At 44.0% G+C, this 72,089-nt stretch overlaps 1 long non-coding RNA gene and 1 pseudogene across 3 annotated transcripts; both read right to left on the reverse strand.

Moving 5' to 3' along the window:
• Nucleotides 1-1,132: 1,132 nt before the first annotated feature.
• Nucleotides 1,133-8,047, reverse strand: LOC125531351 (ERAD-associated E3 ubiquitin-protein ligase HRD1-like; annotated as a pseudogene). Its single transcript, XR_015609889.1, has 9 exons — nt 7,852-8,047; nt 4,253-4,352; nt 4,051-4,200; nt 3,762-3,966; nt 3,534-3,637; nt 3,029-3,088; nt 2,446-2,926; nt 1,881-1,930; nt 1,133-1,653 (listed from the first exon to the last, which is right to left on the reverse strand). The product of XR_015609889.1 is annotated as an ERAD-associated E3 ubiquitin-protein ligase HRD1-like (transcript).
• Nucleotides 8,048-32,266: 24,219 nt separating this feature from the next.
• On the reverse strand, nt 32,267-59,698 carry LOC125523369 (uncharacterized). Of its 2 annotated transcripts, XR_015612203.1 has the most exons (8): nt 59,201-59,698; nt 51,131-56,521; nt 37,588-37,775; nt 37,461-37,501; nt 33,353-33,428; nt 33,209-33,251; nt 33,050-33,095; nt 32,267-32,545 (listed from the first exon to the last, which is right to left on the reverse strand). It is a non-coding gene; the product is annotated as an uncharacterized LOC125523369 (long non-coding RNA). The 2 variants fall into 2 exon arrangements; XR_015612202.1 differs by having other exon boundaries at nt 33,353-37,501.
• Between the last annotated feature and the right edge of the window lie 12,391 nt (nt 59,699-72,089).

The raw sequence follows: 72,089 nt of genomic DNA on the forward strand, positions 1-72,089 counted from the left end.
TCTCTTTCTAAAGAGGGTGTTAGCTACAATCATGTTGTAGGCTAGGGCAAAGCTTAAGACATCTTCTCCTTCTTGATTCCTGATGCCATAGCCAAAGCCCCCGTGCGCCCCTTCAAAACCTGTGTTAGATGTGCCCACGTGGCCATTGAGGTCTCCTCCTATGAAGAGCTTCTCACCAATCGGTACTCCTAACCATGTCTTCCAGGCCTTCCCAGAACTCCCTCTTGGTGTTCTCATTGTGGCCTACTTGCGGGGCATATGCGCTGATAACATTGAGAACCAAGTCCTCAACTACCAGCTTGACTAGGATAATCCGGTCCCCACGTCTCTTTGACGTCTACCACTCCATACTTGAGGCTCTTGTTGATCAAGATGCCTACGCCATTTCTGTTTGCAGCCGTCCCTGTGTACCACAGCTTGAAGCCGGTATCCTCCACCTCCTTCGCCTTCTGTCCTCTCCATTTGGTTTCTTGGACGCAAAGGATATCAACATCTCTCCTCACCGCTGCATCAACTAGCTCCCGAAGCTTCCCTGTCAGAGACCCTACGTTCCAGCTACCTAAGCGAATCCTCCTAGGCTCGGCTAGCTTCCTTACCCTTCGCACTCGTCGAGTCAAATGCGAAGACCCTTGCCCATTTTCCACTACATCCGGGCGCCGATGTAGCGCGCCACTAAGGATGCGACGACCCGATCCTCACTCACTTGCCACCGTATCCGGATCAAGATACAGCGCGCCACCTTGGGGGTGACGGCCCGGCCCTTGCCCATTTTCCACCACACCCGGGTTCCGATGTAGCGCGTCGCTGAGAGGGTTACGCCCCAACGAAAATCTTTTGGGTTTCATCTCCATAAGAGTGGCTGAGTTTTTACGTTGGCTCGCCAAGCCTATCACAACCCTCCTCCTTTACCCGGGCTTGGGACCGGCTATGTTGAGACAACATAGGCAGAGTTCGATCCAGGAAAACTATAGTGAATACAATAGTAAAAAGTGTATGAAGAAGTCCCAAGAAAAAAATCAAAATCTTTCATACTTTTATTTTTTGCGGGGTAAAACCTTTCACATTACAATGTGCTGAAGATTTTCCCAACAATTAAATCAACCATATACGCAAGAGTCAATTGCCCATTCACTGGTCACCAAAGAACAACAATTTAAGGAGCATAAGTCGACTAATTACAACTGCAGATAAGTTGACTACAAACCTTCCTGGCTATTACTATAGTAAGCAATCGGCAACTCTAAGTACGGTAACAAAGCAAGTCTCCTGATTCTAATAACAACAGCACTAAGTTGTAAAGGCTTGTGTTACATCAATTTATCCCATTGTGCGCATGAAAAAATGAATTGCTAGATATATGTTTCCAATCAACTATCGTATGAATTCGTCAACTTTTATCTGGAGATTTTGAAGTAGCAAAGTATTCCCTCAACTTACAAAATTGGAAAGATCAAGGCTTTTGCTAAGCTGGGAGCATTCATATGACATGTTAGTCTTCAAAATTGATCTCTAACTAAAAAAGAGCTTGCTGAACTGAAAATCTGTACTACATGCACAACTTCTGTCAGGAAAGTGATAGTGGTTTAGAAGCCTGATCCGCTAGAGTATCATCACCGGAAATTTGATTGATCATCCAAGATGATTTAACCAGAACTGAAAGCAAACGATCTTATACATGAATACCTATATGGTTGTAATCAGAACTAAAACACACTATTTTAAACATGGGCGGGAAAGTATAAATGAGTGCAGTATTTGGGAGATTATGATGGTGTACTAAACATAAATATAACCAGTCAGCTTCTATAGGGAATGCAAATACTCATGGAATAAAAAAAATAGAGCACATCTTTGCAGAAATAAGGTACAGGTTTCCTTACCTGTAGGCAAAATGTAACATACTATTTTATTTCTTGCAGCCCTTAGCATCCTGTCAAAATTAATAAGAAGTCATGTCAGATGGTCTGTGAAAGCGGATACATGAATGGTGCTAACATGATATATTTTCTGCTTGCTAGCAAGTTATTAAGCAAGATCATCAAATATTTCTTTACAGACCACATGTGAGTTTTGCCACGTTTTCAGGAGAGTTATTTTCAAATTTGTAATCTGAGGACTGACCAAGAGATACTCACATCAGTCAAAATAGGAATCCTAGGCGCTAAATTTGAGATGTCCATGATTACTCCAACGTAGTAACCAACCCATACTCTGTAAACTGAGCTTTTTAAATACTTCAAAAAGAAGTATACATACAAGAATGTGTCTTCCATAGGTATGTTTACTTTTTCTAAAAGTGTATTCAAATGGGAGTAGTATGTGAAAAAGGTGAAGACTAATAATGTGGTATGCATATATCATAATTATTATGAATACACTGGTAGGTGTAAAAAAGGCTGAATTGAAATGGCCGCAAATTTCCTCCAGCCACGAATGTAGCCATACCCATGGTGTCCAAAGAGCACCTTCTGGTTCTTGGTGAATACCTTGCGCATGGTGGGGCACAACCACTCTAGAAGAGAGTGGCAGCTAGGCGAGGCAGATTAAGACCTGAGCGAGGGCTGCAAAGTGAAAGCCAGAGCAGAGTGGTGATTGTAGACTGATGATTATGAATAAAAACATACAAATCTAATAGATTTGAGATTTGTTATACTTATCCAATTTGTACATTTTGTAATATAATTCAGCACTAATGCCATTACACCATCTAGCATCATCTAGGATTTTAGCATCTCTAGCTCTAGTAGTCTAACAAAGCATAGAACTGAAAATAAACACTCAATTCAGGAAGTTTTTATGAACTGTACGCCACATAAGAAATGCCCTATGTGCTTGCAATCCGACAGCCATCTGATTTTCCATTCTTCCAACCACCGGCGCATCATTTTCACATAAAACTTGCACGCCCAGGCATTTTTTTGTACAACTACGAAATGAGCAGTAAATTAGGAATGTGTCGCCAATCAAAATGAAGTCCACTTCCCATAATGTTTGTAAAGAAATCAACATCATAAAGCTCTTGGACTACCTTCCATTCAAGCTGACCATGAAGTTTTGCTGCTGGAATCCTCTTTGGAGATGTAACAACCTGTAGAAAATAAATAACTTATATGACTGGCACAGCAAAAACATATCATCATGCAAAATATAGTTATGTACATTCAACAAGATATAGATGACAACATTCTATGAGAAGAAATCACACTGTCCTATAGAGCACAATCAAACTATTCCTAGTTCAGTTTAGTATAAAAGTACTAAATTACTAAAGGAGAGCTAGTTCTCACATAGGAATAAAATAAGATCAATCACACAGGGTCTGACATTCATATAGATACAAAAATATCTATGTAACATCACGACACTTGCAAGGTACTCCCTCCGTCCCAAAATAAGTGACTCAATTTTGTACTGAAGCTAGTACAAAGTTGAGTCACTTATTTTGGGACAGAGGGAGTAACTGTAAAGCATGCACATTCCACCCAAATCTGAGAACTTGTTGTAAATATGTTACAACATTCAACGAAGATTGCCTTTTTTGTCGGGCGCCTGTTCACGTAGGCCTCAAGTTTTGTGGGGCTCCTGTTCACGTTCTTGCTTGTTACTCCTTCTGAACCTGGAGCACCAAAGCCTGCAGCTATTTTTCCTCACACTAAATTAGGAACCACATAAAAACTATTTGCCAATTGTAGCACTCACTGATAGAAATGGTTAAGTAGAAAAATTCAAAACAAAAAACGGAACAACAAAAGGAAGCTCACCAAGCTAACTCCTAGTTGAGCTTCATGTTGTCGCACTGATGGATCACGTCCATTGTCCGGGGGGGCAATGGGAGATCTACATGTGGGGAAAGTATGTTGGCGCTCTCGCCATGACCTCAGACAATGCACATGGAACAAGTGCCCACAAAGCAGCTTCTTTGCTATTGTCGTCTCTTCACGACAGATAATACATGTAACATCACTCCTGAATCCATAAATATATCTAAATCATAAACAAGAACCATAGTTGAATAAACTGAAACAATGCCAGTGAAATTAAATAACTCACACATTAAGCTCATCTGCTGTAGCATCTGGAAAGCGTCCATTCATGGTGGAAGTTATCTTTCTGTGGTGCACATAATCTGAAACACGAATTTTGAAGTTGCGCAAGGTCTCATACAGCTCACGGATCAAGTGTAGTGGGACACCATGGTTCCTGATATGGTATAAAATCAGATATAGGGAAAGATCTTCATAAGAGAACCGACAGGAAGATATCTATGAAGAAGAGCATATATAAAGATAAGTGCGCAAGGTCACAGATAAGCTCCAAATAAAATGTATACACTGCCTTTTTCTCTCATTGACCTTCCGTTAGAAATAGCTTATTTTTAAAGCCAAACCTCAAACATCTAGCACAACAGGACACAATGTAAATTTTTAGAGGACGAATCATCACACCAACAAAATGTATACAGTTAGGCCAACAACATATACACATGCATAGTGGTGAATACACCTGATAAAAATATAAAGGCTGGGCACTGGATACCCTTATACCCATTGCTAACATGACCCACCATGCAAACGGTTACCAACAGAACTGAATATCAAGATAACCAGGGAAAACAAATTACTAACAGAACTATGTATGTTGTGCAGCTAATCAAACATCTCTCTAAAACAGACCAGTGAAGATAATTTGCTCACAGAATCATATATGCTTATGCAAGAAATGAAATATCTATATTAAATAAGCAGTGAAAAAACATTTATAAAGAACAGATCAAAGAAAGTAATTTCCTCCCAGAATCATGTATGTATGTATGTATGTGCAACTAATTACACATCTGTATAAGCAATTACAGAAAAAAATGGTCCCAAAAGATTATCAACACTGGAGCACACACGAGAGAATAATTGGTGCAAGAAAAAGGCCATCGGGCTTCAATGCCAATCTACACTGCCATCAAAGGACAAACAATTAACATAGTTCAGATGTTTTAGTACCTGATAACTTAATGCTTCTAGTGTTTAAAATAAAAGACTTGCATGTTTTATTGCTCCAGGTACATCATTTGTCCAATGAAGCCCAAGGCAGCTTATTAAATCCTGGGAGCTTCAGAAATCAAGAGCCACATCAATAGAGGAGTAGACAATGCAAGATCACAATTTATCTTGTCCCTTATACTTTTAAATTTGACAATTAGCTGCTCAAACCTAAAATCTGTTGACCACTCAAGCATAAGAAAGCATACTACAAATTGACAGTAAAATGGGGGGCCAAATACATTAGTTTTCAAGGGAGCTGGAGAAAGTATGTGGATCCAGTGTAGTTTACTCTAATTATATGCAAATGAAACCAACAAAAACACTAAAAGTATATTTACTTTTCTTTGTTAGGAATCAACTAATAACTTTCACACATACTGCCCTCCTCTGAGCAGTTCTCCTTGAGCATTTTTATAAACAGTTAGTGCTCGCATTTGCATCCTCAAAGGAAAAATGAATGAGATGGTTGGGGACTCACCTGCGCACCTGAAGACCGTGAAGACGCGAGCTAATCGAGCACGCACCCAGGATGCGAGGTCATGCACTAGCTGCGGCTACCGTCACCCACCCGCTGAGGCCGCCGTCCGCTGCGCCACTAAACAAGCCGCCTACGGTGCTAGGTTCAAGACGCGAAGGACCGCGTCGAGCCAAGATGACTCCCTGGCTGGCATCCTCTCCTCTTGGGTTGAGCTCCTCCTCCCTCAGCTCCCTCGCGACGAGGTCTCCTCCTGCCCCGGCTTCCTCGCGACCTGAGCAGATGAGCACCTCGGGAGGCCATGGATTTCCTCGACAGGGACAACGGAGCTCCTGGGGCTGTGGCTGTGGTGAGTGAGGGAGAAGAGCGAACGGAGGAGAGAGAGGTGCGGCGGCTGCAGTGGAGCGAGGGAGGAGTGGGGGTGTGCCGGCAGAGGATTGGAGGCTAGGGTTCGTGCAGTGCGTGGTGTGTGCGCGGCGCGTGGGGCGAGCGGGTTGGGCAATTCTTTCGCACCCTAGTAAGCATGCACATGCAACGGACGTCTCAAACGTAAAACAAATGAATTCACATAATATAAAAAATAAACATTTTTAAAAATATAAATCAAATGGATACACAATGTTTGATGTCGCTCAAATTGTATTTTCAAAAGCGAGACATAATAGTGGTTATGTTGCTGCATAGAGTAATAGCAGAAAAATATTCTCATTTAAATAAAATCAGCAATTATTTATTAATGCTGTAATATAGGCATGTAGTATAGTTTTCTCTTCGAGTGTAGCCAGGAAAAAAAAAGTATAAACTGCCTTACGGTGCAATTATATTGTTCAAGATGCTTAATTCTCGAATCTTATTTTATTCTACTAATCTGCATAGCAAAATATATATTTGTACTAATTTGGATCAAATTATATATGTTTTTTGGTTGTGTGGACTGCCAAAATTATATAGCTATCTACTATGGATAATAATAAATAGAAGATGATATGTGACTACAACAACTTCTATATGAAATAAAGATGATTTACAAAAACTAATTGAAATGTAAAAGGGCTAAAAGAAATTCAATAATTATCATGATAGAAAATATTTATCCGGTTTTGTATATGTTTATGCGTTGGCAACCATACTAACTTACAATGATGTAAGACGTTTTGTACGTACAGAAACTGAAATGAGTTATGAAGAAAAATAAAGATGGAAGGAAAAGTATTCTAGAGTATTTGTCAAGCTTAACCTTATCAAACTTTCAGGTCAGCTTTTAAATTACAAAAAAATGATGAATCCTCAAATAAGAAAGAGCCAACAATTTGAAACATGCTACAAAACTAGTGAAGATAGAAAGCATTCATCCTCTTTTTCCTTGTCGTAAGGAGTAGCTTCAGCATACATTTGCAATAGTGTAATACCCGATCCGGAAAAAGTTGTTCATTATTATTATTGGAGGAAAGAGGCGCACAGACAAAGAAAGAGAGGCGGTGCAAATTTTTTTTAGAAAAGGAGGATGACCCCCGGCCTCTGCATCTGGGAGATGCATACGACCACTTTATTGATTATTCACGAGGACCTTACAAAGTATTACAACAAAATGCCTGAATCCGCCATCTTGGCAACATATGCCACTACTCCTATCCATATGATGAAGGGGTGCTACCTGGGCCAAATACCCGGTCTACTCACCTAAGCCTATCATCAAAAGCCAGAAGCCCCAGCCAAGCCACATACCGGGTCTGGGGCATAAACTGGTCTGACGCACTCACATGTGTCGTCGCCGCCATCTTCCACAGGTCCGTCTTCAGAGCAGATATTGAGGCTTCTACCTTGTCAGGCCACTCCGCCATCGACGCCACCTTGACGCCAGACAACTACCTCCACCTGCGCGAGTCCATCACCGCGTATCGGGCGCCGAGTCTCCACTGCACCACGCCGCCGAGATCCGCCGTCATCAATGTGAAGGATGAAGTACCGCTCCACCAAAAAAGGCGCCCGCTAGTCCCTCGAACCCGTGTACGCCTCCAAGAATGACGCCCCCAAGGAGGAAACGACACCAACGCGCTACCGTCATCCGATCAACTGATCTAGGATTTCCCCCGGAGGTAGCGGATAGAGGTCTAGAGCTTCTCCACGGCGATGCCTTCAAGAAGGTAATGACACCATAGGGTGCCACCAACGCCGGTCGTGGCATCAAGCCGAGCACAAGGTTTTCACCCGGATCCGCTCGAAGAACCTCCATCACGTATTGTGTGCACGGGTCGCCGCCGATCTGAGCCGCCGCACATGGAGCAGGCCGCACCGACCAGATCAGATCTGTCCGGAGGGCACAACCCGCATGGTGCCGACCCAACCACCAGGCCCTCCATGCCGCCACCGCCGATCCGAGGTCAGATGGTGTGTCGCCGCAGACCCGGCCACCGCCGCCGAACGCCGCCCTTGGCCGAGGCAGCCGCCGCCGGAAGGCAGGCCCGCCACGCCGCCAGGCCAGATCGGCCACCGCCCGCACGGCGCAGGCAAGAGGGAAGACCCCCGCCACCGCCATCAGCCCCGGGCTATAGCCGGCAGCGTCCTTCGGCGGCGGAGGAGGGAGGGGAGGACGGATGGGGAACCCTGGCGGCTAGGGTTTTAGATCCCGCATGTCTTCAAGTTTATATGATTTCTCTGTTCCAATATACGGCAGCTGTATTAGAACAGATCCTTTGAAGGATCTATTTATTGGAACTCAGCCGGATTAGTTTCTTCATTGGATCCTTATGTATGGTAAAATTCTCTTTATTGGAATGCAGTAGAGATTGCATACCTTTATAGAACAGCGAGAGATATTTTCTAACAACAGTTACGAGTCATGTGACCCGTTTTAGATGTATAGAATCATGTAACTGAAATAGTAGTACATCTTCAATATCTTGCCTCCTACTGAATCTTACATAATTTACTGGATTGCTATGCAATTATGTTAAAATGACGCGTGTAAAGTTTTCTCTAAGAATGAATCATATATTATGATTTCCAACCTATCCCTAGAGAGAGTGCCTAGGCAGGTGCAAGCCACCTTAATTCCAGATAAAGCAACGTCATACGTAAAACACACACTGATCAAATAGCATAAATAAGGCAATTCTAATCAAGGGGGTGGCGTTACCTCTTGATACGGTCTAGTTTTAATGCATATAGTGGTACGAAGTAAAGCCCAAGGAAGCCGACATGAACATGAGAAGTAATCATGGGAAATAGACTCTGCATCTTGACTTCTTCAGTATCCTTCTTGATCCTACTTTGTAAGACAAGATTGTTGCATTTTTATGTATGTGCCATATATAATTACACATTTTCAGTGCAGCAATCGGCAACCTAAGATAATCCCAAATCTATAATTCTAGATTGCTTGAAGCCCCACGATTCTTATTTAATATTTAATGCACGTGCACCCACTGAACAGACACTTTGTCAGCGTGGGTGTTGCGAATGGAGCTGAAGTCAATGCGGACGCCGATGGTTGCCAGAGAGCATGCCCTGGACGTGGATGGAGTCGTCGCAGTAGCGGCAGAAGAACGCCTGGCCTGCAGGCAGAAGACGATGGCGGCGATAGCACGTGTGTTCCCGGAGGAAGACGAAGCTCCTCGCGCTTCCCCATCGTGGCTAGCGTGCATGATGGCGGCAAGCGGCTCGCGATTAGCTTCCTAATAGGATGAATGCGTCCGAGATAAGTTTTTTAATAGGATGGATTTGTCTGAGATTAGTTTCCTAATAGGATGAATGCACTCTGATTTAGTTTCCTAGAATAGGATGCACTCTGATTTAGTTTCCTAGAATAGGATGCACCCGTGATTATTAGTTTCTTAATTGCTCAGGCGTGGAGTTTCATATTTTCCTCCACGGTGGAGTACGGTCAGTCAATGTAAATTGCTAAGTGCACACAGAAAATGGTTTAGGTTAAGGCTAACCGTTAGATTAATTTTAGTGGGCCTAATCATGCGGTGGTATTGAATCTGTGTACGCTTTGTGGGGTGTGCTTAAAAAAGTTCTCGTTTGATTGTTTAATAGTAGTATAGATGAGCGCATCTCACCCAGCCAATCCATACGACGGACGAGCCCACCAGTTATAGGCCAGAGAAAACCACCACGTGGTGAAAATAAAATTTACTAAAGGTGAAGATCCAACGGCACAAACAAGTCAAAGGCCAGATCGGACGGCCAGAACTGCACAAAATCGGGGGAGCTCTGTGGAGGAGGGTCGGCTAGCATCCTTATAGGTTTAAATGAGTTGTTGAGTTATGTTGTGATGACATGTTGTACAACACAATTAAGATAAAACTAACCCCTGTTTAAAACCTATGGCACTGACGTGTGGACCCCACATGTCAGGTTTGACCCTAGTTAGCGCAGTTGACCTGCTGATGCAGGCATGACGCAGTGCTAACGCAATAAGTGATTTTCTGGGTTTAAAATAATTCAGAAAATTCCAGGAAATGTTATAAACTTCAAAAAATCACAGTAAATCAACCGTAGCTCAGATTGAAATAATTTATATATATGAAAATTTATTAGAAAAATTTCAATCTATCCATCTGTACAAGTTTCATGCATGACAACCCAACTTATACCTATTGTATAAGTGAAAACACATAAAGGGCATGTAAGATGCTTAAGTTTGGAGTGGCATTTGAATCCTTGATTCAAATGAGCTCCATTGAACTTGTTGCTAGATGCATTAGCATAAACCACATCACATCTACATGCCATGATCATGCATCATATTGTTGCATATGCTTGTGTACTGATTGCCGGCACCGTCCTTCTCGATAGGTCCTACTCCGGAGACCGTTCCAGAGTACCTGTCAGAGGAGTAGTTCCCCCCTTGTTGATTTACCAGGCAAGCAAAACCTCCTTGGTCATTCCGATACAATCCCACTCTCTCACTCCTGCTCTCTTTTATTGCATTAGAACAACAACGATTCAACTGCTACATTGTTTTGTGGTAGTTGAACCCATTCCTCTGCATGACCTATCATTGCCACAGTAAATAGTTGAAACCCACTAGCATGTGTAGGAGTTGATTGAGCCATGTTGTGTTCCTACCATGCCATGCCTGCTATTGCTTAGAGTTGTGTCAGGTGCGATTCATTGGGAATGAATTGGAGTGTTATGCCATGTTCTGATGCTGGGAGTTAAGCGTGTGAACACGATTTGGTAAAGGTAGCGGTGACAGGCCATGTAGGAGTACATGGTGGGTTGTCTCATTGGGGCCGTCCTTAAGAACTGAGTTCTGTGTATGTTGTCCAAGACTAGCTACTACCACACATTGGGTTCCGGTAACTCGACCTCTCTCGGCTGATTAGCCGCCTCGAGCTCTGTCCAAGAGTTGCAACTAGTTTCAGGTGTTTGTAGGTAGTGCTACTTTTCTACCGAGTGGCACCTGGCAGGGTGGACTTGGGACAGACTAGGCACCGTGGCACGGTGTACCAAGCGTAGATCCATCCGGTGAGGTGGGCTTGGGAACCATGCACACATAGTTTGGGGCCGTGAGTGAAACCCCGGCCGGATCTCCTTGCGGATGGAACCCGAATAGGCGATAAACCTGGACTAGAGTCTTGCGTGGTTAGTCAGGTCGTGGCCAACACCCTCGCCAGGCTTCTGCTTGAAGGTTGCCGAGATACATGATGTGTACATGGCGGTAAGTGGCGAGAGCGTGTGTGAAGAAGTACACCCCTGCAGGGTTAACATGATGTATTCGAATAGCCACATCCTTGGTTATGGATACTTGGATACTTATATATGGTACGTAGACAACTTGAAGTGGATACTCTAAAATGCTCAAGAAAAGTGTGAGTGCTATGGATGGCCTTCTCGTAGGGAGACGGGAATGAATCCATAGTAGTGTATTGTTGTGGTGATTAGTGGACTCGTGTGCGCTTTCTCACCTCAAAGAAGTTCCTCGTAGTCGTAGAACAGGATAGCCACTGAGTCAAAGCTGGCTTGCTGCAGCCAAACCCCATATTGCCTTCATGATACTAATGCATGTATGATAGGATCTGATGTAAGTCTTGCTGAGTATCTTTGTACTCACGTTTGATTTATTTATGTTTTGCATAGGAGACCTCGGTCTCACTAGTAGTTCCTCATGGACTTCGACGAGTAGCTTGTTACCTCAGCTACGATCTTGTACCCTTGGGAGGGTCTTGTAGATAGTCAGGCTTCTCAGCCTTTTTCATTTATAGTTGTCTGTACTCAGACATGCATGTTATGCTTTCGTTGCTTGTATGATTTGAATGATGGGTAATGTGACCCCCGTTTGTAATAAATGCTATGTGGCACTTCTGGGCCTTTATCTATATGAGTTGTTGTGTTATGTAGTGATGGCATGTTGTACAACAAAATTAATATAAAACTAACCCCTGTTTAAAACCTGTGGCATTGACGTGTGGACCCCACATGTCAGGTTTGACCCCAGTTAGCGCAGTTGACCTGCGGATGCAGGCATGATGTAGTGCTGACGCAATAAGTGATTTTCTGGGTTTAAAATAATTCAGGAAATTCCAGGAAATGTTATAAACTTCAAAAAATCACTGTAAATCAACCGTAGCTCAGATTGAAATAATTTATACATGAAAATTTATCAGAAAAATTTCAATCTATCCATCTGTACAAGTTGCATGCATGACAACCCAACTTATACCTATTGTATAAGTGAAAACACATAAAGGGCATGTAAGATGCTTAAGTTTGGAGTGGCATTTGAATCCTTGATTCAAATGAGCTCCATTGAACTTGTTGCTAGATGCATTAGCATAAACCACATCACATCTACATGCCATGATCATGCATCATATTGTTGCATATGCTTGTGTACTGATTGCCGGCACCGTCCTTCTTTCTAGGTCCTGCTCCGGAGACCGTTCCAGAGTACCTGTCAGAGGAGTAGTGCCCCCCTTGTTGATCTACCAGGCAAGCAAAACCTTCTTGGTCATTCCGATACAATCCCACTCTCTCGCTCCTGCTCTCTTTTATTGCATTAGAACAACAACGATTCAACTGCTACATTGTGTTGCGGTAGTTGAACCCATTCCTTTGCATGACCTATCATTGCCACAGTAAATAGTTGAAACCCACTAGCATGTGTAGGAGTTGATTGAGCCATATTGTGTTCCTACCATGCCATGCCTGCTATTGCTTAGAGTTGTGTCAGGTGCGATTCATTGGGAATGAATTGGAGTGTTATGCCATGTTCTGATGCTGAGAGTTAAGCGTGTGAACACGATTTGGTAAAGGTAGCGGTGAGAGGCCATGTAGGAGTACATGGTGGGTTGTCTCATTGGGACCGTCTAAGAACCGAGTTCTGTGTATGTTGTGCAATACTAGCTACTACCACACATTGGGTTCCGGTAACTCGACCTCTCTTGGCTTATTAACCGCCTCGATCTCTGTCCGAGAGTTGCAACTAGTTTCAGGTGTTTGTAGGTAGTGCTACTTTTCTACCGAGTGGCACCTGGCAGGGTGGACTTGGGACAGACTAGGCACTGTGGCACGGTGTACCAAGCGTAGATCCATCCGGTGAGGTGGGCTTGGGAACCATGCACACATTGTTTGGGGCCGTGAGTGAAACCCCGGCCGGATCTCCTTGCGGATGGAACCTGAATAGGCGTTAAACCTGGACTAGGGTCTTGCGTGGTCAGTCAGGTCGTGGCCAACACCCTCGCCAGGCTTCCGCTTGAAGGTTGCCGAGATACATGATGTGTACATGGCGGTAAGTGGCGAGAGCGTGTGTGAAGAAGTACACCCCTGCAGGGTTAACATGATGTATTCGAATAGCCACATCCTTGGTTATGGATACTTGGATACTTATATATGGTACGTAGACAACTTGAAGTGGATACTCTAAAATGCTCAAGAAAAGTGTGAGTGCTATGGATGGCCTTCTCGTAGGGAGACGGGAATGAATCCATAGTAGTGTATTGATGTGGTGATTAGTGGACTCATGTGCGCTTTCTCACCTCAAAGAAGTTCCTCGTAGTCATAGAACATGATAGCCACTGAGTCAAAGCTGGCTTGCTGCAGCCAAACCCCACATTGCCTTCTTGATACTAATGCATGTATGATAGGATCTAATGTAAGTCTTGCTGAGTACCTTTGTAATCACATTTGATTTCTTTATGTTTTGCATAGGAGACCTCGGTCTCACTAGTATTTCCTCATGGACTTCGACGAGTAGCTTGTTACCTCAGCTACGATCTTGTACCCTTGGGAGGGTCTTGTAGATAGTCAGGCTTCTCAGCCTTTTTCATTTATAGTTGTCTGTACTCAGACATGCATGTTATGCTTCTGTTGCTTGTATGATCTGAATGATGGGTAATGTGACCCCTGTTTGTAATAAATGCTATGTGGCTCTTCTCGGCCTTTATCTATATGAGTTGTTGAGTTATGTTGTGATGCCATGTTGTACAACACAATTAAGATAAAAATAAACCCTGTTTAAAACCCACGACACTGACGTGTGGACCCCACATGTCAGGTTTGACCCCAGTTAGCGCAGTTGACCTGCTGACGCAGGCATGACGCAGTGCTGACGCAATAAGTGATTTTCTGGGTTTAAAATAATTCAGGAAATTCCAGGAAATGTTATAAACTTCAAAAAATCACAGTAAATCAATCGTAGCTCAGATTGAAATAATTTATATATGAAAATTTATCAAAAAATTCAATCTATCCATATGTACAAGTTTCATGCATGACAACCCAACTTATACCTATTGTATAAGTGAAAACACATAAAGGGCATGTAAGATGCTTAAGTTTGGAGTGGCATTTGAATCCTTGATTCAAATGAGCTCCATTGAACTTGTTGCTAGATGCATTAGCATAAACCACATCACATCTACATGCCATGATCATGCATCATATTGTTGCATATGCTTGTGTACACATTGCCAGCACCGTCCTTCTTGATAGGTCCTGCTCCAAAGACCGTTCCAGAGTACCTGTCAGAGGAGCAGTGCCCCTTTGTTGATCTACCAAGCAAGCAAAACCTCCTTGGTCATTCCAATCCAATCCCACTCTCTCGCTCCTCTCTCTTTTAGTGCATTAGAACAACAACGATTCAACCGCTACTTTGTGTTGCGGTAGTTGAACCCATTCCTCTGCATGACCTATCATTGCCACAGTAAATAGTTGAAACCCACTAGCATGTGTAGGAGTTGATTGAGCCATGTTCTGTTCCTACCATTCCATGCCTGCTATTGCTTAGAGTTTTGTCGGGTTCGGTTCATTGGGAATGAATTGGAGTGTTATGCCATGTTCTGATGATGAGAGTTAAGCGTGTGAACATGATTTGGTAAAGGTAGCGGTGAGAGGCCATGTAGGAGTACATGGTGGGTTGTCTCATTGGGATCATCCTTAAGCACCGAGTTCTGTGTATGTTGTCCAAGACTAGCTACTACCACACATTGGGTTCCAGTAACTCGACCTCTCTCGGCTTATTAACTGCCTCGATATCTGTCCAGGAGTTGCAACTAGTTTCTGGTGTTTGTAGGTAGTGCTATTTTTCTACCGAGTGGCACCCGACAGGGTGGACTTGGGACACACTAGGCATCGTGGCACGATGTACAAAGCGTAGATCCATCCGGCGAGGCGGGCTCGGGAACCCTGCACACATCGTTTGGGGCCGTGAGTGAAACCCTGGCCGGATCTCCTTGCGGATGGAACCCGAATAGGCGATAAACCTAGACTAGGGTCTTGCGTGGTTTGTTAGGTCGTGGCCGACACCCTCGCCAGGCTTCCGCTTGAAGGTTGCCAAGATACATGACGTGTACATGGCGGTAAGTGGCGAGAGCGTGTGTGAAGAAGTACACCCCTGCAGGGTTAACATGATCTATTCGAATAGCCGCGTCCTCGGTTATGGATACTTGGACACTTATATGGTACATAGACAACTTGAAGTGGATACTCTAAAATGCTCAAGAAAAGTGTGAGTGCTATGGATGGCCTTCTCGTAGGGACACGGGAATGAATCCATAGTAGTGTATTGATGTGGTGATTAGTGGACTCGTGTGCTCTTTCTCACCTCAAAGAAGTTCCTCGTAGTCGTAGAACAGGATAGCCACTGAGTCAAAACTGGCTTGCTGCAGCCAAACCCCACATTGCCTTCTTGATACTAATGCATGTATGATAGGATCTGATGTAAGTCTTGCTAAGTACCTTTGTACTCACATTTGCTTTATTTATGTTTTGCAAAGGAGACCTCGGTCTCACTAGTAGTTCCTCATGGACTTTGACGAGTAGCTTGTTACCTCAGCTACGATCTTGTACCCTTGGGAGGGTCTTGTAGATAGTCAGGCTTCTCAGCCTTTTTCATTTATAGTTGTCTGTACTCAGACATGCATGTTATGCTTCTGTTGCTTGTATGCTCTGAATGATGGGTCATGTGACCCCTGTTTGTAATAAATGCGATGTGGCTCTTCTGGGCCTTTATCTATATGAGTTGTTGAGTTATGTTGTGATGCCATGTTGTACATCACATACTTGCATGTTATGCGTATGTGTAATGTGTATTGCTATGTGTGGGGTCCGACACCTAGTTCTTTATTCTTGGCAGCCTTCCTTATAGGGAAATGTCTCCTAGTGCTTTCACTGAGCCATGGTAGCTTGCTACTGCTCCGGTACACTTAGGCTGGCCAGCGTGTGTCCTTCTTCGTTCCTGTGTCTGTCCCTATGAGGAAATGTCACATGGTGTCTTCTGGAGTCCTGTTAGCTTGCTACAGCCCGGATTCACTCGCTGATGACCGACACGTTCGTTGCTGGGTCATGTATGCGTGTCCCTGTAAGTTAGTGCCACTTTGGATTCACGACTAGTCATGTCGGCCCGGGTTCTCTATCATATGGATGCTAGCGACACTATCATATATGTGAGCCATAAGGCGCAAACGGTCCCGGGCCAGTAAGGTGGCACCCGTTGGAATACCGTGTGTGAGGCCGCAAGGTGATATGATGTGTTACATGCTAGATCGGTGTGACTTAGGATCGGGGTCCCGACAACTTTGGTATTATGTTCAATAATTCTGAAAATTGTTGTGTGGCTTTGTATAAGTCCACTTATTCATGAAGTTTAAAATTGATTCGGTGTTAAAACTAAATCACAAACAAACTGCAAAAAAGTACAAAAGAGAAAACAAAATAGAAAGACACACACACAGAGAGAGAGAGAAAGAGAGAGATCTCACCTGCGCCCATCACTATTGCTAGCCGGCCCAGGCCACCAGTGCCTCCCTGTCGTCTTCCTCCTCTGCCAGGAGGACGAGGGCGCATGCCCGACGCGCGTGACCACGCGCCGGGCACCTCCTTCCTACCCGCCTCCGTCCCTGATATCCTGGATGCCTTCACGCGTGCCACGCACCCCCCGCCTCTCTCCCTCACTTCTCCTGGTCGCTTTCCCCTCCTCTGGTTCCTCTCCACCTCACACCCGAGCGCAGCGCAGCGCGCCGCCGAGCACCATCATAGCCACCGCCGTCGTTTTTCTTCCCCGACGTGTCCTCGAGATCCGCCGCGTATCCTGCTACATCTGCACCGAGCCACGCATCGCCGGGCACCCTGCTACAATGTCACTGCCATCGCCTTCAACCACGGCTGACTGAGATCTCCGGCGACCCCGCGCTCGCCTCGCTGCCTCCCCGGGCCCACTTACCACCCCTGCAGATCCACCGTGAGCTTCTCTTTGTTTCCCCTTTGTCCTCTCGCTTGATTCCGTGCCATAGCACCGTTCCCCACCATGATCGAAGCTCACCGCCGCCCGACTTTGTCGCCGCCATGGCCTAAGCTCGAACCACCCGCGCCCTTGCACCGCATCGCGCTCTTGGTACCTCGAGGAGGCCGCCTAGCCCCTCTACTCGCTCGCCTGCTTGCTGGAGCCCCGCACCCGCAACCAGCCGAGCTCCGGCTGTTGGGGAACGTAGTAATTTCAAAAAAATTCCAACGCACACGCAAGATCATGGTGATGCAAAGCAACGATAGGGGAGAGTATGTCTACGTACCCTCGTGGACTGAAAGCGGAAGCGTTTATCAACGCGGTTGATGTAGTCGTACACCTTCACGATCCGTTCTGATCAAGTACCGAACGTACAGCACCTCCGCGTTCAGCACACGTTCAGCTCGATGACGTCCTCGCCTTCTTGATCCAGCAAGAGGGGCGAAGTAGTAGATGAGTTCCCGCAGCACGACGACATGGTGACAGTGTTGGTGAAGAACAATCTCCGCAGGGCTTCGCCTAAGCACTACGAAAACTATCACGGAGGATAAACTAGAGGGGACGGGGTTGCCCGCACACGGCTTGGTGTTTTTTGAAGTCTCTTGGGTGCTAGCCCTACCCCTCTATTTATATGTTGAGCCTTGGGGTCGAAACTTGGAGTAAAAGCCTCCACAAAGTCGTCTTCACCCGAAAGGCAAGAGTCCTTCTCGGACTCCAGGGCCAGACGCCAGGGTTCGCGTTCCCGGTGTCTGGACCCAGACGCCAGGGACCCTGGCGTCTGGCCCTGGACTCCGCAAAAACTTCCTTTTGCACTTTCCAAAACCTTGTGGGCTTTCCCCTTTGGCCCAAATAAACTGTTCTCGTACCCAAACATTTCGGGAAACATCCGGAATCCCTTCCAGTGAATTCCGGAACCCTTCCGGAGACCAAACACTATTATCCCATATATCAAACTTTATCTCTAGACCATTCCGGAGTTCCTCGTCATGTCCGTGATCTTATCTGGAACTCCGAACAACATTCGGTTACCAACATACATAACTCATCAATACTACATCGTCAATGAATGTTAAGCATGCGGACCCTATGGGTTAGAGAACTATGTAGACATGACCGAGACACTTCTCTGGTCAATAACCAATAACGGAACCTGGATGCCCATATTGGCTCCTACATATTCTACGAAGATCTTTATCGGTCGAACCGCATAACAACATACGTTGTTCCCTTTGTCATCGGTATGGTACTTGCCCGAGATTCGATCGTCGGTATCTCAATACCTAGTTCAATCTCGTTACCGGAAAGTCTCTTTACTTGTTCCGTGATGCATCATCCCGCAACTAACTCATTAGTTACATTGCTTGCAAGGCTTATAGTGATGTGCATTACCGAGAGGGCCCAGAGATACCTCTCCGACAATCGGAGTGACATATCCTAATCTCGATCTATGCCAAAGCAACAAGTACCATCAGAGACACCTGTAGAGCACCTTTATAATCACCCAATTACGTTCTGACGTTTGGTAGCACACAAAGTGTTCCTCCGGTAATCGGGAGTTGCATAATCTCATAGTCATAGGAACATGTATAAGTTATGAAGAAAGCAATAGCAGTAAACTAAAATGATCAAGTGCTAAGCTAACGGAATGGGTCAAGTCAATCACATCATTCTCTAATGATGTGACCCCTTAATCAAATGACAACTCATGTCTATGGCTAGGAAACTTAACCATCTTTGATTCAACGAGCTAGTCAAGTAGAGGCATACTAGTGACACTCTGTTTGTCTATGTATTCACACATGTACTAAGTTTTCGGTTAATACAATTCTAGCATGAATAATAAACATTTATCATGATATAAGGAAATAAATAATAGCTTTATTATTGCGTCTAGGGCATATTTCCTTAAGTCTCCCACTTGCACTAGAGTCAATAATCTAGTTCACATCTTTATGTGATTAGTTCACATCTCCATGTGACTAACACCCAAAGGGTTTACTAGAGTCAATAATCTAGTTCACATCGCTATGTGATTAACACCCAAAGAGTGATCATGTTTTGCCTATGAGAGAAATTTAGTCAACGGGTCTGCAACATTCAGATCCGTATGTATTTCACAAATTTCGATGTCTACAATGCTCTGCACGGAGCTAGTCTAGCTAATTTCTCCCACTTTCAATATGTATCCAGATCGAGACTTAGAGTCATCTAGATCGGTAAAAAGCTTGCATCGACGTAACTCTTTACGATGAACTCTTTTATCACCTCCATAATCGAGAAATATTTCCTTAGTCCACTAAGGATAATTTTGACCGCTGTCCAGTGATCTACGCCTAGATCACTATTGTACTCCCTTGGCAGAATCATGCTAAGGTATATAATAGGACTGGTAAACAGCATAGCATACTTTATAGAACCTATGACTGAGGCATAGGAAATGACTTTTCATTCTCTTTCTATTTTCTGATGTGGTCGGGTTTTGAGTCTTTACTCAACTTCACACCTTACAACACAGGCAAGAACTCCTTCTTTGACTTTTCCATTTTGAACTACTTCAAAATCTTGTCAAGGTATGTACTCATTGAAAATATATCAAGCGTCTTGATCTATCTCTATAGATCTTGATGCTCAAATATGTAAGTATCTTCATCGAGGTCTTTCTTTGAAAAACTCTTTTCAAACACTCCTTTATGCTTTCCAGAAAATTCTTCATTATTTCCGGTCAACAATATGTCATTCACATATACTTATCAGAAATGCTGTAGTGCTCCCACTCACTTTCTTGTAAATACAGGCTTCACCGCAAGTCTGTATAAAACCATATGCTTTGATCACTTTATCAAAACATATATTCCAACTCCGAGATGCTTGCACCAGTCCATAGACGGATCACTGGAGCTTGCTCACTTTGTTAGCACCTTTAGGATCGACAAAACCTTCTGGTTGCGTCATATGCAACTCTTCTTTAAGAAATCCATTAAGGAATACAATTTTGACATCCATTTGCCAGATTTCGTAAAATGCAGCAACTTCTAACATGATTCGGACAGACTTTTAAGCATCGATACGAGTGAGAAAAATCTCATCGTAGTCAACACCTTGAACTTGTCAAAAACATTTTGCGACAATTCGAGCTTTGTAGATAGTAACACTACTATCAGTGTCTGTCTTCCTCTTGAAGATCCATTTATTCTTAATGACTCGCCGATCATCGGGCAAGTCAATCAAAGTCCATACTTTGTTCTCATACATGGATCCCATCTCAGATTTCATGGCCTCAAGCCATTTCGTGGAATCTGGGCTCATCATCGCTTCCTCATAGTTCGTAGGTTCGTCATGGTCTAGTAACATGACTTCCAGAATGGATTACCGTACCACTCTGGTGCGGAACATACTCTAGTTATCCTACGAGGTTCGGTAGTAACTTGATCTGAAGTTTCATGATCACCATCATTAGCTTCCTCACTAATTGGTGTAGAGATCACTAGAACTGATTTCTGTGATGAACTACTTTCCAATTCGGGAGAAGGTACAATTACCTCATCAAGTTCTACATTCCTCCCACTCACTTTTTTCGAGAGAAACTCCTTCTCTAGAAAGGATCCACTTTTAGCAACAAAGATCTTGCCTTTGGATCTGTGATAGAAGGTGTACCCAACAGTTTCCTTTGGGTATCCTATGAAGATACATTTCTCAGATTTGGGTTTGAGCTTATCAGGATGAAACTTTTTCACATAAGCATCGCAACCCCAAACTTTAAGAAATGACAACTTTGGTTTCTTGCAAAACCACAGTTATATGGCGTCGTCTCAACAGATTTAGATGGTTCCCTATTTAACGTGAATGCAGCTGTCTCTAATGCATAACCCCAACATGATAGTGATAAATCGGTAAGAGACATCATAGATCACACCATATCTAATAAAGTACGGTTATGACATTCGGACAGACCATTACGCTGTGGTGTTCCAGGTGGCGTGAGTTGCGAAACTATTCCGCATTGTTTCAAATGAGACCAAACTCGTAACTCAAATATTCTCCTCCACGATCAGATCGTAGAAACGTTATTTTCTTGTTACGATGATTTTCCACTTCACTCTGAAATTCTTTGAACTTTTCAAATGTTTCAGACTTATGTTTCATCAAGTAGATATACCCATATCTACTCAAATCATCTGTGAAGGTGAGAAAATAATGATACCTGCCGCGAGCCTCAATATTCATCAGACCACATACATTAGTATGTATGATTTTCAACAAATCTATTGCTCCCTCCATAGTTCCGGAGAACGGCATTTTAGTCATCTTGCCCATGAGGCATGGTTCGCAAGTACCAAGTGATACATAATCAAGTGATTCCAAAAGTCCATCAGAATGGAGTTTCTTCATGCGCTTTACAACAATATGACCTAAACGGCAGTGCCACAAATAAGTTGCACTATCATTATTAACTTTGCATCTTTTGGCTTCAATATTATGAATATGTGTATCACTACGATCGAGATTCAGTAAACCATTTATATTGAGTGTATGACCATAGAAGGTTTTATTCATTTAAATAGAACAACAATTATTCTTTGACTTAAATGAATAACCGTATTGCAATAAACATGATCCAATCATATTCATGCTTAACGCAAACACCAAATTACCGTCAGCTGGTCCTCAAGATCATACCAGAGCAGCCACTTGTCGGAAGATAAGCCCGAGGAGTCTACCCGAAGGTCTAAAGCCTAGATGGAGTCGAGAAGTGCTTTCTTATGCTCCCTTAAATTCCGACCGAGGTTAGTTCCCACCACTTCATAAACTGGCGCGCGTTTAGCGCAAAAGTGCCACAGCCGAGAGGGACCGGTGAGGAGAACCGCGGTCCGGAATCCAACGGTCACGGACAACCTCGACAAACCCATCCTGGTTAACCCAGAAAGCCTCGAAGTGGAACCGTGGGGGTTGTGGCGGACGGTCGTTCTCTGAAGAGAGGAGTATAGGGACGTGATCTGGCCCGATCCTGGTGATGGCCTGGAGAGAAGCTAGGAGATAGCGGAGCTCCCACTCTAGCGTCACGAGGACATGGTCTAGGACGGACCGCATCGGGTCGACCTGACGGTTGGTCCGGGTGAACCTGACACCAACCCTATCTACTTCTCAAAGACCGAGATCCGTGATGTAGTCGTTGAACATCTGCATCCGAGGGTAGTTGACTAGATTATTGCTTTTGTCCTCAGCCGAGCGGATAAGGTTAAAATTGCCCCAACCACCCCAGGTAGTTGAGTTTCCAAGACCTTCCTCAGAAGTTCGTCGAGAAAGGCATCGGAATGGCAGTGGTCGGCGAGGCCATAGACTATGACAATTTCCCATTTGAAGTTGAGAGACCTTTCAAAAATCTCCATGCTGACGAAAAAATCTCCCATGTCCATGCCACCCACCTCAAAGGTGGCATCCTTTATGCCTAAAAGGATGCCACCCGAATGGCCTGTGGTCCCACTAGAAGGGAGCCAGTGCTAGGCAAACAGGTGAGAGCTCAACTGCTCTAGCTTCGTTTGGAATATCCGTACGCATGGTTTCTTTGATGGCCACTATGTCGATTCTCTCGTCTCGCATGTACTCGATAAGTTGGCGGCGGCGGCCATCCTAGCCGAAACCATGGATGTTCCAGAAGAGCATCCACATCAGGGGGCCATCGGGGGGCTGCTTGACCCCAGGACGAGGGAGGCACTTTGCGCACGCAAGTCGGTGGTGCGGGAGCGGGTGCGACCACAGATCTCCACCACCTCTGTCGAAGTCACCCCATGCGAGGATGGGGTAGGGGTGGATCCGGAGGTGGTCGCGCTTAGAAGGCGTGCGCGAGTCTCAGCCAACCTCCCATCTAGGATCCCGTGAGTGCGGATCACCTCTATCTGGACTAAGGGGTACCTGTTGGGGAACGTAGTAATTTCAAAAAAATTCCTACGCACAGCAAGATCATGGTGATACATAGCAACGAGAGGGGAGAGTATGTCCACGTACCCTCGTAGACCGAAAGCGGAAGCGTTAGCACAACGCGGTTGATGTAGTCGTACGTCTTCACGATCCGACTAATCAAGTACCGAACGCACGGCACCTCCGAGTTCTGCACACGTTCAACTCGCTGATGTCCCTCGAACTCCGATCCAGCCGAGCTTTGAGGGAGAGTTCTGTCAGCATGACGGCATGGTGACGATGTGGATGTTCTACCATCGCAGGGCTTCACCTAAGCACTGCTATGATATTATCGAGGTGGACTATGGTGGAGAGGGGCACCTCACACGGCTAAAAGATCCAAGAGATCAATTGGTGTGTCTATGGGGTGCCCCCTGGCCACGTATATAAAGGAGTGGAGGAGGGGGAGAGGGTCGGCCCCTATGGCGCGCCCTGGAGGAGTCCTACTCCCACCGGGAGCAGGATTCCTTCCCTTCCAAGTAGTAGGAGTAGGAGACAAGGAAGGGGAAGAGGGAAGAGAAGGAAGGAGGGGGCGCCGTCCCTCTCCCTAGTCCAATTCGGACTAGTCATTGGGGGGGTGGCCTGCCTCTCTCTCTCTCCCCTAAAGCCCATTAAGGCCCATATACTTATTTCCCCGTATTCCCGTAACTTCCCAGTACTCCGAAAAATACCCGAACCACTCGGAACCTCTCCAATGTCCGAATATAGCCGTCCAATATATCGATCTTTACGTCTTGGCCATTTTGAGACTCCTCGTCATGTCCCCGATCTCATCTGGGACTCTGAACTACCTTCGGTACATCAAAACACATAAACTCATAATATAACCGTCATTGAACTTTAAGCGTGCGGACCCTACGGGTTCGAGAACTATGTAGACATGACCGAGACATGTCTCCGGTCAATAACCAATAGCGGAACCTGGATGCGCATATTGGCTCCCACATATTCTACGAAGATCTTTATCGGTCAAACCGCATAACAACATACGTTGTTCCCTTTGTCATCGGTATGTTACTTGCCCGAGATTCGATCGTCGGTATCTCAATACCTAGTTCAATCTCGTTACCGGCAAGTCTCTTTACTCGTTCTGTAATACGTCATTCCGCAACTAACTCATTAGTTACAATGCTTTCAAGGCTTATAGTGATGTGCATTACCGAGTGGGCCCAGAGATACCTCTCCGACAATCGGAGTGACAAATCCTAATCTTGAAATATGCCAACTCAACAAGTACCTTCGGAGACACTTGTAGAGCACCTTTATAATCACCCAGTCACGTTGTGACGTTTGGTAGCACACAAAGTGTTCCTCCGGTAAACGGGAGTTGCATAATCTCATAGTCATAGGAACATGTATAAGTCATGAAGAAAGCAATAGCAACAAACTAAACGATCATTGTGCTAAGCTAACGGATGGGTCAAGTCAATCACATCATTCTCTAATGATGTGACCCCGTTAATCAAATGACAACTCTTGTTTATGGTTAGGAAACATAACCATCATTGATTCAACGAGCTAGTCAAGTAGAGGCATACTAGTGACACTATGTTTGTCTATGTATTCACACATGTATTATGTTTCCGGTTAATACAATTCTAGCATGAATAATAAACATTTATCATGAAATAAGGAAATAAATAATAACTCTATTATTGCCTCTTGGGCATATTTCCTTCAGTCTCCCACTTGCACTAGAGTCAATAATCTAGTTCACATCGCCATGTGATTTAACACCAATAGTTCACATGACCATGTGATTAACACCCATAGTTCACATCGTCATGTGACCAACACCCAAAGGGTTTACTAGAGTCATAATCTAGTTCACATCGTTATGTGATTAACACCCAAAGAGTACTAAGGTGTGATCATATTTTGCTTGTGAGAGAAGTTTAGTCTACGGGTCTGCCACATTCAGATCCGTATGTATTTTGCAAATTTCTATGTCAACAATGCTCTGCACGGAGCTACTCTAGCTAATTGCTCCCACTTTCAAAATGTATCCAGATTGCGACTTAGAGTCATCTGGATCAGTGTCAAAATTTGCATCGATGTAACCCTTTACGACGAACCTTTTGTCACCTCCATAATCGAGAAACATATCCTTATTCCACTAAGGATAATTTTGACCGCTATCCAGTGATCTACTCCTAGATCACTATTGTACTCCCTTGCTAAACTCAGTGTAGGGTATACAATAGATCTGGTACACAGCATGGCATACTTTATAGAAACTATGGCTGAGGCATAGGGAATGACTTTCATTCTCTTTCTATCTCTGCCGTGGTCAGACTTTGAGTCTCACTCAATTTCACACCTTGCAACATAGGTAAGAACTCTTTCTTTCACTGTTCCATTTTGAACTACTTCAAAATCTTGTCGAGGTATGTACTCATTGAAAAAACTTATCAAGCATCTTGATCTATCTCTATAGATCTTGATGCTCAATATGTAAGTAGCTTCACCGAGGTCTTTACTTGAAAAACTCCTTTCAAATACTCCTTTATGCTTTCCAGAAAATTCTACATTATTTCTGATCAGCAATATGTCATTCACATATATTTATCAAAAATGTTGTAGTGCTCCCACTCACTTTCTTGTAAATACAGGCTTCACCTCAAGTCTGTATAAAACTATATGCTTTGATCAACTCATCAAAGCGTATATTCCAACTCTGAGATGCTTGCACCAGTCCATAGATGGATCACTGGAGCTTGCACATTTTGTTAGCACCTTTAGGATCGACAAAACCTTCTGGTTGCATCATATACAACTCTTCTTTAAGAAATCCATTAAGGAATGTAGTTTTGACATCCATTTGCCAGATTTCATAAAATGTGGCAATTTGCTAACATGATTCGGACAGACTTAAGCATCTCTACGAGTGAGAAAATCTCATCATAGTCAACACCTTAAACTTTGTCAAAACCTTTTTCGACAAGTCTAGCTTTGTAGATAATAACACTACTATCAGCGTCCGTCTTCCTCCTGAAGATCCATTTATTTTCTATGTCTTGCCGATCATCGGGCAAGTCAACCAAAGTCCACACTTTGTTCTCATACATGGATCCCATCTTAGATTTCATGGCCTCATGCCATTTCGCGGAATCTGGGCTCATCATCGCTTCCTCATAGTTCGTAGGTTCATCATGGTCAATTAACATGACCTCCAGAACAGGATTACCTTACCACTCTGGTGCGGTCTCACTCTGGTTGACCTACGAGGTTCGGTAGTAACTTGATCTGAAGTTACATGATCATCATCATTAACTTCCTCACTAATTGGTGTAGGAGTCACAGAAACAAATTTCAGTGATGAACTACTTTCCAATAAGGGAGCAAGTACAGTTACCTCATCAAGTTCTACTTTCCTCCCACTCGCTTCTTTCGAGAGAAACATCCATTCTCAGCAACAATTATCTTGCCTTCGGATATGTGATAGAAGGTATACCCAACAGTTACTTTTGGGTATCCTATGAAGACGCACTTCTCTGACTTGGGTTTGAGCTTATCAAGATGAAACTTTTTCACATAAGCATCGCAACCCCAAACTTTAAGAAACGACAGCTTAGGTTTCTTGCTAAACCACAATTCATATGGTGTCGTCTCAACGGATTTAGATGGTGCCCTTTTTAACATGAATGCAGTTGTCTCTAATGCATAACCCCAAAATGATAGTGGTAAATTGATAAGAGACATCATAGATTGTACCATATCTAATAAAGTACGGTTATGATGTTCGGACACACCATTACGCTGTGGTGTTCCAGGTGGCGTGAGTTGCGAAACTATTTCGCATTGTTTCAAATGAAGACCAAACTCGCAACTCAAATATTCTCCTCCACGATCAGATCGTAGAAACTTTATTTTCTTCTTACGATGATTTTCCACTTCACTCTGAAATTATATGAACTTTTCAAATGTTTCAGACTTATGTTTCATCAAGTATATATACACATATCTGCTCAAATCATTTGTGAAGGTCAGAAATAAATGATACCCGCCGTGAGTCTCAACACTCATTGGACCGCATACATCGGTATGTATTATTTCCAATAAGTCAGTGGCTCGCTCCATTGTTCCGAAGAACGGAGTCTTAGTCATCTTGCCCATGAGGCATGGTTCGCAAGCATCAAAATGATTCATAATCAAGTGATTCCAAAAGCCCATCAGCATGGAGTTTCTTCATGCGCTTTACACAAATATGACCTAAACGGCGGTGCCACAAATAAGTTGCACTATCATTATTAACTTTGCATCTTTTGGTTTCAATATTATGAATATGTGTAACGATCGAGATCCAATGAACCATTTTCATTGGGTGTATAACCATAGAAGGTTTTATTCATGTAAACAGAACAACAATTATTCTCTAACTTAAATGAATAACCGTATTGCAACAAACATGATCAAATCATATTCATGCTCAACGCAAACACCAAATAACATTTATTTAGGTTTAACACTAATCCCGAAAGTATAGGGAGTGTGCGATGATGATCATATCAACATTGGAACCACTTCCAACACACATCGTCACTTCACCCTTAACTAGTCTGTGTTCATTCTGCAACTCTCATTTCGAGTTACTAATCTTAGCAACTTGAACTAGTATCAAATACTGAGGGGTTGCTATAAACACTAGTAAAGTACACATCAATAACATGTATATCAAATATACCTTTGTTCACTTTGCCATCCTTCTTATCCGCCAAATACTTGGGGTAGTTCTGCTTCAAGTGACCAGTCCCTTTGCAGTAGAAGCACTTAGTCTCAGGCTTAGGTCCAGACTTGGGCTTCTTCACTTGAGTAGCAACTTGCTTGCCATTCTTCTCGAAGTCCCCCTTCTTCCCTTTACCCTTTTCCTGAAACTAGCGGTCTTGTTAACCATCAACACTTGATGCTTTTCTTGATTTCTACCTTCGTCGATTTCAGCATCACAAAGAGCTTGGGAATCATTTCCGTTATCCCTTGCATATTATAGTTCATCACAAAGTTCTAGTAACTTGGTGATAGTGACTAGAGAATTCTGTCAATCACTATCTTATCTGGAAGATTAACTCCCACTTGATTCAAGTGATTGTAGTACTCAAACATTCTGAGCACATGCTCACTAGCTGAGCTATTCTCCTCCATTTTGTAGGCAAAGTACTTGTCAAAGGTATCATACCTTTCGACATGGGCATGATTCTGAAATACTAATTTCAACTCTTGGAACATCTTATATGCTCCATGGCGTTCAAAACATTTTTGAAGCCCCGGTTCTAAGCCGTAAATCATGGTTCACTAAACTATCAAGTAGTCATTATACCGAGCTTTGCCAAACGTTCATAACGTCTGCATATGCTCCTGCAATAGGTCTGTCACCTAGCGGTGCATCAAGGATATAATTCTTCTATGCAGCAATGAGGACAATCCTCAGATCATGGATCCAATCCGCATCATTTCTACTAACATCTTTCAATTTATTTTTCTCTAGGAACATATCAAAAAATAAACGGGGAAGCTTTGTGCGAGCTATTGATCTACAACATAGATATGCAAATACTATCAGGACTAAGTTCATGATAAATTTAAGTTCAATTAATCAAATTACTTTAAGAACTCCCACTTAGATAGACATCCCTCTAATCATCTAAGTGATCACGTGATCCAAATCAACTAAACCTTAACCGGTCATCACGTGAAATGGAGTAGTTTTCAATGGTGAACATCACTATGTTGATCATATCTACTATATGATTCACGCTCGACCTTTCGGTCTCAGTGTTCCGAGGCCATATCTGCATATGCTTGGCTCGTCAAGTTTAACCCGAGTATTCTGCGTGTGCAAAAACTGGCTTGCACCCGTTGTATAAGAACGTTGAGCTTATCACACCCGATCATCACATGGTGTCTCGGCACGACGATCTTTTGCAACGGTGCATACTCAGGGAGAACACTTGTACCTTGAAATTTTATAGTGAGAGATCATCTTATAATGATACCGTCAATCATAGCAGAATAAGATGCATAAAGGATAAACATCACATGCAATCAATATAAGTAATATGATATGGCCATCATTATCTTGTGCCTTTGATCTCCATCTCCAAAGCAGAGTCATGATCACCATCGTCACCGGCGCGACACCTTGATCTTCATCGTAGCATCGTTGTCGTCTCGCCAACTATTGCTTCTACGACAATCGCTACCGCTTAGTGATAAAGTAAAGCAATTACATGGCAATTGCATTTCATACAATAAAGCGGCAACCATATGGCTCCTGCCAGTTGCCGATAACTCCGTTACAAAACATGATCATCTCATACAATAAAATATAGCATCATGCCTTGACCATATCACATCACAACATGCCCTGCAAAAACAAGTTAGACGTCCTCTACTTTGTTGTTGCAAGTTTTTCGTGGCTGCTACGGGCTGAGCAAGAACCGTTCTTACCTATGCATCAAAACCACAATGATAGTTCGTCAAGTTAGTGCTATTTTAACCTTTAACAAGGACCGGGCGTAGTCACACTCGGTTCAACTAAAGTTGTAGAAACTGACACCCGCCAGCCACCTGTGTGCAAAGCACATCGGTAGAACCAGTCTTGTGTAAGCGTACGCATAATGTCGGTCCGGGCCGCTTCATTCAACAATACCGCCGAACCAAAGTATGACATGCTGGTAAGCAGTATGACCTGTACCGCCCATAACTCACTTGTGTTCTACTCGTGCATATAACATCTATGCATAAACCTGGCTCGGATGCCACTGTTGGGGAACGTAGTAATTTCAAAAAAATTCCTACGCACACGCAAGATCATGGTGATGCATAGCAACAAGAGGGGAGGATATGTCTATGTACCCTCGTAGACCGAAAGCGGAAGCGTTTATCAACGCGATTGATGTAGTCGTACACCTTCACGATCCGTCCCGATCAAGTACCGAACGTATGACATCTCCGCGTTCAGCACACGTTCAGCTCGATGACGTCCTCGCCTTCTTGATCCAGCAAGAGGGGCGAAGTAGTAGATGAGTTCCGGCAACACGACAGCGTGGTCACGGTGTTGGTGAAGAACAATTTCGGCAGGGCTTCGCCTAAGCATTACGAAAACTATTACGAAGGATAAACTAGAGGGGACGGGGTTGCCGGCACACGGCTTGGTGTTTCTTGATGTCTCTTGGGTGCTAGCCCTACCCCTCTATTTATATGTTGAGCCTTGGGGTCAAAACTTGGAGTAAAAGCCTACACAAAGTCGGTTTCACCCGAAAGGCAAGAGTCCTTCTCGGACTCCAGGGCCAGACGCCAGGGTTCGCATTCCCTGTGTCTGGCCCCTGGACACCGCAAAACTTCCTTTTGCGCTTTCCAAAAACCTTATGGGCTTTCCCCTTTGGCCCAAATAAAGTGTTCTCATACCCAAACATTTTGGGAAACATCCGGAACCCCTTCCGGAGACCAAACACTATTATCCCATATATCAAACTTTATCTCCAGACCATTCCGGAGTTCCTCGTCATGTTCGTGATCTTATCCGGAACTCCGAACAACATTAGGTTACCAACATACATAACTCATAAATACTATATCGTCAACAAACATTAAGCGTGCGGACCCTACGGGTTCGAGAACTATGTAGACATGACCGAGACACTTCTCTGTTCAATAACCAATAACGGAACCTGGATGCCCATATTGGCTCCTACATATTCTACGAAGATCTTTATCGGTTGAACCGCATAACAACATATGTTGTTCCCTTTGTCATCGGTATGTTACTTGCCCGAGATTTGATCATCGGTATCTCAATACCTAGTTCAATCTCGTTACCGGCAAGTCTCTTTACTCGTTCCGTGATGCATCATCCCGCAACTAACTCATTAGTTACATTGCTTGCGAGGCTTATAGTGATGTGCATTATCGAGAGGGCCCAGAGATACCTCTCCGACAATCGGAGTGACAAATCCTAATCTCAATCTATGCCAACTCAACAAGTACCACTGGAGACACCTGTAGAGCACCTTTATAATCACCCAGTTACGTTGTGACGTTCGGTAGCACACAAAGTGTTCCTCCGGTAATCGGGAGTTGCATAATCTCATAGTCATAGGAACATGTATAAGTTATGAAGAAAGCAATAGCAGTTTCTAAAACGATCAAGTGCTAAGCTAACGGAATGGGTCAAGTCAATCACATCATTCTCTAATGATGTGATCCCGTTAATCTAATGACAACTCATGTCTATGGCTAGGAAACTTAACCATCTTTGATTCAACGAGCTAGTCAAGTAGAGGCATACTAGTGACACTCTGTTTGTCTATGTGTTCACACATGTACTAAGTTTCGGTTAATACAATTCTAGCATGAATAATAAACACTTATCATGATATAAGGAAATAAATAATAATTTTATTATTGCCTCTAGGCATATTTCCTTCACCGGCCGCTTCCCAGCTCGCTGCCGTCGCTGCCACCGGCCACCCCAGCTCTCTCCACGTGCTCCACCAGATGCGCCTCGCTCCAAGCGTTCCGTAGCACTACAAGAAATATGTCAACTTGTGACCCTCACTATTGGCCACTGAAAGGTCATAGTTTTTCATTTGCGACCTTTTTGTGACCAAAAACAGAAGGTCAAAAGCTGGCGGTCGTAAACTGAAATTAACGACCTTCTCTGTGAGAAGGTCGTGGAAGGCCACGACCAAAACAAAAGGTCATAGATTCTATGACCTTCTATTTTGGTCGTTGGTTGTCTTCCCAGGCCACGTCGAATCCGACGTGGCAATCTGACGTGGCAAAATTACGACCAATTGAGAAGGTCATTGATAAGATTCAGCCCGGTCCAGTTTAGTGTCTATATGGGCCAAGCCCATTAATTTATTTATTTTAGCAATTTGTGTCAGCTACATGGGCCGAGACCAAGAATTTAGCCTTTTTATTTTCTAGGACACGACCTTCTATAGTTCATTTCTTTTTTGGGCCTCAAACTTTTTATAGTCCATTTCAATTTTGGGCCTCCATAACAAAGTTGTTCCAGCGACAGTGAAACAGAGGGAATTCAAACAAGCATTTATCTTAAACAGCCACGGGTGACAATTTTATTTCTTTCAACACAAAAGGATTCCTTAAACAGCCACGGGTACAACAGTACGTACATTCAACAAAGGGCAATCCGAGCAGAGGAAGTACATAGGACTGTAGCTACCATTTCTACCAGCAGCAGCAGCCGCCAGAAAGACAAGGAGGTACTACCAAGGAGCTAAACTAACAGCAACCATCCATCATCAATTGGTGATACTAGCAATGAGCGACATCGGCAACATTTCAGAGACCCCCTCCCCTTGTTGCTGCTTGGCGTGTCGCGTCCCCCTACACACAAAAAATTCAGATGTTCAGAATAGATCAACATGTTGATCAGTCAGGGAATCATGGAGCAAATGGTAGTGTGGTGCGAGGCGATAGATTACATCATAAATATTACAGAAGAAGAATAGTTGAACAAATCGTGTGAAATGGCATGGTGGATTTGGAAACTAACATTCGAGCAGCAGTTTGAATCAATGAGCATAGACTATACATATTCTAACAAGGCTACAAGGCTACAGGCTTTTGAACACAAGACACCATAAATTTGAACAACCAGAACAGGAAGTAGATCAACAATTTCATAGCGACTAAATTCTAAATATCATTGACCAACTGGGTCGAACAATACCCAAATGATGCGATGCAGCTACACAGGAACATGGAAGAAACCAATACATAGTCCGCCAAAATTTCATCGCATCACCGAGCAAACACTTAGATCAGGCGGAAGAGACCAACACCAAATAGAGCGGTAACAGAGAGGGGATGGGGGAGCGGGTAACTTACAACATCACTCAACATACTTCCACTTCTCACCACCGACCTTGCAAACCTGCGATTTGAACACAAATCAGGACACGGGATTTGCAAGGAAAACTATCACATCACCAGTTCGAATAAGAACAAGGAGATAGGGGCGGGAGCAAAGGGAACCAAGATGCTTACCATGGAGACCTGCTTGATGTTGGAGACGTTCCTGAAGTTGTCCCTGCGAAAACAGAACCAAAATGGGCCCCGGTCAGGATGCGTCACCACACCACAAAAACAACGTGAATCAAACCACAACAACAAATCAAATCCGAGGCTCACATGAGGACTAAGACAACGCTCAGGGGGGCGCTTGGGATTGTTGGAGTCTTTCTTGGCCTTGCTCTTCTTCACAAGTCTGCATCGCCACAGAAACAATAGTAGCAAAGCGGATCAGAACCCAACGCAAAATAACATCAGGAAAACCCAAGCAGAACCACCACGGGAAATGAGTCCATCACCTAAAACCAAGCAAATGATAACACTGAGTAAGAAAGACTGATGAGAGGTGCTGGTTTACCTAAAACCATTTCCTTGATAACTCATTTCCATCTAAGGAACAACATCTCGTGTGATGAAAACTTTAACAAAACAAATGACTCTTAACACAATATCACACCTACTCATAGGTGAGAACTAGGAACATCCATTTATCTTTCAAATTTAGAAGATCGTCACTGCAATCATCCATTGCTAAGAAACCTAGATAGAAAGTAATAAACTTATCCCCCTGATACAGACCAGGAATCAGCACAAAGAATCAGTACATTCTAACATGTTAAGTGACTACCCTTCCAATCATAATCGTACCATGGCATAAAAGAACAAAAATCAGTTATCTTAAAACGCGTCCCTAGAGACACAAGCAGAGGGACCCAGGTAATTAAGCTGGTTGGTGCTCAATCACAGGCATGTACAGTTAGTGCCTGCAAAGCAACCACACACAATCCCTCCAAAATGAGATGTACTATTAATTACAAGGCGATGTAGATTGCAGATCAAAAAGGAAATACAATACATCCTTTTTGAAGACAATTATTTATAGTGGTAAGAATCAGGGTTTTTTCGCTCATGTGTAAATATTGAACAACAAAACAAATTCAGTTTTTGTTTATCAACCAGTTTTCAGAGAGCCTTTGGCTAACCAGTTCTCATGGTATTCTGCCTACCTACTAAACAGTAGAGGAGGAGAAACATGTATAGTAGTGAAGAGACTAGCTATCAACAATCCCCTGGTTGAGGCCTCTAGTTTTAGAGTTTGAACAAGAAATGATACAAGCAAGAATTTACATCAGGAACTTGGCAGTTGAAACTCTTGAGCAGTAGATTTACATCTGGAATTGAAACCCTCCAGCTCTGAACAATGAGTGAAACCCAGAAAAATAGTTGCATGCAGCACAGAAAATATTCACAACTGAACATGAATTGAAACAACCACAACTTAGCACTGTAAACTCTTAATCAGTAGATATACATCAGGAATCGAAACTATTCGACTCTGAACAGCAAAAAAGGAGAAGAAATTAACTTAATCAGTGAAGCCCACAAAATACTCAGCTCTAGTATGTACATATGCAGGTACTGGCCCAATTAAGATGCGGAAAGGGGGATTTTACCCAAATGAAGTTCATGGCCAGGATCAACAATACGAATAACCTATAGTTAGCATGGTACGTCAGCAAGAAAATAGGGAATCTGCTGATATTTTTCTTTCCCTGAAGAAAATCCTTACAATCAGCAAATACAAGTGACCATGAGAAAGTGAGACTAGTTTAAAGCAAAGGCAACACCGAAATAGTACCAAACTGATTTATGTAATCCACTTAATGTCAAAACAGTAGCTTAAAGGTTCAAAATCCAGCCATCAGAAAATTAATGATCAGTATGATGCGCTGAAGAAAAGAAGAACAGAACTTCTGAAAATTCAAGCAGTCAATATTTGGGCATTTTTAACCGATCTATAGCTATTTTTTAACCGAGCAGTATGATGAGATGCTCCTCAAGAATGCAATCATTGCTTTCTAGGGGAAGTGCTTAAGTTTCAGTGGCTTTTATATTTTTTGAGGAAATTCAGTTTCAGTGGCTTCAGTTTCTTTTACTTCTACCGTTGACTAATGACTAAGTCTTCGGCATATCATTTGGCATGCTATCTTATTGAGCGGGCTCAGGTGCATTTCGGTTTCATAGCAAAAGTGCGGGAGGTAGAAGAAGTTTTGGGCTGCTCAAACTTCTGCGGCTTTTCTCCTCTTTCTTCTCTTCTATTTATTCAGATTATAGAAAAGGAAATGGGGCTTGTGGTCGCGACTATGCGGTATCCGGCCTCATCCACTACAGGTTGTTAAGGCTGCCAGCTAAACCTTCTAAGTTCTAACTAAGTAATCCGCCAACTGACGAAACTGATGAAAACGACACCTGAAACTGAACCTACAGAACGAAAGTTTCTGGAGCCGCAAGGTTTATTTCCAACATTGATAAGTGGCTTCTTTTGTTTCAAAAGGTTCACAGGTTTAAATTTCTGGTTGAATGATACGGAAGTACCACATGCCCACCCAGGTGGCATAGCTAGCCAACTGAAGGTCTTAGCTGAAAATATTCAACAATTCGTACAAAAAGGAAATCAAAGCTAAGCCTGCTTATTGCATACTAGTATTGTCAACAACTATATAAATCCGTAACTATAAAATTTTGTCGCCTCTTGGCATCAAGAGATGGTGGTGACCTTGTGATACGTCTCCAACGTATCTATAATTTTTGATTGCTCCATGCTATATTATCTACTTTTTTGAATGTTTATGGGCTTTATTATACACTTCTATATCATTTTTGGGACTAACCTGTTAACCCAGAGCCCAGTGCTAGTTTCTGTTTTTACCCTGTTTTAGGGTTTCGAAGAAAAGGAAAATCAAACGGAGTCCAATTGACCTGAAACTTCACGGAACTCAGTTTTGGAAGGAAAGAAGCCTAGAAGACTTGGAGTGCACGTCGGGGGATTTGCGAGGAGGTCACGAGGCAGGGGGGCGCGCCCACCCCCCTGGGCGCGCCCTCCACCCTCGTGATCCCCTCGTGGCCCCCTTGACGTACTTCTTCCGCCTATATATCTCCATATACCCTAAAAACATCCGTGAGCATAATAGATCGAGAGTTCCGCCGCTAGAAGCCTCCGTAGCCACCGAAAACCAATCTAGATCCGTTCCGGCACCCTGCCGGAGGGGGGAATCCTTCTCCGGTGGCCATCTTCATCATCCCGGTGCTCTCCATGACGAGGAGAGAGTAGTTCTCCCTCGGGGCTGAGGGTATGTACCAGTAGCTATGTGTTTGATCTCTCTCTCTCTCTCGTGTTCTTGAGGTGGTACGATCTTGATGTATCGTGAGCTTTGCTATTATATTTGGATCCTATGACGTTTCTTCCCCCTCTACTCTCTTGTAATGAATTGAGTTTCCCCTTTGAAGTTATCTTATCGGATTGAGTCTTTAAAGATTTGAGAACACTTGATGTATGTCTTGCCGTGGATATCTGTGGTGACAATGGGATATCACGTGATTCACTTGATGTATGTTTTGGTGATCAACTTGCGGGTTCCGCCCATGAACCTATGCATAGGGGTTGGCACATGTTTTCGTCGTGATTCTCCGGTAGAAACTTTGGGGCACTCTTTGAGGTCCTTTGTGTTGGTTGAATAGATGAATCTGAGATTGTGTGATGCATATCGTATAATCATACCCACAGATACTTGAGGTGACATTGGAGTATCTAGGTGACATTAGGGTTTTGGTTGATTTGTGTCTTAAGGTGTTATTCTAGTACGAACTCTAGGGCTGTTTGTGACACTTATAGGAAATAGCCCAACGGATTGATTGGAAAGAATAACTTTGAGGTGGTTTCGTACCCTACCATAATCTCTTCATTCATTCTCCGCTATTAGTGACTTTGGAGTGACTCTTTGTTGCATGTTGAGGGATAGTTATGTGATCCAATTATGTTAGTATTGTTGAGGGAACTTGCACTAGCGAAAGTATGAACCCTAGGCCTTATTTCCACACATTGCAATACCGTTTACGCTCACTTTTATCATTAGTTACCTTGCTGTTTTTATAATTTCAGATTACAAATACCTTTATCTACTATCCATATACCACTTGTATCACCATCTCTTCGCCGAACTAGTGCACCTATACAATTTACCACTGTATTGGGTGTGTTGGGGACACAAGAGACTCTTTGTTATTTGGTTGCAGGGTTGCTTGAGAGAGACTATCTTCATCCTACGCCTCCCACGGATTGATAAACCTTAGGTCATCCACTTGAGGGAAATTTGCTACTGTCCTACAAACCTCTGCACTTGGAGGCCCAACAACGTCTACAAGAAGAAGGTTGTGTAGTAGACATCACCTTGGCGGGCATCCGAACTCGTTAGATTGAGCAGCTTCTCCCTGGCCCTCAAACACGCAAAGCATGTACGCATCAGATGCGGCGAAGAAGAAAGCCAGAAGAAGAGGAGAAGAGGAGGAAATCATACCCTTGTCGAGGTCCCCGGGAGGGGTCAGCCACGGGAGCAAGAGCGCCTCGATGTCACCCGAGGCCGAGCTGATCTTGGTCCCGAGCGCCTTGGCAGCGGCCTTGTCCTGGGCGGCCTCCTCGACCTCGGCGCCATCGACCTCCATCACGGCATTGTCATCCTCGTCTCCGTCGGCGTCGCTCCCGGGCCTGCAACATAACCACTTGGCATCAGTGTCGGCGTCAGCGTCGAGTTATTCTACTTGAACGCGGCAGCGCAACAAGAAAGAGGAGAAGGAAAACGCGTGACAGCGCAACGAGAAAGAGGAGGAGGAAAACGCGCGGCATCCTCGATCTCCTCCCTGTTGGACGGCTCTGCCTCGATGGGAACCCATGGGCCGACGAGGACATGGTGGAGATCATCGCTGCAAAGCCGGCGAGGGCACGCGGGGGCGAGGGGTTCTGGCTCTATGGACGCGGTAGGTGGAGGAAGTGGGGTGGGGCGGAGAAGAGGGGGGAGTGAGGCCGGCGGCGAGGTGTGGGGATGGGAGGAAGGGGCTTGTGGACGAGGGGGACGAGGGCGATTGGATCTGGGGGGAGAAGGGGGAGGCGGCGATGGAGAAGGGGGATCTGGGGGAGAAGGGGGAGGGCGTCCAGGAGCGCCGCGGCGTGCAGCGGTGCGGCGGCGGCCATCGGGGTGGTTGGTGCGATCTTGGTGGAGGGGAGGGGGCGGTGGCGGCTAGGGTTTTGACGAGCGGGTGCGGGTGCGGGATTGGAACGGTGGTGAGTGCGTGCGTGGGGTTTGGAACGGTGGTGAGTGGGTGCGTGGGGTCTGCGGGTACGGTAGGGAGTGGGGGCGTGGGTGAGAGGGTGAGGGGTGAGGGCTGGCGTTGGATTCTGGAGCATCCGACGGTGTCTCATGCACAATTCGCGTGATAGGCTCCTAGACCAATCAAAACGTAGCAAGCAATTTGAAGACTTTATGACCATCTAAATTGGTCGTAATCAATTAGATTAAAAATAAAAAATTTCACGAAAACTTCCTTTTTCATTTTTTGAGTGCTTAAAATGAGTTTTCTTTAAAGGATCAACCAAATATTTTTCAAATGATACCATATTTTGTACAAAGTTTGCATTTTGGATGGGCAAACAATATTGACAAAGAGAGTTTTTATTTTCTTTGCACGAAAAATCAATTTTCCATTTTTCGAGTGCCCAAAATGAGTTTTTTTGTGAAGGACCTACCATATATTTATTGCAAAATTGGACCAAATCAATTTTATAAAACACTAGGCCGTATTCAATTCACAATTGACAAAATGGTTGGGTCATAAAAAATTAAAAAAAATCAAAAAATTGGAAAAGCTCCGCATTGTGTCATCATATGTGACCAGGTTTCGAGGAAAATAATAAACTTGTAATACGACAATTATTTTAAAAAAGTGTTCTCAGAAATGAGCTATCATGCGTGAAGATTCATGGCTTTCAAGCCAAATGATCAATCTTATGGCCACATTCATGGCATAGTTTGTTCAAATGATCTCATATTGTGCACAATGGTGCATCTTGGAATTCCAAACAATGTTGCCTAAGGGAGTTTTCATTTTCTTTGCACGGAAAATTCATTTTTCATTTTCCGAGTGCCCGAAATGAGTTTTTTTGTGAAGTACCTACCAAATAATTGTTGCAAAATTGGACCAAATCATTTTTATAAAATACTAGGCCATATTTAATGCACAATTGACCAAATGGTTGTGTGTCAAAAGTTTTGATCCACATCTCGTGAAAAAGACAAATTTCCGCCGATTCAGCAGGAAGCGGGTCAAATTTGAACTGCGGCTGCCTCATAGTTTGCTCTTTATTTTTTCCAAAAAACATTTCTAGGTACATAAGTATCTATTTAATCAGAGAAACATCAAAAGTTTTTCCAAGATTCAACCACTAGCTAGGAACGGTCATTCCCGCCGTTTAACCGCATTTTGAAATGGGCATAAAAAATTCAAAAAAATCAAAAAATTGGGAAACCTTCGCATTGTGTCATTATATGTGGCCAAGTTCCCAGGAAAAATACCAAACTTGTAATACGGCAATTATTTTAAAAAATTGTTCTCAGAAACGAGCCATCACGTGTGGAGATCAATGGCTTTCAGGCCAAATGATCAATCTTATGGCCACATTCATGGCATAGTTTTTTGAAATGATCTCATATTGTGCACAAGGGTGCATATTGGAATGGCAAACAATGTTTCCTAAGGAAGTTTTCATTTTCTTTGGACGAAAAAACCATTTTCCATTTTTTGAGTGCCCAAAAGGAGGTTTTTTTGTGAAGGACCTCCCAAATAATTGTTGCAAAATTGGACCAAATCAATTTTCTAAAATACTAGGACATATTTAATGCACAATTGACAAAATGGTTAGGTGTAAAAAGTTTTGATCCACCTCTCGTGAAAAAGACAAATTTCCGCCGATTCAGTAGGAAGCGGGTCAAACTTGAACTGCGACTGCCTCGTAGTTTGTTATTTTTTTTCCAAAAATCATTTCTAGTTACATAAGTACCTATTTAACCATAAATACATGGTTTGGTGGCGATACGTCGAGGTTTGGGTGGTGGCCGAGGGCCCCAACTCTAGAGCGCGTAAACTCGCATGCCCGTCGCGTGGTCACTGCGTGACCGTGGCGTTGCCATGTGTTCTGGGCGGCCTAGGCATGTCTAGTGGGTTGGGCACTCCCCAGGTAGGTGCTAGGAAGAAAATTACAACAAAAGATTCTCACGAGGAGACCGATCGATGCTCAAACATGAATTAGCAGCCAAGTGTTTGATTAGCGGTACGGGAAATGTACATGGCTAATGGGCGTGAGTTTTGGCTGAGGATGATCAGTTACTAAGAAGACCGTCTTCACAAATTTTTAGCTCAAAAGGAGGATCCTAGGTGGTACTTTCTTTGCAAAGTACCACACTGGACATAAATACGAATGTTGAAGCTGGGCTCAAAATAATGAATGGATTGAGCTGACATTTGGTGGAGGATGGTTATTTGGGCATAGGAAAGCACTGTAGAAAATGGATACTATTTGGACATGCCAAAGTGGTACTTCCTTCACAAAGTGTTGTTCTGAACAGAATAGGAAAATGAATATTGTTGAATTATTTTTGAACTAGGCAAGGAAGGTTTTTTACATATTTGACGAAGATATGACCCATAGAATTTATGAGATTTTTTTGGGAATGACAGAAATATAGGTTGCTTCACAACCTGGGGCAAAAAATGCCACATGGACGTGACACAGGCAAAACTGATGAGGTGGCGCCTAGTCATAGCAACCCACCACAATTTACAAGGTTATGACCATCTATATTGGTCGTGATCAGCTAGAAATAAGGCAGCGGACCAGTGCTATCTGCTTTATGACCATTTCGTGTAAGGAAATTATGACCTTCCTGACCAAAATGGTCGTTATAGTTTAGGGTTTGGAGCCCCCCGAACAGCTTTTGACCAATTGGTCTGAAATGGTCATAGATCTATGACCAATTCTTCCAGGGTCACTGACAGAAGGTCACTAGTTGACATATTTCTTGTAGTGTAGCCGCAAGCCGCGCTTGAAACGATGCCCCGTAGCGCGTTTCCGGCGAGCCTCCGGCCGTGCTGACGTGGCAGCATCATTAGCGGCTAATGGCGCCACTAATTGAACCCACACCCACTGACACCGGGCCTCACCCGCTAAACTAACCCCGAGTTAATTTAGTTTAACAAAAACTAACTCTCTGTTAGTACAGAGCCTATGACATGCGGGCCCCAGCGTCAGGTTTGACCTCGCTGGCACTGTTGACCTGCTGCCGTCACTTTGACGTCAAGCTGGCGCAGTAAATCTTTTTCTGGATTAAAACTAATCCAAGAAATTCCAGAAAGTAGTATAAACTTCAAGAAAACATAGAAATTAATCTATAACTCAGATTGAAAAGAGTTATATATGAAAAATGATCAGAAAAATCCAATCTATCCATCTGTACCATTCTCATGCATGTTAGAACAACCTTTGGCTACTGTTTAGGGAAAATCAAATAAATTGCATTTAAATATCACATATGGAGTTTGAATTTGAACCTTGACTTCAAATCAACTTCATTTAACTTTGTTGCTAGTTGCATTAGCTCAAACACCAGCATGTTGCCATGTCATGATCATGCATCATATTGTTGCATTGCATTGATTGTATTCTTTCTTGTTTGCCGGTATTTTCCCCTCTCAGTAGACGTGGTTTCGACGATGTGATCGATGACACCGTTGAAGAGCTATACTATCTTCAGAAGTGCCAGGCAAGCAAAACCCCCTTGTTCATTCCGATACAATCCCACTCTCTCGCTCCTGCTCTCTTTTACTGCATTAGGACAATAACGATTCAACTGTTACATGCTGCGGTAGTTGAACCCCTTTCCTCTGCATGGCCTATCATTGCCACAATAAATAGATGAAACCCACTAGCATGAGTAGGAGTTGTTTGAGCCCTGATGTGCCTACTCATTCATGCTTGTTGTCATGCCTGCTACTGCTTAGAGTTGAGTCAAGTATGATTCATCGGGGATGAATTGGAATGTGGTGAACATGTCTTACTGTTGAGAGCTAAGTGTGTGAACACGATTTGGTAAAGGTAGTGGTGAGAGGCCATGTAGGAGTATATGGTGGGTTGTCTCATTGAAACCATCCTCAGGAACTGAGTTCTGTGTCTGTGATCCATGACAGTTACTACCACACATTGGGTTCCGCTAACTCGACCCCTGTTGGCTTATTAATCGCCTCGATCTCTATCCAGGAGTTGCAACTAGTTTCTGGTGTTTGTAGGTTGTGTTAGTAGTCTACCAAGTGGCACCCGATACATGTGGCATGGCGTACCAAGCGTAGATCCATCCGACAAGGTGGGCTTGGGAACCCTACACACATCGTTTGGAGCCGTGAGCGACACCACGGCCGGATCTCCTTACGGATGGAACCCGAATAGGCGATAAACCTGGACTAGAGACTTGCGTGGTTAGTCAGGTCGTGGCCGACACCCTCGCCAGGCTTCCGCTTGAAGGTTGCCGAGATACATGACATGTACATGGCGGTAAGTGGCGAGAGCGTATGTGAAGAAGTACACCCCTGAATGGGGTGAGAAGAAACAGATGGCGATTGCTCAATTCGGTAGGCAACAATTCCATGTTGAAGAAGATGGTGCAGTAGTTTAAGAGTAGTGAGGAGATATATTGCCCTTAATACCACAGCGGGGCACCTTACGGAAGGTGACTGACAGAACTATTCCCTTAACTGGCAAAAAGAATTACTTTTGATACAAGGATCATTGAATTCATACGAGGCTAAGGCAGTTCATAAATGATCATGTGAAGGAGTTCGAAGGAATGGCATACTCAGTTTGGAAAAGAAACTAAGTTATAGAACAACTTGTCAAACGGGAGGCACATTCCAATTGATACCAAGGATATAACCTAGTAACTGAGCGTGCTTTCAAGAATTTAAGAATTTCCATACTCATCAAGATCTTACCAACATCCGTGCCAAGGATCCTGGCAACACATCATACTACCATGATGAGCAATGATGGAGAATGCAGATGCAAAGGAAGACAACACTTTCTCAGATTGCACCTTAGCGATGCCAAGTAAACAAAATCTCAGATTCAGATATGGTTGGTGTCAGGATTTCCAGACTTAGCATGTATGAAAGTGAAAGGTTGCAGCACAAATCGACGAGATGACGTTGCAAGATTCTCAGGAAATAGACTATGATAGTAAGCTCCAAAACATGAGCTGGTTCTGCTACACACATGTGAACACGCTGTCCCAGACAAGCATGACCACATAGTAGTCTTACAACAAAAATACTACCGAGTTCTGGTTGGGAACCATCATTGAGGATATCTAAGTCTTGTGCATTACCATGGATTAGCATTTAACTCCTTTTCCTAAAACAAATCAGTCAGTGGCTTGGTGTGCTAGGAATTACATATGGGATGGAGGTTGCAAGTCTCCAAACCACAGAATACATTGCACATGTGCATGACTTAATTGGGATGATTCCAGAGGAAGCAAAACAAACTTTCTCAAATTCACGGCGGCTACTTACATCATATGCACGTGAGTTAGAGGAAGTCACTTCTTCCATCAAAACATAAACTTCATGAGCTAGCATGAAGAAAATGCTTTCAAAAGTTTCCAACACTAACTTAGATGTTCAACATGAAACATGGACAAGATGAAAATCTTGTCAATGGGCTCAACAACAAACCATCCATGCTTCCATATAAATGGAATTCCACAGTTAAGTGAACACGGTGATAGCATTGTTCAGACCAAAGGATGTAATGGTGTATGCTCGAGGAATCAACCACGAGTAAGACAACATTACGAACATCGTTGGTTCTGATTTGATTTGAGGATAGCCCACACTCAAATCAAAGTTTGGACAAGATAATAGATCCAATAACTGATCACGAGGACCAATCGATGAAGATATCATCTTTCTTCAACACGCACACAAAATATATCCCTTAGAGATGAACTAAGTCGGATAAAGCTTTATCTTCCAACTCTCCAAGTTGTTGTTTAGCTTATCCAACTAGCTCAGTGGTATTCAACACAGATTCTTGGAGAAGGGGGGTTTATAAAAAAACCAACTTGATCGCGAGCTCAACATAATGGCCAGGGGACAACTTGGTGATACTTCCGAGAGGATATTCAGAAAATCATGAATCACCGATATGTTATTAAGCTCGGGAACAATCTTGCTTCTCAGGGCAAGATGATATGATCAAAAGAGCGAGGGATTGACACAATCCTAACTCATTGATCGAAGAGTGCACCGGAAATAAGGACTCGGTAGCACGATCAATCTTAGGATGATGATTCAATAACCATGACGCTAGGAGTGAGAGTATTGTCCATTAACTACCAAGCAACATGGTGGCTAAGAGTATTGATTTCACAGATCACAGTTCACTTGTCGGCATTCCGGTTACAACATCACGGGACTGAGGAATGAATAATGATGGTGAGAAGTATCACTGCGTCAAGAATTCATAAGAGGTGGTGCAATTCTCATGACAATCCTGACATAAAGGGGTAATACTGCAAGGTAGAACAGAACAAAAGCTGGATTGGCATTTTGATGTACGGAATACAACTACTTTGACCAGTCCAAGAAATGGATGAGGCACTGGAGTTTGTTTCTCCTAGTCATTCCTGCATAGAATGGCTTAACGGATCACATGAATACTAAACATCGATAACACGAATGCACAACTACTCCTGACTATCAATTGATAGGTGAAGGTCGGAATATAACTGAAGAGGGACAACTCAAAGAACATATGATTGTCTGAGTTGTGGATGCATAGATTAGTATGTCGAAAAATTTCAACATATTTCTTCTGGATAACCCATGCAGAGAGGTAGGACTGGCAGATTCACAATGTAGAATGGAGAACTCATCAAGAGCACTCGGGTTGTGATCTTTCGGTTCAACGAGGAACTTCTGCCATAGGTAGTTCATGGTATTTGGAAGAGGAAAATATCACGGACCTCGAGGACTATCGCAAAGGTTACTAATATCCTAAAGGAACTAGCAAACACTATCAACATGAAGTAAGTAGGGTGAATCTCGGGTTCAAGAACCCAGGAATAGAATGCCTACTAACTAAATGGCATCACGGGATGCTTTCGAGAATGATGGCCAGAATCATCACACTGGGAATATAAAGCATTGCTAGATTACTGGGTGGTTCTCTAAGAAGCCTAGGGTCATGATAATGGCTTCAACATATCCACCGAGGCAACGGAGTACCTCAACTCGACAATTAGTGTGGTTAATATGGCCCAAGGAACATCGAGAGCGGAAAGAAGGGATTTGCAAATGCATCAGACTATTTAGAAACCTGGGATGACTCGGACATCATAACGGTTGTAAATGCTCAAAAATATTTGAGACATCATGCAAAATGGTGGCAAAACCACTCAACATCACAATATCAAGGTTCCGAAATCAATTATCAGCATACGGAAGTAGTAAGAACTGAACTGAGGCTTGAAACCATCAACCCTATAAGTCTACGGATTAGTAACACGTGATCCTGATAGAAAGACAAGAAGCCTAGTTCTTAATCCCCGTAGAAAAGAAGAGGTTGACTTAGATCAGAAGGGCATAAGGCAAAGGAGTAAAAAGAGCCTTACGTTCCCTTCCACAATCAATTCCCTTATATAACTAAAGCATTTCTAGACTCGACTTCGACCAGTTTGGCTTCGTAATCCTACAGGCAGTCAGGTTCTGGTACCAAAGCTGTCAGGACCCCAATCCTAAGTCACACCGATGTAGCATGTAACACATCATATCACTTTGTGGCCTCACGCACGATATCTCCACGGGTGCCACCTTACTTGGCCCGGGACCGTTTGTGCCTTTTGGCTCACGTATATGATAGTGTCGCTAGCATCCATATGACAGAGAACCCGGACCGACATGACTAGTCGTGAACCCAAAGTGGCACTAACTTATAGGGACATGCATCCATGACCCAGCAACGAACGTGTCGATCATCAGCGAGTGAATCCGGGCTGTAGCAAGCTAACAGGACTCCGGTAGACACCGCGTGACATTTCCCCGTAGGGACAGACACATGAACGAAGGACACATGCCAGCCAGCCTTAGTGTTCCGGAGCAGTAGCAAGCTACCATGGCTCAGTGGAAGCACTAGGAGACATTTCCCGGTAAGAGAGGCTACCAAGGATAGACAACTAGGTTGTCGGATCCCACACATACCAAGCATTCCAAATCATACACACAATATGCTCGATATGTGCAAATACAACATGGCACCACAACAAAACTCTACAACTCAAAGTATTTATTCATTAGGCTTCGAAGATCCAGATACTACAAACATGGGTCTGATGACCCAGCATTCAAGTTTCATGGATTTCAGACGAGTTTTGGATTTACTAGAATTTAAAAATAAAGTATCTCAATGTTTTTCCGGCAATCAACGGTACCTTGGTGTTTGAAATTCAATCCCATTTCTTGCATGGGACCTAAGCATGCACCTAAGGACACATATTTGATTTTCAACCAATTTATATGCACTGGAGCATGTGTATGTAGTTCAAATTTGAATTATGCACATAAATGCATTGAAAACTCAGTTAATGCATAAAAATGTCCAAACGAACCCCGAAAAATCACAAAAATTGACACAACACTCCTGTTGTTCTATGTTGACACGAGGAAATTTTTGGAAGCAATAAGAGGCAATGGATATTGTTTCGTCCCCAAAGGTGGGACGTTCCCTACCGAAACCATCATGCTTGTTGTGAGAAGCTCTGGTTTGTGAGAAGCATATACCCAAACTTGCCCCAAATGGGACAAAAAATTACCATGGCATTTTGATGCCGCTCCATGATAGCATGCCAAGTTTCATGAATTTCTGACGAGTTTTGGATTTACTAGAATTTAAAAACCATGCATCTCAATGTTTTGCCGGCAATCAACGGTGCCCTGTTGTTTGAAATTCATTTCCATTTCTTGCATGGGACCTAAGCATGCACCCAATGACACCTATTTGATTTTTCGACCAATTTATATGCACTGGAGCACGTACATGTAGTTGAAATTTGAATTATGCACATTAATGCATTGAGAACTCAGTTAATGCATAAAAATGTCCAAACGAACCCCAAAAAATCACAAAAGTTGACACAACACTCCTTTTGTTCCATGTTGACATGAGAAAAAATTTGGAAGCAATAAGAGGCAATGGATATCGTTTTGTCCCCAAAGGTGGGACGTTCCCTACCGAAACCATCATGCTTTTTCTGAGAAGCTCTGGTTTGTGAGAAGTATATACCCAAACCTGCCCCAAACGGGACAAAAATTTTACCACAACATGTTGATGCCTCTCCATGATAGCATGCCAAGTTTCATGAATTTCAGACAAGTTTTGGATTTACTAGAATTTAAAAACCAGGTATCTCAATGTTTGCAGCCAAGTGACGGTGGCAGGGTGTTTGACATTCATTCACATTTCTTGCATGGGACCTAAGCAGGCAACCAAGGACACATATTTGAATTTTCAACTAATTTATATGCATTAGAGCATGTGCCTGTAGTTCAAATTTGAATTATGCACATGAATGCACAGAAAACTAAGTTAATGTATAAAAATGTCCAAGTGAACCCCGAAAAATCCTAAAATTGACACAACACTCCTGTTATTCTATGTTGACACTAGGAAAAAAATTGAAATCGAGAAGAGGCAATAGATATCGTTTCGTCCAGAAAGGTGAAATGTTCCCTACCGAAACCATCACACTTGTTGTGTGAGAAGCTCTGGTTTATGAGAAGCTTATACCCAAACCTGCCCCAAATGGGATAAAAAATTTACCACGACATGTTGATGCTGCTCCATGATAGCATGCCAAGTTTCATGAATTTCAGACAAATTTTGGATTTACTAGAATTACAAAAGCAAGTACGTCAATGTTTGCCAGAGAGCCACGGTGCCGTGGTGTTCGAATTTCATCCCCATTTCTTGCATGGGAGATAAGCATAAACCCATGGACACATATACAATTTTACAACCCATGTTGGTGCACCGGAGCATGTGCGTGTAGTTTAATTTTGAATTGTGCACCTGAAATGGCTAGAAAACCAATTTAATGTATAAAATGTTCAAACGAACCCTGAATAATTCCAATTCTTTTACGACACACATATAGTTTCATGTTCACTCCAGATAAAAGGTCTAGCAATTCAAACACCGTCCATTGCCGATGTGACCCCATTATGCAATTCAAATCAAGATGAAAAATCAAGTAGATCGCACACAGTTTATCATCACCAACCGTGTGAGATGTGGCACAAAATATCCTGGAGCACCGTCGGTGTATAGTACGCCTATGGCTTACGCGAGAAGGTGCGTCGGCTACAGTCCACAGCCGGCGTCTCAAGCACACTAGCTCGCTCCCCAAATATCATTTCATTGTTTAATTGTCGTCGGTGAAAGATGGGCACGTGGACCCGCTCATGAGGGAAACTTCGGTGGCCCACTCCGGCGAGAGCGCGGCCACAACCGCCATGCGTGTGCTAACAAGGTGCATGAGCACGGCCACAATCTGCGACCGGGCGGCCATGGCAGCCCAAACGGTCGCTGTTGCTTCTCAGGTGGCGGCAGCAACATCTGGCTCGGGGATAACAACTGGTGAGAGCGGCACAGGAGATGTCTGTTCCATAGCGGTGGCCTTAGCCTTGATGGAGGCCGCCCACGACCATGTCGAGGCCGCCCACGCCCAGCTCCTGGCGGTCACCGCACAAATCGAACGAAACTTCTTCGACAACGGTCGGCTACCCACGGCCGAAGAGCTGGCAATCGCCGAGAGCATTCGAGCAGCCGTCCATTCCTCCGCCGCATACCTTGTGCCGACGGAGCTCGTCCAAGCCCAGATCGCGTCCGCCCACGCCCAGCTCATGGCAGCCTTTTCCAAAGAGATGGCAGACACGGATGGCGAGATGCTTGCCGAGTATGGTGTGATGGATGCCATGGAGCCCCTTACCCAGGAGACCGTCGAGCGCGAGCTGGACATGGAGGCGGTGGCGAAGATCGACGAGCACCGGCCGTAATAGTACTCTTTGTTTTGTTTAATTAAGAGCGCCGATCTTTAATTTGTTAGAGTAATGTTTAGGTCAGCCAGTTCTGTTTAATTGTTGAACTTGCTCGATTAAGAAGTTAGTCTCCTTTGTGTACCCAAATTATGCAATGACGTGGATGACCACTGTAACCATGGAAATTCAAACCAAAATTTTTGACGTTCAAACTCATCACACACGGGTTAAGCTATCTGAATCGTTTGTGATGTTCACATATCATACACAGTTCTGAATAAGGGACCATGTCTGATGACACTTTGCGTGCCAGTTTTTTCGCTAAACTGACCACCCCGCCCCCGCCCCCTCCCGAAGTGATCACGGCCCAATAGTATAGCATGGCAGACGGACAAGAATATAGGGCCACTCATGGAACACTAGCATCGTATACTAAGCATTAGGATATCAGGTAAAGGTAACAACAGTTGCTATGCATCAGAATAGGATTAACAAAAGCAGTAACATGCTACACTACTCTAATGCAAGCAGTACAGAGAAGAATAGGCGATATCTGGTGATCAAGGGGGGGCTTGCATGTTTGCTCTGGCAAGAAGGAGGGGTCGTCAACACCGTAGTCAAACTGGGGGTCGCCGGCAGTCTCGGGGTCTACCGGAAAGAAGTAACGGAAGGGGAATACAATAAATAAAAGAGCAATCAAGGTATCACAAAGCATAACAAGACAATACGCGGTGCTAGAGATGACCTAACGCGGTACTAAGTGACACCAGCAAAGGGGGGAAACATCCGGGAAAGTATCCGCGGCGTTTCAAGTTTTCGAACAGATGAACTCGAGGGGAAAGTTGCGTGTTCGCTAAGCTAGGGATGTGTGGAGGACGAATGGGCTGCGTATCCGGAATCGTCTCGTCATTCTGAGCAACTTTCATGTATAAAGTATTTTCATCCGATCTACGGATTATTTTATATGAATTTTCAAAGATTTTAAAATATTTTTGGAATTAACAGATATAATTAAATGGAAAACGGGGTTATGACATCACCATGACATCAGCATGATGTCAGTAGTCAACAGGGCTGTTGACTGGGTCAAACTTACAGGTGGGTCCTACTGTCATTGACACAACTTAGTTAATAGTTTTAATTAACTATTTATAAAAACATTTTGTTAGAGTGGGGCCACATGTCATAGTGAGTAATTTTAACTAGTGGTTTATTTCAACAGGGGGTTGATTAAGTGGTGGGGGACCCACTTGCCATAGACTAGCAACTAACCTAACAAAGAACACCTAAGCAATCTAAATTAGCCTAAACTAATTATGCCTACTAATTAAACCGGCCACACACAACACATACGCACACACGGCTACAGCCATAGAGCAGCAACAATGATAGCTAGCAAGGCAGTGTAGCATTAGAGTATGAGAAGCAGTAGCAAAGCAACGCAGCGCCGCAGCAAGCAGAGCAATGCAGTAGCAGGCACGCAAAGCAGCAAACGAAGTAGCAAGGAGCGGTTAAGCAGCGGCAAGCATCAAGCAGCAGCAATAGCTAGTAGCAGGAAACAACAACGCATGAGGCCGCCACGGAAGCAGAAGCAGCAAGCAGAGGAGCAGCGACAGGCGGTGGCGGTGGCTTGCACGAGCAAGCGTGAGCGGGCCAGCGGACGCCGCAGGGCAGCGGCGGCGGCGACACGTGGGGCTGCGTGTGCGCGTGGACGGCAGGGGAGGTCGGCAACGGGCAGCGCGGCCAAGCACGCAGGGAGAGCAGTGGGCGAAGCGCGGGGCATGGCCAGGGGCACGTGCGGACGGGGCCTTACGCAGGCGAGCATGCATGGATGCGAAACTTCGACCATGGTGGCTGGGCTCGCGGGGAGAACAAAACAGTGACGGATCGACAGAAATGAGATGGGGATTCGGGATAGGAGCTCACCGCGAGCACGTAGGCGAGGTCGGGGAGGCCGGAGGTTGCCTGGATGGTGCGGATCGAACGGCGTCGTCCGGCGACCGTGGCGGAGGAAGAAGACATGTGTGTTGTCGATGCAGCGCCTACGCCCTGATCTGCTGGTGTAGTCGACGAAGGTGATGACGGCGCGCTTCCTGGACATGGTGGTTCGACGCGGGGAGGCACGTGGCCGCGGGATCGACGCGATGACGATGATGTTGCGCTCGGTTGTGTTGCGAGGAGAGGAAAACGAGCGAGGGAGAGGGGATTTTGAGGCTAGGGTTCGTCAGGTGGGTCGGAGGGCTCGGCCTTATACTCCAAGGGGACCGGGGGATGGCCGGCACGCGCCATGGCGCGGCCATGGCCGGTCAGATGCACGCCACGATCCCCTACCTCCCTGTAGTAGGAGGTTGGGGATGAGAGAGGTGTGGGTTGGGCCTAATTCACTAATGCACTAGGGTCCAGTACTAATAGTCCTTCTTTGTTTTTCTTTCTTTATTGTTTTATTTACTTCACCTGTTTTCTATTTTTTTAAAGCTGCTAAAAGAATTTTCGTATTTATGAAAAATTGATACATAAATACTGTGTATTATTAGGAGCTAGCACACAAAGTTTGGAGGCAGTTTGTAGTTAAATAAATAATTGTTTATTTTGAAAAGTCTATTTTATTCGCCGTTGGACCACTTATTAATTTCCTAGGAATTTATTTGTGAGTCAAACAAAGTTTGTTTCAACATGACATTGATCAGGGAAATTTTATAGAACACTGCAAAAATTTTAGTTTTCAAGATTGAAGAAATATTTTATTTGACTTTGTTATAAATTTGAAATTGGCTTTGATTTTTATCGTGGCAATTTGGTTTAGATAAATTTGATGACATGTCACCATTAGTGAGAGATTACTGTAGCATGATTCTCGGGGTGTTACGAATCTCGTCCACTACAAGAAATCTCGCCCCGAGATTTAAGGGGTGATTTGAGGGGTGGAGTAAGGGGGAAAGACACGGGAAGGACGGAGCTCAACACAAGATAGGTAACTGGGGGCTCTCTCAGTGAACGTGGCATAGAGGCATCTCTCGAGTTTAAATTCAAGAAATTCATCGAGAGCAAGGTAATGAGGTGCAATAAGAAGCTTCAACCAGGTAGGCAATCGTTCGTTGCCGAAAGCAGAGAGCGAAAGGGGTTCAAAGCAATGGGAATGAGTATTGCGTCTGATACCAGAATAGACTACTAGGAAGGTGGCTCGTGATTTACATACGAAGCCAAGTGTGAGGAGCAATTTTGGAAAATAGGGATGTACAGGAGAGTCAGGTTTCGATCCCGTGGAACTGTGGGTTATGGGCCCACCATGTGGGTTAAAGCGGGAAGGGTGCTAACATTTGCACGGTCATGATTGCAAGGCAGGTCAGAGGACAACTTGTCAGTTATGTTGGCAACAACGTTGGTACCAAGGGCGAGGGACGAAGAGAACCATCTTCCTACTCGTTGAACGAGGCAGACCAATAGGCAAAGTTCTCGTCCATCGGTGGTTACCGGAATGTCATCAACAATAGTAACATGGTCTTACGGACACGATTGTACACCTAGGTGTTTACATAAGCAGAAGAATATTACTGCTTAGATCATATAGATCACAAGAAAAGTTAAACCAAACAATGGAAAGGAAAATATGATTATCAGATTAAACAGAACAATGGAAAAGAAAATGTGTTTAAACACATATTTCAGGGGTATACCCTTCCCAAGGGCAATCAGAGCATGATATCCATGACAAGATAGAAAATAGAAAACCATTTAGGTAAGTGGAGAGGAATTTCATGACATTACCCATACAACGGTGTTAGGATAATTGATAAAGAGAATTTAGCATTGTGCTTCAAATGTTCTTATTGAAGATCGGAGTACCACAAATATGTTTCGAGATAGCATTGACATGGTCTTCAAGCAAGGTCGGACCTTGGATACTCAAAGGATTCACCAGGAACAACTTATAGAATAAGTCCTACAATTTCCTCATGGAAGAATGGTTAACCTTACTAAAAAGGAAGAACTATAACAATAGGTCCTCCGACTAGGTGTGCTAGGTATGACATCATCTTACCTGGTCATATAAAGACCAATGTTATAACTCTTGGATATATGTTCCAACCATCATATATGACCGAGATTCAGATCTGATTGGTGTTAGAATACCTCAACTTAGGATGTCCGAGGAGAAAAGGTGCGGCACAAATTGTCGAGATGACATTGTAAGATTCTCGGTAATTGAACTATGGAAGCGGGTTCCGAAACAAGAGTTCATCATCAAACCCAGAAGAGGATGAGGAGGTAGCTGATGACTTAGCGAAAATTCATCGACATTTCCAAGAAGATGGATTTCCACGATTATATGAACAAGGATATAACATTTGTCAGATCAAAAGATATAATGATGTATGTTCGAGGAACACATACACAATTAAACATTGGTTGAAAGGGGCACCCGAGATATGGGCTTAGGTAGTAAGATCAGTGTTAGAATGGTGATTTAGCAACCAGAACACTAAATTGGAATTATTGTCCATTAACTCCGAAGCAATAGGGTTGCTAGAAGTGCAGAATCCAAACATCACCGTTCACTTGTTGGTATCTCGGTTAGAAACAACATGGGGACTAAGAAAAGAATGGTGATGGTGATAAGTATCGTTTGCATCAAGAATTTTCGAGAGGTGGTGAAATTCCCATGACATTCTTGACATAAAAGGTGGTAATATTCCAAGGTAAAGAAGAACAAATGTTGGATAGCAAGGAACTCAAGGTATAGCACAAAACGCGATCAAGTTTGTGTTGGAGGGAAGGCAATAAAGTAGTCGATGACAACACAAATCATGGAGGGAAAGGATGGTATTTCTCATCAAGAATTCAATTGATATCCTGGAACAGTCAAAATGTTGATGATGATCACGACAAATTTTGTCGAGATATTTCATGAAGATGTAATCGATCAGTGATGACATCAAGTCAAAGGAATGATGAAGCAAGAGGTTATTGGAACCACAGCTACGACACAAACTCGAAATCAAGTTTGCTATTCAAGGAGAAATGATATGACAAGGAAGATCGACGTAAGATTAGCTCACTGTCGAAATTTGTGCTCCGTGAAGAAGGACCAGGTAGCATAGTTAAAAATTAGCCCAATAATGGTATAGCCGATTAGGCTAGGAATGACCTGAAGGGTTATTAAACTCATAAGCAACGAAAATTAATTAGGGTTATCGAACCGGAATGCGGAATCGGTTCACATATCAGTGTTCTCGGTTGACGACAACCCAGAACCTAAAAAAATTGGAATCGGTGAGAAATAACAGTTAATGAAGAACCCATAAGAAGTTATGTAGTCCCATGACATTATCAAGATATCATAGTGTAATACTCGACAGTATATTAAAGTAAAGGTTGGACAGGTGCAATGATCTGCACAAGACAAGTAGTCCAACTTGTCCGAGAAATGGTATTAAGGAGAAAATATGGTCGGAACCTTGATTGCAAAGGACCAAACATAGATACATGACGAACTTATAACAAGGGGATTATTATCATTCACAAGAAGCTTTGATGATAAGTTTCACATCAGATCCATGGGCATGAACGCAAGGGCTCAAGGTCGACTCCCACTTCTTCCATGCATAACTTTTCATTTTACTTCTCGCTTTTGATGAAGCCGTAGTGTAGAAATTTAATCTAACAAAATACCAGAAGAGTATGACTTGTGAAAACTTTCAAGTTCACACTTAATAAGGAAGGCATAGGTTCAACCCGTCAGGGTATCGTGGAAACATATACCACAAGCTTCAATAGTAAATACCACCAGCTCGAAAACAGAGCATGGTTGTGAAAGCAGAGGATACAATTTACCAAAGGCTTTATATATCCGTGGAAAGGCTCACAAGGTTACTTGAATATGAAGGACATTGTCGGATATTAATCCAACAAGAGGTCCGGTCGTGTACAACGGAGCTGATGTGAGTATCGGTACTCTATCAAAGGAAGAAGGGATGCATGTGCATCGGATTATAGAAACAACTGACTAACTCAAAGCTCAAATGCAAAGGAATTATGAATTCCAAGACAAGGGATCAGAAGCAATGCTCTGATTAGGGATGGATAAGTTGAATAGCCTTAGGGGTACAATCAATGGCAATTTGAGTGGTCGAGATCCAGCTCATGTCCGGAATGACGTCTGAATCGGAAGGATAAATTCCAGGGAACAACTGATGATTGTGTGCATTCACACGCATGTTGAATCGAAAAGGATCACAATTACAATCACAAAGGTTTTTAAAGGAAATTTCTAGACCAAAGGAATTAACCGGAATGCAAGTATGCAAGAATTCCAAGAACCACATGCTGTTGAGGATTTTCGACAGATCAAATAGTATTTCGAAGTCTTCTGCGGAACACAAGAACAACTAGGAATGAGTGGATTCTCGATGAGTGCGAGGAATTATTCGTAGGGGTATTTCCGCGGTAAGGAGCTACAAGGCAGTGGTACAAGGGATTCTTATAAGTTGGAGAGCAATTCGATGCATCTTGCAACAAGAAGAGAAACTCAGAGTCATTGTATGAACAACAAGTGTATGTAGTTATCCATATAGATATATCGGTAGTAGGGAATTGAAAAGCAGAGGGCACAAGGGTCTCGGGAATGATCGAAGACTATTTTCAAAATCTTCTGGTGCAGTAGGCGATCAACTGTGATAAGGGGCTCCCCGGAAGAAGTAGTTACGAGAACCTAGAGTCAGATTTAGTAAAATCATTTAACCCGAATAGAAGAGAGATCAGAGTCCCATGATAAGGATCAAGGAGTAAAAGATTCTAATACCACCCAGATGACAACGTGGGCCCGTAAGACACACATCCATGTTAGTAAAAAGTTTTGTAATGTCTAGACTCAACTTCGGCCAAGGAGTGTGGAAGGGGGATTCCGACAGGCAGTCGGCTCTGATACCAACTTGTGACGCCCCTGATTCAATCGTACACCAATCATACACGCAAGCGTGTACCATCAAGATCAGGGACTCACGGGAAGATATCAGAACACAACTCTACAAATAAAAATAAGTCATACAAGCATCATATTACAAGCCAGGGGCCTCAAAGACTCGAATACAAGAGCTCGATCATAGATGAGTTAGCGGAAGCAACAAATATCTGAGTACAGACATAGGTTAAACAAGTTTGGCTTAAGAAGGCTAGCACAAACCGGGATACAGATCGAAAGAGGCGCAGGCCTCCTGCCTGGATCCTCCTAAACTACTCCTGGTCGCCGTCAGCGGACTGCACGTAGTAGTAGGCACCTCCCGAGTAGTAGTAGTCGTCGTCAACGGTGGCGTCTGGCTCCTGGGCTCCATCGTATGGTCGCAGCAATCGGGTATCGGAAGGGGGAAAAGGGGGAGCAAAGCAACCGTGAGTACTCATCCAAAGTACTCGCAAGCAAGGAGCTACACTACGTATGTATCCATTAGTATCAAATGGAATAAGGGTATCATATGTGGACTGAACTGCAGAATGCTGGAATAAGAGGGGATAGCTAGTCCTATCGAAGACTACGCTTCTGGCCACCTCCATCTTGCAGCATGTAGAAGAGAGTAGATGGTAAGTTCACCAAGTAGCATCGTGTAGCATAATCCTAACCGATGATCCTCCCCTCATCGCCCTGTGAGAGAGCGATCACCAGTTGTATCTGGCACTTGGAAGGATGTGTTTTATTAAGTATCCGGTGCTAGTTGTCATAAGGTCAAGGTACAACTCCAAGTCGTCCTGTTACCGAAGATCACGGCTATTCGAATAGATTAACTTCCCTGCAGGGGTGCACCACATTTCCCAACACGCTCGATCCCCTTTGTCTGGACACACTTTCCTGGGTCATGCCCGACCTCGGAAGATCAACATGTCGCAACCCTATCTAGGCACAACAGAGAGGTCAGCACGCCGGTCTAAATCCTATGGCGCAGGGGTCTGGGCCCATCGCCCATTGCACACCTGCACGTTGCGTACGCGGCCGGCGAGCAGACCTAGCCTCCCTTATACAAGGGCAGGCCTTCCAGTCCAACCCGGCGCGCGCCGCTCAGACGCTAACGTCACGAAGGCTTCGACTGATACCACGACGTCGAGTGCCCATAACTGTCCCCGCGTAGATGGTTAGTGCGTAATGGCCAGTGGCCAGACTCAAATCAAATACCAAGATCTCGTTAAACGTGTTAAGTGTCCGCGAACGCCGACCAGGGCCAGGCCCACCTCTCTCCTAGGTGGTCTCAACTTGCCCGGTCGCTTCGCCACAAGATAACAGTCGGGGGTCGTCGGGAACCCAGGCCCACCTCTACCGGGATGGAGCCACCTGCCCTTCAACCCCCATCTTCGAACAGTATCATAAGTAATGTATCAGTATAAAGTATATAGCATATGCCCATGATCACCTCCCGGAGTGATCACGACCCAGTAGTATAGCATGGCAGACGGATAAGAGTGTAGGGCCACTGATGGAACACTAGCATCCTATACTAAGCATTAGGATAGCATGTAAAGATAACAACAGTAGTAGCAAGGACAGGCCATGCATCAGAATAGGATTAACGAAAAGCAGTAACATGCTACACTACTCTAATGCAAGCAGTAGAGAGAAGAATAGGCGATATCTGGTGATCAAGGGGGGGGGGCTTGCCTATTTGTTTTGGCAAGGAGGGGTCGTCAACACCGTAGTCGAACTGGGGGTCGCAAACAGTCTCGGGGTCTACCGGAAAGAAGTAACGGAAGGGGAATACAATAAATAAAAGAGCAATCAAGGTATCACAAAGCATAACAAGACAATACGCGGTGCTAGAGGTGACCCAACGTGGTACTAAGTGACACCGGCAAAGGGGGGAAACATCCGGAAAAGTATCCCGGACGTTTCGCGTTTTCGGACAAATGAACCAGAGAGAAAAGTTGTGTGCTCACTAATCTAGGGATGTGTGGCGGACGAACGGGCTGCGTATCCGGAATTGTCTCGTCGTTCTGAGCAACTTTCATGTATAAAGTATTTTCATCCGATCTATGAATTATTTTATATAAATTTTCAAAGATTTTAAAACATTTTTGGAATTAACAGATTTAATAAAATGGAAAACAGGGTTATGACATCACCATGACATCAGCATGATGTCAGTAGTCAATAGGGCTGTTGACTGGGTCAAACTTACAGGTGGGTCCTGCTGTCATTGACAGCACTTAGTTAACAATTTTAATTAACAGATTAACTATTTATAAAAACATTTTGTTAGAGTGGGGCCACATGTCATAGTCAGTAATTTTAACTGGTGGTTTATTTCAACAGGGGGGTTGATTAAGTGGTGAGGGGCCCACTTGCCATAGACTAGCAACTAACCGAACAAAGAACACCTAAGCAATCTAAATTAGCCTAAACTAATTACGCCTACTAATTAAAGCGGCCACACACAACACATACGCACACACGGCTACAGCCATAGAGCAGCAACAACGATAGCTAGCAAGGCAGTGTAGCACTAGAGTATGAGAAGCAGTAGCAAGCAACGCAGCGCCGCAGCAAGCAGAGCAATGCAGTAGCAGGCACGCAAAGCAGCAAACGAAGCAGCAAGGAGCGGTCAAGCAGCGGCAAGCATCGAGCAGCAGCAATAGCTAGTAGCAGGAAACAACAACGCATTAGGCCGCCACGGAAGCAGAAGCAGCAAGCAGAGGAGCAGCGACAGGCGGTGGCGGTGGCTTGCACGAGCAAGCGTGAGCGGGCCAGCGGACGCCGCAGGGCAGCGGCGCCGGCGGCGACACGTGGGGCTGCGCGTGCGCGTGGACGGCAGGGGAGGTCGGCAACGAGCAGCGCGGCCAAGCACGCAGGGAGAGCAGTGGGCGAAGCGCGGGGCATGGCCAGGGGCGCGTGCGGACGGGGCCTTACGCAGGCGAGCGCGCACGGATGCGAAACTTCGACCATGGTGGCTGGGCTCGCGGGGAGAACAAAACGGCGACGGATCGACACAAATGAGATGGGGATTCGGGATAGGAGCTCACCGCGAGCACGTAGGCGAGGTCGGGGAGGCCGGACGTTGCCTGGATGGTGCGGATCGAACGGCGTCGTCCGGCGACCGTGGCGGAGGAAGAAGACATGTGTGTTGTCGATGCAGCGCCTACGCCCCGATCTGCTGGTGTAGTCGACGAAGGTGATGACGGCGCGCTTGCTGGACATGGAGGTTCGGCGCGGGGAGGCACGTGGCCGCGGGATCGACGCGATGACGGCGACGTTGCGCTCGGTTGTGTTGCGAGGAGAGGAAAACGAGCGAGGGAGAGGGGATTTTGAGGCTAGGGTTCGTCAGGTGGGTCGGAGGGCTCGGCCTTATACTCCAAGGGGACCGGGGGATGGCCGGCACGCGCCATGGCGCGGCCATGGGCGGTCAGATGCACGTCGCGATTCCATGCCTCCCTGTAGTAGGAGGTTGGGGATGAGAGAGGTGTGGGCTGGGCCTAATTCACTAATGCACTAGGGCCCAGTACTAATAGTCCTTCTCTGTTTTTCTTTCTTTATTGTTTTATTTACTTCACCTGTTTTCTATTTTTTTAAGCTGCTAAAATAATTTTAGTATTTATGAAAAACTGATACATAAATACTGTTATTATTAGGAGCTATCACACAAAGTTGGGAGGCAATTTTTAGTTAAATAAATAATTGTTTATTTTGAAAAGGCTATTTTATTCGTCGTTGGACCACTTATTAATTTCCTAGGAATTTATTTGTGAGTCAAACGAAGTTTTTTTCAACATGACATTGATCAGGGAAATTTTATAGAACATTGCGAACATTTTAGTTTTCAAGATTGAAGAAATATTTTATTTGACTTTATTATAAATTTCAAATTGGCTTTGATTTTTATCAAGTGGCAATTTGGTTTAGATAAATATGATGACATGTCACCATTAGTGGGAGATTACTGTAGCATGATTCTCGGGGTGTTACAGATGTACTTGCGACCGAAAACAATTTTGCCGTATAATTGTATTTTTTAGCTCTACTCTACGTATTTTCGTATTTGAGCGCTCGCCGGTTGCACACGACCTCATTTTGCCGAGCGTGTGTGCCAGGAGGGCATATCCCCGACAGTTTCTGGTCGTGTGAGAAGGACCCCCTATCGCCCACACTCACTTGGCGACGATTCCAAATGCCGTCACGGAAAGGGGTTAAAAACCGTTTGTATAGCACCTACGCGTACCAGTGTACTTACATGTTGGGAATCAAGATCTATAGGGATAGATCGAGACGCTTAATAGGACTTTCACAAAGTATATACCTTGGCAAAATTTTGAAGAAGTTCAAAATAGATCAGTCAAAGAAAGGGTTCTTGCTTGTGTTACAAGGTGTGAAGTTGAATAAGACTCAAGACCCCACCACGGCAGAATGTATAGAGAGAGAATGAAAGTCATTCCCGATGCCTCAGTCATAGGTTCTATATAGTATGCCATGCTGTGTACCAGACCTGTTGTGTGCCTTGCCATGAGTTTGGCTAGGGGGTACAATAGTGATCCAGGAGTAGATCACTGGACAGCGGTCAAAATTATCCTTAGGTACCTAAAGAGGGCTAAGAAAATGTTTCTCGGTTATGGAGGTGATAAAGAGTTAGTCGTAAAGAGTTACGTCGATGCAAGCTTTGACACCAATCCAGATGACTCTGAGTCTTGATCTGGATACATATTGAAAGTGGGAGCAATTAGCTAGAGTAGCTCCATGCAGAGCATTGTAGACATAGAAATTTGCAAAATACATATGGATTTGAATGTGACAGACTCGTTGACTAAACCTCTCTCACAAGCAAAACATGATCACACCTTAGTACTCTTCGAGTATTAATCACATGGAAATGTGAACTAGATTATTGACTCTAGTAAATTCTTTAGGTGTTAGTCACATGGCGATGTGTGAACTATGGGTGTTGTAAGTGCATCTAGTGCCCCTTAGTGATTTTGGTGTATTGAAGACTTATAGGTTAAGGGACTAATGTGTTTTTGAGTGTACACAGGTCTATAAGTCTATGAGGAGTTTGATATTTATAGAGAAAGTCGACCCCTAAAAATGAAGTTCTTCAACTGAAGACTTTGGATTTCTGAAGACTTTGGAAGTGAAGAAATTGGTGCAATCCTGAAGACCTGGTATTCATTCGAGGAACATGAAGCATGAAGACTTTTGTTTTTGTAGTTTCATTTTCTCTTTTCTTGAGTCATAAGAAACACCGTACTGTTAAAGGAGGTCGAGGAAATACTAAGGAAAAATTTCCATGTGATGCTCAACTCAAAATCCTACACCTACCAATCCCTTCGAGTGAAGCCATTGGAAATCTCATACAGTTCACTCATATTCTTCAGTGACAGAGACGAAGTTCTTCTGGTCTCTGAGGAATTTGTTCTGACTGAGGAGTTAGGAATTCGCTAGTGCGGATTGCCTACACAGTGAGGAACATGATAGCCCTGAGGAATTTGATACTCAAATTTCCAACCGTTGTTGTGCCTTGTGCCAGCTGTCCCAAAATATCTACCCACCTAACGGTTATATCATTGAAGGGCATTTATGTCTTATCATGTCGGGCTGCTCCCAAGGCTATAAATAGCCGCCCCCTACAACCACTAGCTGGTTGGCTGCTCCGAGAGAAACTAACACTTGTCATTTGAGAGCATCCCATCCTCCGAGGATTTTGAGCGAAAATCATCAAGTGAGGAAAACCAAACCCAAACACCTACAAACCCCAAGTGATTGAGCATCACTGAAGAGATTGATCCTGTGGATCCGACGCTTGTTACCTTTGAAGACTGTGCTTCTTCCAGATGGTTAGGCGTCAAGGTCTAGAGCATCCAAGAGGAATTGTGGATCACCGAGTGACCAAGTCTGTGAAGGTTCGGAAGTCACCTGAAGACTTACCACGAGTGATTGGGCGAGGTCTGTGTGACCTTAGCTCAAGGAGAATACGATGAGGACTTTGTGTCCTCAGGTTTAAATACCTAGCCGCTCCAACCAGATGTACAACTGAGACAGCAGTTGGAACTGGTCTACCAAATCATTGTCTTCACCAAGCTCACTGGTTCTATTTCCTCAACTCTTTCATTTCCTCATAACTGTGTTGAGTGCTTGTTCGTATATGTGTTTGAAGACTTTGACTGAAGACTTTCTCAATTTCCTCAGTTCAATTTCTTCACTCTGTTTGTCTTCATCCTGTGTTATCCTATGTCAACGATGTCTGTACTCTATGCTTGTTTTCATTTCATCATGATGACTATGATTGTGCTCTGATATGTTTACTTTTGAGTACTTATTCCGCTGCTAATAGTTCTTCACTAAGGAATTTCCTCACCTGCAAATTCCTCAGTGAAGAATTCATGAAAATCGCCTATTCACCCCCCTCTAGTCGATATAACGCACTTTCAGGTATTAATCACATGGCGATGTGAACTAGATTATTGACTCTAGTGCAAGTGGGAGACTGAAGGAAATATGCCCTAGAGGCAATAATAAAGTTGTTATTTTATATTTCCTTATTCATGATAAAGATTTATTATTCATTCTAGAATTGTATTGATCGGAAACCTTAATACATGTGTGAATACTTAAATAAACAACGTGTCTCTAGTGAGCCTCTACTAGACTAGCTCGTTGATCAAAGATGGTTAAGGTTTCCTAACCATGGACATGAGTTGCCATTTGATAATGGGATCACATAATTAGGAGAATGATGTGATGGACAAGACCCACCCGTTAGCTTAGCATAATGATTGTTCAGTTTTATTGGTATTGCTTTCTTCATGTCAAATACATATTCCTTCGACTATGAGATTGTGCAACTCCCGGATACCGGAGGAATGCGTTGTGTGCTATCAAACATCACAACGTAACTAGGTGATTATAAAGATGCTCTACAGGTATCTCCGAAGGTGTTTGTTGAGTTGGCATAGATCGAGATTAAGATTTGTCACTCTGAGTTTCGGAGAGGTATCTTTGGGCCCTCTCGGTAATACACATCATAAGAAGCCTTGCAAGCAAAGTGACTAATGAGTGAGTTATAGGATGATGTATGTAACGCCCTCGATGCAGCTATATCTCCCACGTGTCGAAGCACGACTTAGAGGCATAACCGCATTGAAAGCAATGTCGCAAGTGAGGTGATCTTCACACAACCCATGTAATACATAAGGGAAAGAGATACATAGTTGGCTTACAATCGCCACTTCACACAATTACATGAATATAGCATTACATCAACCAGATACAATCAAGGTCCGACTACGGAACCAAAACAAAAGAAGAACCTCAAATGCGACAAGGTCCCCGATCGACCCCAACTGGGCTCCACTACTGATCAACTAGAACGAAACAACACAAAGGACAAGATCTTCATCGAGCTCCTCCTTGAGCTTGGTTGCGTCATCTGCACGGTTCAACGGCACCTGCAAGCTGGTTTTGGAAGTATCTGTGAGTCACGGGGACTCAGCAATCTCGCACCCTCGTGATCAAGACTATTTAAGCTTATGGGTAAGGTAAAGGTATGAGATGGAGCTGCAGCAAGCGGCTAGCATATATAGTGGCTAACATACGCAAAAGAGAGCGAGAAGAGAAGGCAAAGCACGGTCGAGAAACTATGATCAAGAAGTGATCCTAGAACAACCTACGTCAAGCATAACTCCAACACCGTGTTCACTTCCCGGACTCCGCCGGAAAGAGACCATCACGGTAACACACGCGGTTGACTCATTTTAATTAAGTTAGAGTTCAAGTTAACTACAACCGGACATTAACAAATTCCCATCTGCCCATAACCGCAGGCATGGCTTTCGAAAGTTCAAATCCCTGCAAAGGTGTCCCAACTTAGCCCATGACAAGCTCTCACGGTCAACGAAGGATATTCCTTCTAGTGGGGAGACCCGATCAGACTCGGAATCCCGGTTACAAGACATTTTGACTAGGTAAAACTAAACCAGCAACACCGCTCGAATGTGCCGACAAATCCCGATAGGAGCTGCACATATCTCTTTCTCAGGGCACACCGGATTGTCCAAACTTCCGGTAGGCCAGCCCAGAGTTGCCCCTAGTGGCCACCGGCGGCTGACAAGTTGGACCAACACTCAGAGGAGCACTGGCCCGGGGGTTTAAAATAATGATGACCCTTGGGCGCGCGACGCCCAAGGGAATAGAAAAGGCTAGGTGGCGAATGGTAAAACCAATGTTGGGCATTGCTGGAAGAGTTTTACTCAAGGCGAACTGTCAAGGGGTTCCCATTATTACCCAACCGCGTAAGGAACGCAAAATCCGGGAACATAACACCGATTTGACGGAAACTAGGGCGGCAAGAGTGGAACAAAACACTAGGCATAAGGCCGAGCCTTCCACCCTTTACCAAGTATATAGATGCATTAATTAAATAAGATATATTGTGATATCCCAACAAGTAAACATGTTCGAACAAAGAACAACATCTCCATGTTCTAACAAGGAACGAACTTCAATCTTCACCTGCAACTAACAACGCTATAAGAGGGGCTGAGCAAGGCGGTAACATAGCCAAACAACGGTTTGCTAGGGCAAGGTGGGTTAGAGGCTTGGTTCAACAATATGGGAGGCATGATAAGCAAATGGTAGGTATCGCAGCATAGGCATAGCAAAAGAGCGAGCAACTAGCAAGCAAAGATAGAAGTGATTTCAAGGGTATGGTCATCTTGCCTGAAATCCCGCAAGGAAGAAGAACGAGTCCATGAAGAAGACAAACGAACATAGACGAACGGGTCCTCACAAACGCGACGTTACTGGAACCAACCCAAAGAAGCAACACCGGAAGTAAGCACACAACATAGTAAACAAACCACACATGAACATGGTATGATATGCGCGATGCGGAATGCGATGCATATGCAAGATTTAACAAGAGATGAATGAACCTGGCCTCAACTTGGAAATCCAAGTGTGCCACTGGAAAGGTGAGATGAAATCGCTTGAAAACTATATAAAGAACGCCGGAATCAGAGTTACGATTTGGGAATGGCAAGCAATTCAAATATGGCACCGGTCTGCGATTTACAGCAAGTAGCCAACTAGATGCAACAAGATGAACATGCTACAACACTCAAACATGACAACAAAATACATGGCAGGGATCCATTCAAGATGCTTAACAAAATATGAACACTGAGATACGGCCAATTCACCCATTAACAAGTTCAAACAAGCATGGCAAAAGTGCATCTGGTAAACAGATCTCGGACTTAGTGAAATTAACACTTATCGGGAATTTCAGATCAGGTAGCACACTTTGGAGCATCAAAACTATATGCTACAGGGCCTGAACATGGCAAAGTAAAGCATGGCATGGAGCTACTCAAAGAGCTTAACAAAAGTCCCTTAGTGACCTTGAGCCAAAAGGGATCAGAAAATACATTTGCAAGCATGTGAACATGGCAAAAACATAATCAGACTCCCAGACTTAGTGCAAAACTGGAACATGCAAATCAGATATCAAGTAGGCATGTTTACGAGCTCGATGCACTCACTACAGAGCATGTCATGACAATCTAAGCATACACCCATCAAGAATACACATTATACAAGCTAGACATGGCAAGAACAATAACATAGCATGCACGGATCAACTACAACATCCTCGGCAAAATCGCTAACAAGTAGACAATCTGCCCAGATACACGAAATGACAAAAGTAGAGCTCGATTGACTCAAGCTAGGGTGCTCCATAATTTCAAACAAAGACATGGATGGATATAGCACTACAAGATTAACAAATCATCCTTACTGATCATCCTTAAAAGAGGCACGCATCACTAGGAAACAACATGAACATATGGCATATTGAGATATACAGTCCAAGGACTTAGTGGAATTGCTAAGTCCCTGAAATCAGCATTAACGAATGCACCACTTTGCAAGCTTGTGCTAGTCACCACACATATCACAAAAATACATGGATAGCACCTCTGGAAAGATGGCAAAGCACATAACAAAACACATGTTGAGCTCAGGGGCATATCATGCCCACAATAATCATGGCAAAAATGACAAATATCTAATTGGAGCAGCAGATCTGACAATTATCTCAAATAGCACTCTTCCAACAGCATTTCGGGCATCGAGATGAACTCAAATGAAAATTATGCAATGAGATGAAATGATGTACTCTCTGAGACGAACATTTTGATATGCTATATGCATGAATCGGAGCTACGGATGATGAGATACAATGCGATGAAGATGCTCAAAATTTACCGGGACTTAGGGAAAATCAACCTCGAAAGAAAGTCAATGGGATCTCGATCCAGATCGTGCGCGGAAACCGAGGTCGTCGGAGACTTCGCCGGAACAGTGCTTGGGGCGCCGGAGTTGAGGGGGGAAACCGGATCCGGTGCGGGGACAGCTCGCCGGAGCTGTTGAGGTGGCCGGAGAGGAAGTACGCCGGCGAGGAGCGGCGCGATGAGGCGCGACTGCCGGCGGCATGGGGCGGCGGCGTAGCGAGGAGGGCGCTAGGCGGCGGAGCTCGGCCGGCGAGGGAGACGCCGGCGCGGCCGGGTCCGGTGAGTTGCTCGGCCGCGCGGGGATGCGGGCGGCGCGTGGAGCCGCCGTGGAGCGGGCGGTGCACAGCGACCCGCGGGCGGCGGCGGCGGCGACCGGGCCCGCGCGGGCCGGATCTAGGCCCTGCGGGCCGCGCAGTGAGAGGGCGCGGGGAGGCCAGGTGGCGGGCGCCGGTTGGTCTGGAGCGGCGGCGGAGATGATGTGGCGCGGCGCTATTGGGCAGAGTGAGGTGGCGGCAGCGCGGCGGACATGTCCGGCCCGACGAGGATTTTTGTCCGGTGGCGCGAGGTAGGGGAAGGCTAGGGTTAGACCGCAAATTTTGGAGGGGATCACTTATTTATAGGTAGAGGGAGCTAGGAGAGTCCAAATGAGGTGCGGTTTTCGGCCACGCGATCGTGATCGAACGCTCTAGATGATGGAGAGGGTTTAGGTGGGTTTTGGGCCAAAATGGAAGGGTGTTGGGCTGCAACACACACGAGGCCTTTTCGGTCCCTCGGTTAACCGTTGGAGCATCAAACGAAGTCCAAATGGCACGAAACTTGACAGGCGGTCTACCGGTAGTAAACCAAGGCTGCATGACAAGTCTCGGTCCAATCCGGAAATGTTTAACACCCGCACACGAAAGAAAGGTAGAAATGACCACCAGAGGAGATAGGAGCGCCGGAATGCAAAACGGACAACGGGAAAATGCTCGGATGCATGAGATGAACATGTATGCAAATGAAATGCACATGATGACATGATATGCAATGCATGACACGCAAGCAATGACAACGCAACAACAGCGAATAAACTGGAGGACACCTAGCACATCGGTCTCGGGGCGTTACAACACTCCACCACTACGAGAGGATCTCGTCCCGAGATCTAGAATTGCACCGGAGGCACAACGGAAGAGAAATTGAAGAGGTAAAACTAAGTTGCTCCTTTGACAAATGAGTGAAGCCAAAGAACCTTGAAAAGGTTAAGCCATATCGAGAAAACAATACAACGGAGATAAATGAAGTTGAAAGCACTCCGGTAGGAAAGAGGAAACAAGGAATTACAAATTCGGACAGCACTCCGGTTAAATGGATAGGCATGAAAAGAACATGATTTTTTGACAACACGAGATGATGGGTGAAAAGAACAACATCGCGATGCCTCCGGAATGAAAGGATAGAAGATAGGTAATTGAAATAGGAGAAAGGAGAAGAAAAAGTCAACTTCTGCCAAAAAGAGCTTGAGAAGGCATCCTTAGGAGAAGGGTCGAACAAAGTTGTTGGAAAACCAACAACGAAAAGAATAAGCTTGATATGGTCTTATGGAATACATCTCGAATTATGAGGTGACAACCTGCCACTCACGGGAAAAGAATTGGATTGATAAGAACAAGGCGACGAGAAAGCTATATGACCGGGAGGATAAAAGAAGAACTTGGGTCATTTATGAGCACCATAATAGCAACAAACCTTAGAGAAGGCTTTAGGTGAAATATAACCCAAGATAATTCCAATGACGAGATTAATGGATTTAAAACATCTCATTCTTAACAACATGTGAATCATGAAACCTGAACTCAAATTATCAAGAATGACATAATACCATCTCCAAAAATATGCGCGAAAGAATTGCACTCCGGATTACACGAAGAAGAATACTTGAGTTCCTTAGAAAAGAATGTTTATGAACACTTCGAGAAGGAATTAACTCCTTGATGAACCATCATGTTGAGCCTCCATGAAGAACTCCGGAAAACAAAAGGAAGATCAAACGAAAAGAAAGAGAAGTTGAAAACACAAGGTGAATCCTTGTAACGATTTAGATGAATCTTTGGAATGATATAATTAAATAACTTTGAGCTCTGGAAAGAAAGATTAAACAAGTGAAACCGAGAGTTTTGATGAGGCTCCGGAATAAGGAATTGAATTTACTCGATGAAACAAGAATAAGAATTACATTATGCTTATCCTTCATAAATTAAATTGATGACAATCAACGTATTTGACATATTACTTATTCTCGTGGAAAAGATTAAGAGAGATATAACATAAACTTGAGAACGTCTTCGACGAATCCACCGGTAGGATTGAAAACAACAAATGAATTGATATGATAACAAGGTAAGAAGAATCTTGAACGAACCACCGTAAGAATTAAAAATGAACGAAGAAGAAAAATAAAGAAGCACCAGGAAGAATTAGAGAACAAATGAAGATACTTGAGGGGAATTTAGATAAAAGAGAACGAAGAGATCACGAGCCGATTAAAGATCACTTGAGCGAAACACCGGTAAAATTGGAGAATGATAGCTGAAAGCTGAGAATGAATAATCCCGAAATGATGGCCTCCGGATAATCAAACTTAACAGAATCTTGAATTGCTCCGGATAGGTGAAAAGAATTCTCACGATCAAGACAATTACGAGAGGATGGCAACAAGCTAGAATCACGAATCTTGAAGAGAATGGAGCAAGATTAAAGAGAAACTCTTCTTCGGTCTTCAAAATCCGAGAATGACGACGAGTAACACCACCAAGAATTATTGAGGCACACCGGAATGAAGAATGGAAAAGTTGAGCCAACGATGAAAAGAATTTGGAAGATCTAGGAGAAAGGCATTTGACTGATGATAACTCATTCTTACGTCAAACTTTAGAAGATTTGAGAATAACTCCGGGAGAATAAGAATAGTCAGGTAAGATCCTGGAAAAGACCTGTGGGTTAGGGCCCACTCAAAAGAAACACCGTTGAACGATTTAAAAGAGAGAAAGCACCGGTTGAATTAAATTGCTTGAATGAGATAACATCCTCGAAATAGGTTGAACTGATCTTGAATGAAAAGACGAGCCTTCTGAGATATTTTGAGCACTCCGGGACAATAGAATAGCGAGAGGTGAACGATTAAGAATTGCACCGGCATGAGAAAACATTGAAACGAGGAAAAGATATGTTCAACAAAGTTTGACTTGAAACCACCGGAGAAGAAAGAAAACCGAGAATGATGAGCTTGAAGCTCCATTAGAATCTTCCTGAGAATCGCCGAATAAGAACATTGACGGAAAAGGAATGAAGAGGCCTCGCATCAATAAGATGGATACTCGATTAAGAAATCTGAATCCTTGGAGAAAAAACAAAGGGAGGGAGGGTGGGAAAAACAAAGGCAACTTGGAGACGAATGAAACAAACACCGTTGAGAAGAACTGATACTTGATCTTGCGGTTGTTGAAATGATCGGATCCACTTCAAGGGAAGCTCACTGGTTGAAAAGAAATTGAAATGACAACTCGATTATCAAGAAAGATAAGTATTCACATAGGAGTATGAGAATACCGCTTAGGAAAAGTATGGAATCAACTCTTGACATTGAAGCAACTCGAATACCACAACCCAAAACAAGAACAAAGGATTGGCTTGTAGAATAAGCCAGAACAAACATATGATAGAGATTCCGTCTGAAGTTTTCGTGGTGGGGCCTACACGGGCTCGATCGTACAACACCATCATGTACAAGGCAGTGAACATGACATACGAAGCGTCCCTGAGTCGGCATAGCCAAGGACTCTTTAAGACACAACGAGACCACTGTAAAACCAACCGTGAATAGGCGGACCACTAGACGTGGAACCCCAATTTCATATCATACATCTGTCGGAAAGATATCCTAAGAGCTACTTGAATTCCCACCTATGAAACTCCCGAACTTTTCCGGTTATGCAATCAGGTGTTGGGGATACAGGGGAAGCATAATATCTCACCCAAATCTAGCAAATCCTACATCCAGCTGTATCCATCCTTCAACACATAACCGAGAAAAACTTCGGAAACCATCTACCTCAACCTTCGAAAAGCATCCGTTATACAAGTTATGGCAATACTCCCGAACTCCCGCCCCAGTACTGTGGCGTCGAGGTTATCTCACCAACGAACTGCATACAAGAGATTTTCGATGTCGGCGTACTAAACTCAGGTATTCCAGAACTACAACGATAAAATTGTGACGACAACACCTCGGAGCTCAACTCCCCGGGACACTGCCACGACCCCTAAATGTCAGGAGGCACCAAGAACAATGTTCTCGTCACAAAACCATCGGAACGATTCCAAGATACCAGCGTGATCCTAAATTTTTTTTAGTGAAATTTGAGAAGAGAAGAGTCAAAACTCTACGTCAGGATGCCTTACCAGAGCGATGAGGAGACTGGGAAGTAAAAAGAATTCCTAAACTCTCCGATATATAATTCCTAAATGACTCAAAACATTTTTCTAGACTCAACAACGGCTGCTAAAAACGATCAAGGAATGGGGGCTCCTAAGGTCGGGGAAGGCTCTGATACCAACTTGTAACACCATCGATGCAGCTATATCTCCCACGTATCGAAGCACGACTTAGAGGCATAAACGCATTGAAAGTAATGTCGCAAGTGAGGTAATCTTCACACAACCCATGTAATACATAAGGGAAAGAGATACATAGTTGGCTTACAATCGCCACTTCACACAATTACATGAATATAACATTACATCAACCAGATACAATCAAGGTCCGACTACGGAACCAAAATAAAAGAAGAACCCCAAATGCGACAAGGTCCTCGATCGACCCCAACTGGGCTCCACTACTGATCAACTATGTAACATCCCAAATTTTCAATTTGGAATGTTATACATTAGGTCATCAAGCATATCATATTTTATTTTGCTTTTGGTTTTGATCCTAGAAAATCCTAAGCAACTCAAGGACCCACGGAGAGAGTTGGGGATTTCGTTATTTACATATTTGAGTTTTCTCAGATTATGTAAACAGGATCATTTGATTTTATTCATTTTATCATCAATTATTTCTATTACAAAAATATGAGAGAGGGAATAAAATGACTTTCCCAAAATATAGAAATATTGAGGATTTAATAAAAAAATCAAATAAGTTTTATTTCGGAGTTTTTCGGTATTTTTATTTGAATTTAGGAAAAATGCGCGTTTTTCAAAGTTGTAGTTTGGGCCCAGATAAATGTTCACTTTATCAGGCTTGATTTTAGAAACCCGGCAAAATTTATTTCGTGATTTTTCAAGTCCGTTTAGTATTTCTTTTTATTTTTTTCCGAGCGGATTTTAAAAAAAAAACGCAAACCGACTTCGGGCCGTACCCGGCCAGGACTCCCTGGCCCGGGGCCTTTATATAGCGCCCGAAGGCCCGGCCGACGAGCCCAGCCACCAGCCCCAAACCCTAGCCGCCGCCTCTAGCCGCCGCCGCCGACGACTCGCCGGAGCGCGCCGCCCAAAGTTCGCCGCCGCCGCCTCGTTTTCCGTGTAGTTTTTTTTTAAAAAAAAATTCTGTTCGTCGTTTGTCTTTTTCGTTGGATTTTCCGCGGTTATT

The sequence above is a fragment of the Triticum urartu genome, chromosome 7A, assembly GCF_056163025.1.
Source record: "Triticum urartu cultivar PI428250 chromosome 7A, HENAU_Tu73, whole genome shotgun sequence".
Lineage (NCBI taxonomy): Eukaryota > Viridiplantae > Streptophyta > Magnoliopsida > Poales > Poaceae > Triticum > Triticum urartu.